The sequence below is a fragment of the Poromitra crassiceps genome, assembly GCF_964638095.1.
Source record: "Poromitra crassiceps genome assembly, chromosome: 3".
Classification (NCBI taxonomy): Eukaryota; Metazoa; Chordata; class Actinopteri; order Beryciformes; family Melamphaidae; genus Poromitra; species Poromitra crassiceps.
In genome coordinates, this window is record NC_139625.1 from 27,207,756 (window position 1) to 27,268,703 (window position 60,948).

At 46.0% G+C, this 60,948-nt stretch overlaps 1 protein-coding gene across 1 annotated transcript; it reads right to left on the reverse strand.

Annotated features, from left to right (window-relative positions):
- Positions 1-5,275: 5,275 nt before the first annotated feature.
- Positions 5,276-50,249, reverse strand: tmem260 (transmembrane protein 260; the record flags this gene model as incomplete). The annotated part of the gene is made up of 16 exons (XM_083634409.1): positions 5,276-5,536; positions 5,681-5,765; positions 6,039-6,092; positions 8,037-8,213; positions 11,091-11,230; positions 13,653-13,824; positions 16,201-16,373; positions 20,841-20,949; positions 22,673-22,759; positions 24,724-24,764; positions 24,999-25,178; positions 25,400-25,513; positions 25,660-25,837; positions 43,661-43,812; positions 46,513-46,544; positions 50,141-50,249. The coding sequence occupies 16 exons, from the start codon at positions 50,247-50,249 to the stop codon at positions 5,276-5,278; spliced, it is 2,064 nt and encodes a 687-aa protein (XP_083490535.1).
- Positions 50,250-60,948: the final 10,699 nt, after the last annotated feature.

Consider the following 60,948-nt stretch of genomic DNA (forward strand, 5'->3'; position numbering starts at 1 on the left):
AGTGCCTCTCCAGGTCAGTTCACCGGGTTTGCATGCATGCCACCATTTCTCTCAAGCAACCCTCATGAGGGTAATAGTGCATCTGTCTAGGACAGGGGTGGGCAACTGAGCGCCCCCTGTGTGGCCCGTGCTGGAATTGCAAAATAAAATAAAAAATAAATAAATACAGTGCACCTGAACGCAACATGCAAGATACCCGCTGAATAAGTGTCCAAATGTCATTCTGGCCAATACTATGGAATATCTTTCAATAATCTTTATGACTAAAAGGCTAAAAGTAATCTCATGTGTAAGAAATGACTGTTCTACATTGAAGTAAAATTTTTAATAATTAACTCGTTGGTTTTGGATTTAAGAGTGCATTTTTGTTAATGTGACCGTCAACACAGGCTTTGAGAATCCCGGGCCACTTACTGATACTTATGCTTAAATGAACCCACTCATATTCTGGTTTATTTCAAGAAAAACATTTTGGCTAGTGGAAATTCTAATTGGCTGGTAACTTTAAAATCTAGCAGCCATATTGGCAGGTGGTCAAAAAAAAGTTAATTTCAAGCCCTGCAGGGAGAACAGGTGGTGACATAGGAGTGAGTGAGAAAAGGATCAAATATTGGTGGTTAATGACATCATAACTGTTCATTTAAAATGAGTTATTCCTCTAAACTTGGCTTCAAATGCCCCAAATGTTTTGCGCCGGAGCCGTTCGCCCCTCAGCAAAATCTGGCCCTCTGGTAGCGAGGACATTTTTTTGTGGCCCTCTCTATCATCAAAGTTGCCCATCCCTGGTCTAGGAGCTGTGAGGCTGAGGGTTTCGCATGCCTGTGTGTCTCTGGGAGTTAGCGTGACTTTGTGCTTCTTTGAGGATTGACTATGGTTATGTGTGGCATACATGCACACACACACACACACACGCACGCACGCACGCACACACACACACACACACACACACACACACCTAAAAGGGTCCCTGGCATTGTGACATTGCTGGTGATGGAGAGAGAGGACTGTGTGGCGCACCACAAGTGTGTCCCAGATTAAACTTCCCTAATTTTTGCCGCCAAATTGGGTTCCCCTCAATCCCTGCCTTGCCATCGTGATGTGAGAAAGAGAGAACGAGAGCAGAGGCTGAGGCAAAATTATCATCATGATAAAGCAATCAAATGGGTGAGTTTAAGGGGAACACGCAGAACTTGATTGGGTTCAGTCAAGGCTTCCAAAAGTCAAGTCATGTCTATAGACTCTAGGGACATGAGGCGGGCAATTATCTTTCCTGGGGGGCCACATGAAAAACGTCAAAAAGGCCCAACAGCGACTACATGGACTCAGGCGCCTGAAGAAATTTGGGCTAAGGCCAGAAATCCTTAGGGACTTCTACAGAGGCACCATTGAAAGCCTGCTGACTGGCTGCTTCACCACCTGGTACGGGAAATGTACCACCATGGACCGCAGGGCGCTACGAAGAGTGAGACGCGTGGCCCAGCACGTAACAGGATGTGAGCTGCCAGAACTGCAGGAACTGTATAACCAGCGGTGCCTCAGGAGGTCCCTGAAGATCATCAAAGACACAAACCATCCCCAACAACAGCCTGTTCTCCCTGTTACCCTCAGGGAGGAGATACAGGGTCCCAAAAGCACGCACAAATCGCTTGAGGGACAATTTCTTCCCGCAGGCCACAAGACTCCTTAACATACACAAATAGTGTAGTAGCCGTACTGTACCGTACTGTAGCTGCCACCATTATGTATGGCCCAATCCCAAATCTTTTCTTAACCCTCAAGCTCAACCCTCAATCTTAGTAGCCCTCAAAACTAAGTGTTAAGGGCTATCTTGCGACTTTAGAATGGGACAGCCCTTAAAGGCAGATACGATAACCATTGTATTATCTTAGTAAATGTCATTTTATGGATTTCCGTTTTGGAGCCTAACACATTTGTTGTTGCTAACTATCGATAGTCAGTAGCCGTGCTGGTGCGGTCAAGCCATATTATTATTATTATATTATATTATAACATTGCTAACGTTGCAACGTAGCCGAGTTAACACGGTCACCAGTTAAACCGAAACATGTTATCGGCACTGCTGGATGTTGTAACTACTGACTACCGTGTTCATGTGATAATAGTTTGCAGTTATCTCCCATGCTTTTTATCTAACAATCTATCATTAGATAAACAGCCTGGGAGATAACACTAGCCCGGTCATCTTACGAAAATGTCCGTGCAAACATTACCCGTAGGCTGTATTTTGATAAAAACAACTCAACAATGACATTACCACCGAGAATTATGGCATTTCGTAACAACGTTAACAATGTTATAATTAAGCAATATATCACGAGAGCAAGTGTGTTGTGGTGAATATATCCCGCTGATAAGCTGTTATCCCACTCGGCCTGCGGCCTCGTGGGATAACAGCTTATCAGCGGGATATATTCCACAACACCACGCAGCTCGAGTGCTATATTGCTTTTATAAAACGGTTTCCAAGTATAATAATATAATAATAATAATACTATAAGTCCGACTGGCATTTTATTCTGATAGTCAGTTGAAACACTACTGTAAGGCGGGACCTCTAGCAAGAAGATAGACGTGCGGGTGATTTGATTGGATCGTTCTGGAGACTGAAGTCGACATTGGCCAATCCTGGCGCTTGCTGAGAGGTTTTGCATAGCCCGACACCAGAGCCGTATGCCGACACCAAGTAACGTTACGTCTTATTTAGAAATGCGGGGTTAAGAGTGAGGGCGCGCGAGAGACGGGTTAAGACATTAGCCCGCGTCTATTCTTGTACAAAACATCATTTTCTGCGAAGTATTAGTAAAGTTATAAGCGAAGATCGATTCACAAGGATCTGAAAGTTGTCTCCGCCATTTTGTTTTTGAGGTAACCAAAGCCTAAGAGAGTTGCGCCATCATGCGTCTGGCTGCAAGCGAGTAGCTTTTTGTTTTGACACTACTGTAAGGCGGGACCTCTAGCAAGAAGATAGACGTGCGGGTGATTTGATTGGATCGTTCTGGAGACTGAAGTTGACATTGGCCAATCCTGGCGCTTGCTGAGAAGCTGAGAGCTTTCTGGAAAGCCCAACACGGAGCTCGAGCCTTTTAGTAAGAGAGTTGCCATGGCAACCAATAACCCATGGCCATGGGTTATTGAACTCGGTTACTGGAATTATACAATGGCTGTGAACCAATCAGATTGCTTGATTTGAGAGAGCCGTTTTATAATATAATATAATAATAATAATAATATGGCTTGACCGCACCAGCACGGCTACTGACTATCGATAGTTAGCAACAACAATTGTTGTTAGGATTCCAAAATGGAAATCCATAAAATGACATTAAACTAAGCTAATACAATGGTTATCGTAATTTTTACATCTCTATTAACAAGGAAATACTTAACTTTGTAGGGCTGCTTTTTTCCTCCTTTCGCCGCCATCTTCCATCTGAATGGATCTAGCTGATGACACGCAACGGATTCTGGGATCGCACTCACTGCCAAGGGTGGTCCTGGAAAATCTCAAAAGTAAGGGACATACAGCCCTTAAACTCCACCCTTAACTCAACACACTGAGAATCGGGACAGCACTAGCACTTCGCGGGAGTGCGCATTTTTGAGATTGAGGGTTAAGATAGGAATTGGGATTGGGCCTATGTCTAATGTTTAATTGTATGTTTAATTAGGGATATGCTATTTGCACCTGTACGTCAAATACGTTGAATTTAAAATGTTTAAGCACGTCTAAAGTATGCACATGACATGTGCACCTATGTGCAGTGAATATGCCACTGTCTCTGACTTGTCTTATTGTCTTACTCTACTGCCTTATTGCTTGTTGTGTCTCTTGTTGTTTTTGCCCTGTTATATTGCCCTGTTATATTTGTACTATGTTGTAAACGGAGTCCACAGCACAAGAATTTCACACGTGATACTTGTACCACGGAGTGACAATAAAAATCTTGAATCTTGAATTGAATCTTGAATGAGAAACCCAGATTGTTGCCGGGGGCCAAAAAATATTGTCATGCCGTAACCTCTCATTTTATCCCTATTAAATTATAGAAAACATACTGGGCACTTATTCTTCAGCATTTATTATATTGAAAACCCCTCCAAACAGCCAATTTAGTTAATCTCAAAGGATTTTTCTAGCTTCATAAACAAAATTGTGTGGTTTATCTTAGACCTCCCGGGCCAGGCAGAACCGTCATGAGGGCCGCATCTGGCCCCCGGGCCACATAATGCCCAGGTCTGCTCTAGGGCCTAGAGGAGAGGGTCAACACAACAGGTCTGCTCTAGGGCCTAGAGGAGAGGGTCAACACAACAGGTCTGCTCTAGAGCCTAGAGGAGAGGGTCAACACAACAGGTCTGCTCTAGAGCCTAGAGGAGAGGGTCAACACAACAGGTCTGCTCTAGGGCCTAGAGGAGAGGGTCAACACAACAGGTCTGCTGTAGAGCCTAGAGGAGAGGGTCAACACAACAGGTCTGCTGTAGGGCCTAGAGGAGAGGGTCAACACAACAGGTCTGCTGTAGGGCCTAGAGGAGAGGGTCAACACAACAGTAAATCAATTCATCTGTAGCGGAAGATTTCATGCCTACCAACACGAGGGTCGCAGGTTTGCGCCCCCGTGTTACCTCCGGCTTGGAAGGGAACTGGTGGGAATAGCATGATCCTCCCACGTGCTACGTCCTGCCGGTGAATCTCCCCGCTGTCAGGTGAAAAGAAGCGGCTGGCCACTGCGCATGTGTCGGAGGGAGCATGGTGCTAGCCTACGGCTCTCCCCACATCGCCAGAGGGGGTGGAGCAGCGACCGGGGCAGCAGGGGGAAATTGGCCAAGTACAGGAGAAAATGGTGGGGAAACCAGAAAAAAATTAAATAAACAAACATTCATCCAATGAATGTGCTGTCTGTTTACATCTTTAACATGCATTGTGGCTCGAGTGCCTCTCTTCATACTTATCCTCAGGTAGATCCCTTTAAATTGTACCATGTCTTTGTCCAGTGAAATAGTCTGAGCAATTCTCCCATCGTCAATGTATGCAGAGCCCTCCATTTTCCAAAGGTCCAATCCCAACTCTTAGTCCATTCAGACAACATCTTAACTAAACACCACTGCACCATCATCTACCCCTCTGAAACACCAACACTTTAACCAAGAGAAGAGGCACATTGCCTCAGACTTTGCCCTTGGTTTGTCCCTGGTGCCTCACACTTGCGTGGGGCTGGGTGGCAGACTCTCAGCTCCATGGAGATCCCTCTGGACCTTGTCATGGGGCTTGCCTCTGGCCCTGGCGCAGCCTGTCTCTCTCCTGCAGCAACTGAGTGATTGCAGAGCGGATGGCAGGAGCCTGGGGGTCCGTGTGGTCCTTCTCCAGGTAGAGACTGAAGTGCCGGGCGCTGCAGGTCAGCAGGCTGTCTGGACTGTGGCCACGGTGCCCCGAACGGAGGAGCCTCTCACTGGCCAATGCCAAGTTCTTGTCCCAGTTGGGAGGGTAGTCCGATTGGGCTTCCACTATCTCCTTATACAGCTTCCCAACACACACAGACACACACATTATCCAAACTAATAAGGCAAAATATCACAGACTTTCATTATTTTTGTGTGGCATGTTAATCTGCCCTCATTATGGTAAATGACAGTAATGTTGGGTGTTCGTTGAGGTCAGACTCACAGTGTAAGACAGCTCAAAGAGGCGAGATTTCCCCGCTCCCTGCATCCTTTCTGCCAGGTCAAACAGAAAGAAAGCCGTCTTCATCCTGAAACAAAGCACGCAGGCTCAGGGCTAAGTGCTGGATGGATGGGCCATGCAGATCCACACTCTCAGACGCACCAGTCCAATGGAGTGATTTATGTAGATGCTGCCACCAAATAGAATGTACATGTAGATGCTCTACCACACAAGACTGGTTTATGGAGATGTTCTAGCAGGCTAGTGTGCATCGTGACACAGCTTCTATCTGCAAAAGATGACATACAACCTCTCCAAAGAGGGAAAGAAACCAGTATCTACTGGAAACATTTGAATGTACCTGGCTTGCCACATCTCCTCGTTAGCAACACGCTCCCAGGACCCGGGATGGAAACTGTCAGAGGCAAAGAACAAACTGGTCTTTATCTAAATAGCTTCAGGCTTTGGTTTGTGCACAGTTCCACTAGCTATAAATGATTATTTATGTGAATATATTATTCAACGCAAATGTGCAGGTTTTGACACACTAAACAGCAATGTTTGCTGCATACACATTAAATGACTCATGAAATGAGCAACAATAGCAGCTAGCTAGCACATTAGACATGGGGTAAAGCACATCATTTTGTTGACTATAAACACTTGACCTCTTCTTCAAAAGAAGATCTGAGCAGGCTTCCAGAGCTCACACTGGCTCGAGGGCATCGGCGGACACGCTTGTCGTGAGGGTGCGGGAAATAATGTCACAGTATTGAGCCGTGCATATGTGAGTGAATGAGGGGCTGCTGGCAACAGCAACAGAATATGGAGCTTTGACTAATTCCACTTTTGACACAGTTATTGACAAAACGCAATAAGAAACTCATTATTTTTCATCTTCAGTCTCATTTCAAATGGCTGAGGGCCTAATGTCTTGCTCTGGTTGAAATCACAAAGAGCTGGAACACAGCATGGAGAACATAGGACAACCTCACTGGAGGAAGCTCTGTGGAGTCTGTGCCAGAATGGCCACAGACCACAGAGAAGATAGGCCAAGCAGATATTTTCTGATGTTGGTAATGAGGTAGATGATGAGCTGGTTGGGGTTGATTATCTCTCTGAGCGAATGTTTCTAATGTCATGTAAAGATGAAGAGTTGATTTTAACACGTTGACTGCCACTGACGTATTAATACGTCAAAAAAAATCCAGTGGTTCACTGCCATTGACGTATTAATACGTCAAAAAAAATCATTTTTTTTTTTTTGACGGTGCTACGTGGATCAATGCCCCCCGCGTCTCCTATGGAGATATTGGAAGTATTGAATGTGTATAATCTATTTTACCGACCAGCTAGGTGGCGACGGTCCTCTCCCGACAGAGAGAAAGTCAACCAAAAGCAGCCGCCTCCCGCGGCTGCTTCCTCCATTCTCAAGGAAATGGCTTGGCGATTTTACAGTCAGAAACGAACGAGCCTCATTCTCATACTGTAGGCGGGGACGCTTTCGCGCTGCTGCGGTGGGGGGTTCCAGAAATGGACTGGGTGGGCAGCATAAAGCCTAGAGTCGCACGGGGCTTCATCGGGGCTCTCAAACCCAAGAGACGAGTGAGACCTATCCACACTCGCTGCCAGGGAGGGAGGCTGCTCAAACTCGCTGCCAGGGAGGGAGGCTGCTCAAACTCGCAGCAGCAGCAGCAGCAGCAGAGCACTCGCTTGTGACAAACGCAGGCTGAAAGCCACTAGACACGCCCACGGAGGGAGGAGTTGAAGGAGAGGGCGTTCGGAACTATATTGTTTGGATGTCTGATCTCTCACTGATGCCAAAAATAAATGGTTAAAGTGACTGTTCTGCCTGTTTGATTGAATTTCACAAAACTGCGATTATCTCAGCTTTCACTCTCAGACGCTAAAACCATGCTGTACTCAACGGCTAATATCTACATAACTACTAACTCTACAAACTAACTCTTTTAGACAGAGAAAGCACACATTCTATTAGTACTTTTGTGAACTTTGTGTTGACAAACTCCAAGCAGAAAATAATCCTCGGCTCTTGTAAAATGAGCCAGAATCCTCAAAAAAACGGCTTGGCAAAAGCTACCTACAGCAAAAAAAAAACGGCTGGCAGTCAATGTGTTAAACAGAGAGAAATTATGCGGTAAATGATTTGATTATGACCTTGTCCAATATTGGGTCCATACATTTACAGCCTGCTAAGTTAAAGAGCTACGTGTCCAGAGGTACCCTCTCTGTGTGTGTGTGTGTGTGTGTGTGTGTGTGTGTGTGTGTGTGTGTGTGTGTGTGTGTGTGTGTGTGTGTGTGCGTGTGCGTGTGTGTGCGTGTGCGTGTGCGTGTGTACCTGTTGTGTGGCTCACTCCAGTTATAGAGGTTGCGGGTGTGTTGGGCCCACTTTTCGGGGTGAAACTGCCTCTGGGCAGGCACCAGGTAGTCACACACACCCAAAGGCCAGCGAGTGAAGCTGCGCTCCCAACTTGGGTCCCCATCAGGCAGGCCAATGCAGGTAAATATAGCCCTCCTGCAGACAAACAAACAAACACAAACAAACACAATCAGACCTCACACTCAGGGAGCCAGGACCACAGGAGATAACACACACTCCTATCTCCCTTTAAAAAACACTCCCTCTCACCCCAGGTAACTGTGATGACTACACACACACGAACAGCAGGGAAGGCTAACTCAAATACATTTGCTCACATCTCAACACCTTCTAGTTTCCTTGCAGCCCCCTGCTCCTTACCAAAGGCTTGGGCCCTGAGGGTTAATCCCACAGGTCAGTGTTGCCCCTTGGAGAGACGGGCATGTTGGCCTGGCAAACACTGCCCCCTGGTGGGCTTGGTATTAACAGGTCTCCTCTGTTCCTCCCTGAGGAGAGGGTGGTGAGAGCAGGGAGCAGCAATCACTCTGCTGGAGACTGTTTAACCAAATCAAGTAGATTAGTCGACTTCTGTAGTTCATCAGACTCCTCTCATGTGGGCAACAGTTCTATGGGCTTATCTTCCCGCTGCACTCACCGCTGTGTCCACCATTCCACTGATCTCAGCTTCATTATATCACCCACTTGTTCAGTTGGCTCATTGTTGCCCTCCTCATTCACTCTCTCCATTTCATGCCCTTCTATTCATCAGACCAGGCCTTTATTGTCTCTCCTCCTCTCTGGCCTTGTGTCTCAGTGTGCCTTACTGTGTGTCTCAGTGTGCCTTACTGTGTGTGTCTCAGTGTGCCTTACTGTGTGTCTCAGTGTGCTTTACTGTGTGTCTCAGTGTGCCTTACTGTGTGTGTCTCAGTGTGCCTTACTGTGTGTCTCAGTGTGCCTTACTGTGTGTCTCAGTGTGCCTTACTGTGTGTCTCAGTGTGCCTTACTGTGTGTCTCAGTGTGCCTTACTGTGTGTCTCAGTGTGCCTTACTGTGTGTCTCAGTGTGCTTTACTGTGTGCCTCAGTGTGCCTTACTGTGTGTCTCAGTGTGCCTTACTGTGTGTGTCTCAGTGTGCCTTACTGTGTGTCTCAGTGTGCTTTACTGTGTGTCTCAGTGTGCCTTACTGTGTGTCTCAGTGTGCCTTACTGTGTGTCTCAGTGTGCCTTACTGTGTGTCTCAGTGTGCCTTACTGTGTGTCTCAGTGTGCTTTACTGTGTGCCTCAGTGTGCCTTACTGTGTGTCTCAGTGTGCCTTACTGTGTGTGTCTCAGTGTGCCTTACTGTGTGTCTCAGTGTGCTTTACTGTGTGTCTCAGTGTGCCTTACTGTGTGTCTCAGTGTGCCTTACTGTGTGTCTCAGTGTGCCTTACTGTGTGTCTCAGTGTGCCTTACTGTGTGTCTCAGTGTGCTTTACTGTGTGCCTCAGTGTGCCTTACTGTGTGTCTCAGTGTGCTTTACTGTGTGCCTCAGTGTGCCTTACTGTGTGTCTCAGTGTGCCTTACTGTGTGTCTCAGTGTGCCTTACTGTGTGTCTCAGTGTGCCTTACTGTGTGTCTCAGTGTGTGTGTCTCAGTGTGCCTTACTGTGTGTCTCAGTGTGCCTTACTGTGTGTCTCAGTGTGCCTTACTGTAGCCACTTCTTAACATGCAGTGGAATCCGTATTATAACCTGCACCTAGCCGGTTGGCCTGCATGTTAAACAACAATTAGCCGGCCTACGCGCACTCCCTAGACTCCGTATCTTATCTACCTCGACCACCGGTATAAGATCCGCTTCCACGCAAGCGCTGGTCTAAACAGTGGAATGATATGATCCGCATATGTCTGAGTGGGCGGGTGTGGCTCTTCGTGACTCACTTCACGTTCGCTAGTTTATTAATTAATGAATCGTTCGGGCAATCGCTTATATCAACGAGCAAACTCACGGTTTCCTCAAGTGCTGCAAAAACGGCTTGATTTGTTAAGTGGGCGCTAGAATGACCGTGCTTTCCGAGGTGAGGGCTGGCTTGACTGCAGAGAGGCAGCGGGGAAGGAAAGTGAAAAGTGGAGCAGAAACGCGCTCCTGAGAATACGAGGCAGCAGGATGACTGAAGCAAATGAAACAACTATCACAAAGAGCAGCCGACATTCTGACACTTTTTGCGCAATGCGTGCCGCTCTATCTGCCTGTTTGTCTCTCTGCCAGTGCCCGCATGTCTGTTTAGTGTGCGTGTGTGGCATGTCATTTTTAACGCTGTTCATAACGAGCAGAGCGTGTTTAGGCTATCGTATGGCTCCATCCCCAAATTAATTTTCATCGTCCCTGACGCTACTGTGCGCCCACACTGCGGAGTGGATAGGAGCTGACTGACTCTGACTGATAGGCTATCAAAGTTTTGTGGGGAGAAATACATTTCAAACTAGTCAGATATGACTTGAATGTCATAAAATAAATCACCCACAGTGATTGACGACAGTCCGACCACTATTTTGACTGCGCGGCTTTATGTAGCTTAACAAAGGCATTTTTGGCACATTGCCACCCCTCGTTGTCAATGGACTCCGTTAAAACATGTTTTTTGAAGTCTCCAGATTTGTCAGGCAGGCAGACTGTGCATCCACACTGTGGAGAGGATAGGAGCTGACTGACTGATAGGCTATCAAACTTTTGTGGGGAGAAATAAATTTAAAACAAGTCAGATATGACTTGATTTGTTTTTGTTTGGTTACAAATTCGCTAAAGCTGTTTCCTATCACATTTCTTGTTTTTGATAGATGCTACCGCGCCGCCCCCCCCCCGCCGCCCACTGGCAGAAAAAACGGCTCATATCCAGTTGTTTCTTAACAAAGACCCCTCATGTTTAGAAAGGCAAAACCTGAAAATATCCTGTTCTCTCTAGCAGGACATGATCCAGATAACATGTTTAAAAGGCACTTGTGTGTCTCAGTGTGCCTTACTGCGTGTGTCTCAGTGTGCCTTACTGCGTGTGCCTTACTTACTGCATGTTGTGGGAGAGGAACTGCTCCAGACTGAAGGTGTCCTTCTCCTCAGGGTGGACCGGGTCCCACCAACGGCCAGGAAAGTGGACCCCAGGGTGGTGCTGCTCCAGTTTGGCCACATACCATGAATATGTCATCATCTATAGAAAGAGTACCACCAACTCAGTTTAAGCCTAGAAATAACCAAAATATCTTCATAGGGGAATGGATTCAGAGTGATTAGCAATAAGAAAATTACAATGCTGTGAACTTTGACTATTTTAGTGTCATACATACATTTTTCTTCAAGGTTTGAGGTTTTCAGAGTTTTCCATCTCCTCAGTCGAGTGTCTAGGGTTAGGGGGTTGTTTTCATTTATTACGTTCATAATGTGCGTGTTGTGAAGCTCTTTGACTACGGGCTATACATACTTGACGTTGACATGACTTGACTAGGTGTCCAGTCCACACGCATCCGTTGTGATGTTTTGTTTTTGCTCAAACCAAATGTTTTATGGTCACTCATGATTCAGTAGGTCACAGGTTGGCTTGGTTCCAGCCTTAGAACTCATTATATAAGGATTTTTCTAAATGTCTATGGAGAAAATGAATGGGAATGTCACGAAAAGTCACGTGACAAAATAATTTGTAGCCACTTTGCCATGAAGCACATTCAGCTTATTGTATAAAAGACACAATCCTATAATTAAGCAATATATCACGAGAGCAAGTGTGTTGTGGTGAATATATCCCGCTGATAAGCTGTTATCCCACGAGGCTGCAGGCCGAGTGGGATAACAGCTTATCAGCGGGATATATTCCACAACACCACGCAGCTCGAGTGCTATATTGCTTTTATAAAACGGTTTCCAAGTATAATAATATAATAATAATAATAATACTATAAGTCCGACTGGCATTTTATTCTGATAGTCAGTTGAAACACTACTGTAAGGCGGGACCTCTAGCAAGAAGATAGACGTGCGGGTGATTTGATTGGATCGTTCTGGAGACTGAAGTCGACATTGGCCAATCCTGGCGCTTGCTGAGAGCTTTTGCAAAGCCCCACACCAGAGCCATATGCCGACACCAAGTAACGTTACGTCTTATTTAGAAATGCGGGGTTAAGAGTGAGGGTGCGCGAGAGAGGGGTTAAGACATTAGCCCGCGTCTATTCTTGTACAAAACATCATTTTCTGCGAAGTATTAGTAAAGTTATAAGCGAAGATCGATTCACAAGGATCTGAAAGCTGTCTCCGCCATTTTGTTTTTGAGGTACTTTTAGTAAGAGAGTTGCGCCATCATGCGTCCATAATGACTCATTGTAAGGACTAGTGACCCTCCATACAGCAGATCAGGAGAAAGCTGTTTGGCTCGAGCGCAGCGCTGCCTTTTAGTAAGAGAGTTGCCATGGCAACCAATAACCCATGGCCATGGGTTATTGAACTCGGTTACTGGAATTATACAATGGCTGTGAACCAATCAGATTGCTTGATTTGAGAGAGCCGTTTTATAATAAGAATTAGAAGTGTGCGTGCGTGCGTGCGTGTGTGTGTGTGTGTGTTTGAGCAGAATTGTGTTCAGCCACAGCTATGCCATTTTACATGCGATCGCGCTGAATCCAGCTAGTGTAAAGAACACCTAACGGAGCCGGATTTTTTAATTAGTAAATTACGGCCGATTAATTGCCGAATGTGCAGATTAATGGCCGAACTTGGCTAATCCTGCACAATGGCTTCGCAGCCTCCACCGTGCGAATCACGGGTGGAGAGTCTGCAATATGGCTGCAGTTGAGGCGAGTTGAGGAGCTGTCAGAGGAGCGACCCTACAGCTCCAGGTAGATTTTTAAATATGTGTTTCAGAAATATGATGGCGGCAGTTCTCTGTATGTAAATTTACATAAAACACTTTACTAATAATTTTTTTTTATCTGTTGGAGAGCTACATGTATTTTCGACAGATTTTATGACATTTGTGGGTCTCGGGAACAAACAAGACATGGAAATATCCGTCCCCGCTGGCCAGCCTGCCAGCACACTTGGCTGGCATAAGGCTTGGGCGTGCAGAGAACGCAACATGTACACTCGATACACTGCACGGGTATTCAGGTTAGTTCTATAATGTGAAGTGTCTGTCTGTCTTTGTGTGAGTGAGTAGAATTGTGTTCGGCCACAGCTATGAACAGTTTGAATGAGCCAGTGAACTCTGCAGCAGCACACAGTTGAGCTAAGTTGTAATCAGCCACTGAAGAGGACTATGAAGGAGAGGCTGCATGCCAACTCTGTGAGCGAGGCCTGACTAAATGGCCAGTCACATAGGCCAGGGACGGGTGTTCTGCTAGTAATATAAAATGACATTCAGTCACACAGCAGACACATTCTGTCTTCTTTTGGTGTGCCACTGAAGCTTGCCGTTTTGATACCTAAATGTACCGGAGAGATCTTTTGCTTCTGGATAGGTTTTGTGTGGCATACCGTTCTGAAATTAAGCTTTTCTTAATAAGACAAATGGTCTTAGTTCAGGGTTATATCAACAGTGTTGATCTGAACATGGACAAGACAGGGGAGGAATGAAAAGCCCTGACCTCCTGATCGACCAGGCGTACATCGGGCCGGACGCCCTGGCAGTAGTGTAGGTAGCGCAGGGAGTTTCCTGGCAGGTCTCCTCTGGTTAGGATGATGGAGTCTGCTGGGACCGAGGCCAGAACCTCCCTGCCGAACCTCTCCACCACCATGTTCCTGCTTTGATCACACTCCCTGTGAGCATCACCACACACAGTGCAATATTGTTTAATCACCAAAAACACCAGTTGTGTTTACTTGCATTTAAAACAGGGCTGAATGCATCCTTACTCCTTCTTAGAAGTGTTTGTTTGTGTATGTGTGTACATGTGAGTGTTTGTTTGTAGGGACGCTTTCAAGGTGCTCCGAGGGTAAGTTGTCATTGCCCCCGCACCATCCCCCGTGCTGCATGCTCTGGCTGCCTCTCTAATCGTGGGGAGACAGGTGTGATGGGTCTGACAGCACAGGCCATGCTCTCCGCTTGATCAAAGCCGCTCAGTGATGGCTGCCTGGCACTCCCCAGCACTACGCTGGTCTAATCTGCCTTCTCGGACGGCTAACATCAGACTGAGCTCTGCAAGCGGAATCTATGTGCTAACCGTGCCACTCTTTAGCCCCTCCCATGGGGCGAGCGAGAGAAACCTGACATATGGAGTTCAGACCTCCGGTTTGAAGCACAGAGGAGAAACAAATTGGGTTGACTCAGGGGAAACTAATGCATGGGGGTTTTAGAAGGGACTAGAATGAGGTCGTTTTTATTTCCCTTTAACTTAACTATAAAGAACTACTTAAAAGGAACTTGGGGCACATTATGAGTCCAGTGTTAATTACTGCGAGTGGAGTGCAGTAAAGTACAACTTTATCCAATTCAACCTGATGCTATTTTCATTGATTGCAGATACATGCACTGATGCACAACCATAAAAGCACATGCAGCTACTTCTACAGTGGCAGAACAAACGAAAGCTGTACACAAAAACACTATTTCACTCTTGTAATCCCCAATACCCTACGGGAAATCACTACAAAGAAGCTAATCATGGAATTAAAAATGCAGATATTGAATAATACCAATCTCTAATAGAGGGGGGGATATGTTCAAGAAACCGCTACTTAAAGCAGGATTAAACCCAAAACAATTTAACCAATATATATGGCTTTTGGGGTGGTGTGTGAAGAATTCTGGTTAAAATTTCCACATTTGAGACCAAATTTACAATATTCTACAACCTTTATCATTTTCAGCTGCATAAGTGCCCTCTATGGGTTCAAACCTGCAATTTTTTTGCCCTCCAAGCTGACGTCACGGCGTACTCCCCCTTCCCCAGTCCCCACTCATGTGAAAAATGTTTTTTTCATGTGATTATTACTGAAGTTCATGCCAGGAGAATTGCAACATCTCCATTCACTCCAATGGACCCGTTTTTAGCGCAAGCCCTTTAAGACCGCAATGCATCATGGGTAATCGCCTACTGTGGCTAATATTAGCGGCTAGTTAGTTATGTTACATGGCAGTAAAACGCCACTGAATGACCAAATTGATATAACTTTTAACCATTTCGGGCAAAACCGTTTCCATCAGCGTTGGTTAGTTGTTTATAACGTGGCTATATTTATAATATAGCCACGTTGATACACTGTCATGGGGAAAAAAAGAAAAGGAGATTGAGAGGCGGGTCATAGCGTCTCTGTCGATGATTTGATTTGACAGTTCTGGGCACTGGGCACTGGCCAATCCTGGCGCGTTCCACCCCCAAATCGATTGTGTTCTGGCGCAAAGCGAGTGGGTTCCAGGACGAACAGGCTCTCTGAGGCACGTGCCAGATACGTTATCTTTAGAGCGGCGCAGTAAATGCAATATTCCTGGAATGCGAGTTTAACGAAACAGTTACATGTCCTCTGCATTCTACATCAAATAAAGACATTACTGTTTGTTTTATTTTGTATGTTACATACTTATTGGCCAAGTTATGTTAGTTTATGGGCTAGGAATTCTGCCAGGGTACAAGGGAGTATAGGCGGCCATCTTGACTGCAGAGTTTTCAAATCAAGTAGAATATTGTTTTGCCAGAAATCTGGGGGGTTTAGTCCTGCTTTAAGGAGACCTTCTGGATTTACGTATATTCTCAAGGCGACGCAGCACCCAGGATTAGATGGAGACTCATGTATCACATTTTTTGTAATTATTTAATTATAAGGATATTTGTACCAGGTTCACTGCTGTACTGATTATAATCAGGTTAGTTGAGAGTGACTAGGCGTGATATCCTCAGGTAAACATCATAGCATAACAGCATAACATCCCTGGGATGAAGGAAATCCATTTGAGGACTTGAGGAATCATGTGCAGGATACATTTTCCCTTTTCTCCTCAAGTGGATTTCCTTCATACCAACACCAATGGAAAAGAGAGCAACACCCAGATAAAGACTTTGGCCGCTGCAACGAAGAGGTCACAGTAAGATGTCCAAGTCCTAATCAAATAAAGGCTTTTCAACTCTAGAATACCTTGGACTTGGAATTGTTTTTCCATCCCGTAGAAAGTTTCTGACAACAGAGTATGATGCTCACCTGCGATTGGAGTGTACCATATGTGCCAGCAGAGCCATGGTGAGCACCCAGCCTGTGGTCTTCCATAGCCCCCCGCGGCCCAGCCTCCTCTCCAGCCCTGTGTGTGTCCAGCTCAGGCCCAGGCCTGCCAGCACACACACTGCAGCATCACTCTGTAGCCAGAACCGCTCGACCTGCAGAGAGCGCATACGCCGCACACACACACACACACACACACACACACACACACACACACACACACACACACACACACACACACACACATGTTTCCTGTAGATTCTTTGGGGAGATGTACAGTAGGGGGTGAGAGTAATTTTGGTAATTTTGGAGTTTGTTCCTGGGGCATTTCCAGGATTAGCTTCAATAGGTGTTGCAGATGAACAGTTACTTCAGGATTTCTATCATGATAAAAGGACAATTGCATTTTAACTGCAGAAGTACTTGTTTTGTGGGGGAGTAGGACTGAGCAATAAAGCCCAATGATGCAAAAAAACACAAGTAAAGGAAACACTTGACACACACACACAAACTCAGAGAGTGGGTTGCAGAGTAAGTTCTTGTTAAGAGTGGGTTGCAGAGTAAGTTCTTGTTAATGCAGAGTGGGTTGCAGAGTAAGTTGTTGTTAATGCAGAGTGGGTTGCAGAGTAAGTTCTTGTTAATGCAGAGTGGGTTGCAGAGTAAGTTCTTGTTAAGAGTGGGTTGCAGAGTAAGTTCTTGTTAATGCAGAGTGGGTTGCAGAGTAAGTTCTTGTTAAGAGTGGGTTGCAGAGTAAGTTCTTGTTAATGCAGAGTGGGTTGCAGAGTAAGTTCTTGTTAATGCAGAGTGGGTTGCAGAGTAAGTTCTTGTTAATGCAGAGTGGGTTGCAGAGTAAGTTCTTGTTAAGAGTGGGTTGTAGAGTAAGTTCTTGTTAATGCAGAGTGGGTTGCAGAGTAAGTTCTTGTTAATGCAGAGTGGGTTGCAGAGTAAGTTCTTGCTAAGATTGGGTTGCAGAGTAAGTTCTTGTTAAGAGTGGATTACAGAGTAAGTTCTTGTTAATGCAGAGTAGGTTGCAGAGTAAGTTCTTGCTAAAAGTGGATTGCAGAGTAAGTTCTTGTTAAGAGTGGATTACAGAGTAAGTTCTTGTTAATGCAGAGTGGGTTGCAGAGTAAGTTCTTGCTAAGAGTGGAGTGCAGAGTAAGTTCTTGTTAAGAGTGGGTTGCAGAGTAAGTTCTTGTTAATGCAGAATGGGTTGCAGAGTAAGTTCTTGTTAATGCAGAGTGGGTTGCAGAGTAAGTTCTTGTTAATGCAGAGTGGGTTGCAGAGTAAGTTCTTGTTAATGCAGAGTGGGTTGCAGAGTAAGTTCTTGTTAATGCAGAGTGGGTTGCAGAGTAAGTTCTTGTTAATGCAGAGTGGGTTGCAGAGTAAGTTCTTGTTAATGCAGAGTGGGTTGCAGAGTAAGTTCTTGCTAAGAGTGGAGTGCAGAGTAAGTTCTTGTTAAGAGTGGGTTGCAGAGTAAGTTCTTGTTAATGCAGAATGGGTTGCAGAGTAAGTTCTTGTTAATGCAGAATGGGTTGCAGAGTAAGTTCTTGTTAATGCAGAGTGGGTTGCAGAGTAAGTTCTTGCTAAGATTGGGTTGCAGAGTAAGTTCTTGTTAATGCAGAGTGGGTTGCAGAGTAAGTTCTTGCTAAGAGTGGGTTGCAGAGTAAGTTCTTGTTAAGAGTGGGTTGCAGTCAGAGTAAGTTATTGTTAAGAGTGGGTTGCAGAGTAAGTTCTTGTTAATGCAGAGTGGGTTGCAGAGTAAGTTCTTGTTAATGCAGAGAGTGGGTTGCAGAGTAAGTTCTTGCTAAGAGTGGATTGCAGAGTAAGTTCTTGTTAAGAGTGGGTTGCAGAGTAAGTTATTGTTAATGCAGAATGGGTTGCAGAGTAAGTTCTTGTTAATGCAGAATGGGTTGCAGAGTAAGTTCTTGTTAATGCAGAGTGGGTTGCAGAGTAAGTTCTTGCTAAGAGTGGGTTGCAGAGTAAGTTCTTGTTAAGAGTGGGTTGCAGAGTAAGTTATTGTTAAGAGTGGGTTGCAGAGTAAGTTCTTGTTAATGCAGAGTGGGTTGCAGAGTAAGTTCTTGTTAATGCAGAGAGTGGGTTGCAGAGTAAGTTCTTGCTAAGAGTGGGTTGCAGAGTAAGTTCTTGTTAAGAGTGGGTTGCAGAGTAAGTTCTTGTTAATGCAGAGTGGGTTGCAGATTAAGTTCTTGTTAAGAGTGGGTTGCAGAGTAAGTTGTTGTTAATGCAGAGTGGGTTGCAGAGTAAGTTCTTGTTAAGAGTGGGTTGCAGAGTAAGTTCTTGTTAAGAGTGGGTTGCAGAGTAAGTTCTTGTTAAGAGTGGGTTGCAGAGTAAGCTGTTGTTAATGCAGAGTGGGTTGCAGAGTAAGTTGTTGTTAATGCAGAGAGTGGGTTGCAGAGTAAGTTCTTGTTAAGAGTGGGTTGCAGAGTAAGTTCTTGTTAAGAGTGGGTTGCAGAGTAAGTTCTTGTTAAGAGTGGGTTGCAGAGTAAGTTCTTGTTAATGCAGAATGGGTTGCAGAGTAAGTTCTTGTTAAGAGTGGGTTGCAGAGTAAGTTCTTGTTCATGCAGAGTGGGTTGCAGAGTAAGTTCTTGTTAAGAGTGGGTTGCAGAGTAAGTTCTTGTTAATGCAGAGTGGGTTGCAGAGTAAGTTCTTGTTAAGAGTGGGTTGCAGAGTAAGTTCTTGTTAATGCAGAGTGGGTTGCAGAGTAAGTTCTTGTTAATGCAGAGTGGGTTGCAGAGTAAGTTCTTGTTAAGAGTGGGTTGCAGAGTAAGTTCTTGTTAATGCAGAGTGGGTTGCAGAGTAAGTTCTTGTTAAGAGTGGGTTGCAGAGTAAGTTCTTGTTAATGCAGAGTGGGTTGCAGAGTAAGTTCTTGCTAAGAGTGGGTTGCAGAGTAAGTTCTTGTTAATGCAGAGTGGGTTGCAGAGTAAGTTCTTGTTAATGCAGAGTGGGTTGCAGAGTAAGTTCTTGTTAATGCAGAGTGGGTTGCAGAGTAAGTTCTTGTTAAGAGTGGGTTGCAGAGTAAGTTCTTGTTAATGCAGAGTGGGTTGCAGAGTAAGTTCTTGTTAATGCAGAGTGGGTTGCAGAGTAAGTTCTTGTTAATGCAGAGTGGGTTGCAGAGTAAGTTCTTGTTAATGCAGAGTGGGTTGCAGAGTAAGTTCTTGTTAATGCAGAGTGGGTTGCAGAGTAAGTTCTTGTTAATGCAGAGTGGGTTGCAGAGTAAGTTCTTGTTAATGCAGAGTAAGTTCTTGTTAAGAGTGGGTTGCAGAGTAAGTTCTTGTTAATGCAGAGTGGGTTGCAGAGTAAGTTATTGTTAAGAGTGGGTTGCAGAGTAAGTTCTTGTTAATGCAGAGTGGGTTGCAGAGTAAGTTCTTGTTAATGCAGAGTGGGTTGCAGAGTAAGTTCTTGTTAAGAGTGGGTTGCAGAGTAAGTTCTTGTTAAGAGTGGGTTGCAGAGTAAGTTCTTGTTAAGAGTGGGTTGCAGAGTAAGTTGTTGTTAATGCAGAGTGGGTTGCAGAGTAAGTTGTTGTTAATGCAGAGAGTGGGTTGCAGAGTAAGTTCTTGTTAAGAGTGGGTTGCAGAGTAAGTTCTTGTTAAGAGTGGGTTGCAGAGTAAGTTCTTGTTAAGAGTGGGTTGCAGAGTAAGTTCTTGTTAATGCAGAATGGGTTGCAGAGTAAGTTCTTGTTAAGAGTGGGTTGCAGAGTAAGTTCTTGTTCATGCAGAGTGGGTTGCAGAGTAAGTTCTTGTTAAGAGTGGGTTGCAGAGTAAGTTCTTGTTAATGCAGAGTGGGTTGCAGAGTAAGTTCTTGTTAAGAGTGGGTTGCAGAGTAAGTTCTTGTTAATGCAGAGTGGGTTGCAGAGTAAGTTCTTGTTAATGCAGAGTGGGTTGCAGAGTAAGTTCTTGTTAAGAGTGGGTTGCAGAGTAAGTTCTTGTTAATGCAGAGTGGGTTGCAGAGTAAGTTCTTGTTAAGAGTGGGTTGCAGAGTAAGTTCTTGTTAATGCAGAGTGGGTTGCAGAGTAAGTTCTTGCTAAGAGTGGGTTGCAGAGTAAGTTCTTGTTAATGCAGAGTGGGTTGCAGAGTAAGTTCTTGTTAATGCAGAGTGGGTTGCAGAGTAAGTTCTTGTTAATGCAGAGTGGGTTGCAGAGTAAGTTCTTGTTAAGAGTGGGTTGCAGAGTAAGTTCTTGTTAATGCAGAGTGGGTTGCAGAGTAAGTTCTTGTTAATGCAGAGTGGGTTGCAGAGTAAGTTCTTGTTAATGCAGAGTGGGTTGCAGAGTAAGTTCTTGTTAATGCAGAGTGGGTTGCAGAGTAAGTTCTTGTTAATGCAGAGTGGGTTGCAGAGTAAGTTCTTGTTAATGCAGAGTGGGTTGCAGAGTAAGTTCTTGTTAATGCAGAGTAAGTTCTTGTTAAGAGTGGGTTGCAGAGTAAGTTCTTGTTAATGCAGAGTGGGTTGCAGAGTAAGTTATTGTTAAGAGTGGGTTGCAGAGTAAGTTCTTGTTAATGCAGAGTGGGTTGCAGAGTAAGTTCTTGTTAATGCAGAGTGGATTGCAGAGTAAGTTCTCGTTAATGCAACGGCCTCCTGCAGCACAGTTCAGCCTAAGTCTGATAGCTCACCACTGCCAGCAGTAAGGGTCTGCTGATGTCCAGGTTGGCTCTCCAAGCAAAAAACAGCGAGTAGAACAGCAGCATGGCAGCCATCAGCCAGGACACACAACAACACGTCCTAGGACAGGAATTACCATGAGCAAGGTCATTGAGATACTACACTCAAATCTTTTTTCATTGTCAGTATATAAAGATATGAACATTTTCTAAATATGTAGTCTAATGTACTTTTTTTTAATAGCTCCATACAAATATGAATGCAAGGATGGAGATGGCGAGCCTAAGAGCAAATGTAGACCACAGCCAGCTTAGAGGTGCATGATTGATTTTCTAATGCAGAGTGAGTCATAATGAGCTGGTGCTGCCAACTACTGAATCACAAAGCCATTACAGTACAGCTGTAAAATGGACTTCTACACTAATGAGAAAACACTATAACCAACCTTATGCCAATAACCAATGCTGATCTGAACCTTAAGAAATACTTCCAAGCCACAGAAAATGACAATTTATTTTTTTCATTCTTCTGCTAACAGAGGGACCTGCTGATTTCCGCTGGCTAGCCACTAAGACACTGGCAAGCTTCCTCTATCTGTGTGAATTTACATCTCAATTCTTCTCATATTATGCAGAATGGTTAATAGTTACATTTTCATTTCTCAGTAATTAAATAAAATGCTCTGATGTGCTTTACATTGCATATATGAAGCATTTATATATTTTTAAGCAGTGCAGCCACTTCTATAAGTGACAATGTGTGTTTGTGGGGTAGATGTGTGTGGACGTGATGTGTGCACCGAGAGTTTGCGGATTTAGCCTATGCCCCGCCCCCCGCCCCCCGGTCTGACTGCACAGAGACACAGGCAGGCGTAGAGAGAGAGAGCGTCTCGCCACGGTCTCGCCTCGAGGACGATAGCGTTTCAAAGCCAGTAAGGGCACACACACACACACACACACACACACTCATGTGCGCACACACAGTTTGAGAAACGCCTGGAACGCTATGGAGAGAGCGGCCCGAACTCGGTTTGTATATAAGGAAGTCAGAGTGGAGACAGAAGACACCGCGCCTCCAAGCTGGTGTGAAACACGCAACACACACACAGACGCGCGTACGCACGGACGGACGGACGGACACAGGGCTCGGACATGCACAAAACTGCACCGCTTACTTTTATATGAAGTATGGGAAAGTACCATTTGCATGGTTTCCTTCTGATATACCATGAGATGACCTTTCTCCTCTTTGTATATGTGTGTGTGTGTGTGTGTGTGTGTGTGTGTGTGTGTGTGTGTGTGTGTGTGTGTGTGTGTGTGTGTGTGTGTGTGTGTGTGTGTGTGTGTGTGTGTGTGTGTGTGTGTGTGTGTGGTGCATCAAGTCAAATTGATCAAAGTGCACCCCAGGGGGGAGGGGCGAGCAGGGGGTGGCCAGTGCCCTGTGGAGAGCCCAGCTCCGAGGTTTTCTCGCCCCAGGGCTCCACTAGGCTTTATCAGCGCCACCCCACAGACCCCAGCAAAGGCACTACTGTAATGGATGAGTGGATCACACAGCCCTGCCACATACAGATACATAAAAGCAACCATTTACTTGCACACATGAACATGTTTTTGAAAATATACACCTACATCAACCCATCTTCATTTGAATGCGGAGCGCTTTGCGACAGCATGACAGTCAGGTGCCTCAGTGTGTTTTTGTATTCCCGTCTCTAAGATCAGCATTTTGTCACTGGTTTTGTTCCATGTCTTTTACTCCAGGGGATTAGATTTTTGGTTGAGGCAGCTGCTGAGGTGCGTGACAGAGCTTGGTGACTCGCACGGCAGCGTCAAGCTCGTCTTACCTATCGCACAAAGACAGGAGCAGGCCCATTCCAGCCAGGACCAGGACAGGGAGTGTAAGGTCTTCTAGGCAGTGGTCCAAGTGGGCCCTGATGAATATGCACGCACACGCACACGCACACACACACACACACACACACACACACACACATACACACACACACACACACACACACACACACACACACACACACACACACACACACACACAGAGTATATGAGATGGACACCAAAGACAAGCTCTGCACAACCCCATTACTCTCACTGTTACCAAACTCAAGGACACCAATTACTAAACGCCCTCCATCCCCTATCAAAACAACCCCCCCCTTCAATGGGATTGACAGACACCAATGACTGTGTCATCCCCCCCACACTGCCCCGTCCCTCTTCACAGCGCCTGTCAGTCACTGAGCACTTGCTCAGAGCAGAGAGATAGTTCCCTGCCTCTTCTTTAATACCCATCTCTATTTGACAGCTTATTGAGTCTCTACATCTCTCAATGTACACTGTGTATATACTCGCACGTGTGTGTGTGTGTGTGTGTGTGTGTGTGTGTGTGTGTGTGTGTGTGTGTGTGTGTGTGTGTGTGTGTGTGTGTGTGTGTGTGTGCGTGTGTGTGACTGTGTCAGCTTCTCGAGGGGGTTTACGTCTGCAGTGTGACATGCCTGTCATGTTCGCCTCTCTTCCCCATGTTGAAGGTGTGCTTGTCCGTCAAGCAGCAGGGGCGATGGGGAAGGGGTGTGTGCGCTTGGCAGAGACGGGGCTGGTAGTGGGGGGTCTTAAGACGCACATGCTCCCCCATCCCGTCAGTTGGAGAAAGATACCAGAAGTGGGATGAGTGCAGCGGTCGGGGGGGGGGGGAGGAGACGGAGTGGGAGGTGGGGGTGTTGGAGTGGAAAAATACAATTTCTCCAGCTCTATTTCAGTGTCTGTCATCACAGCTTGTCACGCTTAAACAGCAGAGCTGAGTGATCATCTCAAAGTGCTGGAGAAACACAACACAGAGATTTGGCCTCTAAGCAGGTTCAGTTCTGCTTTGATGGGAGAGAGTGGAAATGAGAAGAACAAAAGCTGCTGGGGAGAGGAGGAAGAGACGGGCGGCACAAATGACTCTGGGCTCTCAGAACAGATTGGTTTGTGTCTGTGCTTAAAGCAGTCTGTCTAAAACAGCAGAACCAGAAACCTGTCTGTCTAAAACAGCAGAACCAGAACCAAAGTGGCTCTGTCTAAAACAGCAGAACCAGAACCAGAGTGGCTCTGTCTAAAACAGCAGAACCAGTGCCCAGAGTGGCTCTGTCTAAAACAGCAGAACCAGTGCCCAGAGCCGCTCTGTCTAAAACAGCAGAACCAGTTCCCGGAGTGGCTGTGTCTAAAACAGCAGAACCAGAACCAAAGTGGCTCTGTCTAAAATAGCAGAACCAGAAACCTGTCTGTCTAAAACAGCAGAACCAGTTCCCGGAGTGGCTGTGTCTAAAACAGCAGAACCAGTTCCCGGAGTGGCTGTGTCTAAAACAGCAGAACCAGTGCCCAGAGTGGCTCTGTCTAAAACAGCAGAACCAGAACCAGAGTGTCTGAGTCTCCTGCATGTGAACCCCCACTGCGCCTTCCAATCCAATCCCATCACTTTTCTCTGTTGTGTCTGCCTTCCACTCTACGTTCCCACCGTCTACAAACACCAAGGAGCGCCGCGGACTGCCCACTGTCCCTCCACCAGAACCAAGAAGCCCACATTATCATTTGTTTCTGTATTTAGATCAAATGATCAAATCTGTGGCATGTACAACCTAACTATAGGATCCATCCAATGTTTAAAAAATTACATTATGGCATATGCAGACACGAAAGACTTCATGTAATTATAAAGAGCTGCCTTTCATCTATAAATAGCGCGCATGTGAATATGTCTGGTGAAGTCTGTACATAAACCAGTCTCCGGTCATGATTTGTGTTTCAAATATGTAAACAGCTGAGGTCAAGTCAAAAAGATACATGAAAGGCTGAAAGCAAGCAGCAGATGAAGACAGACATGGCTGCTGGTCAGAATACTCACTGCAGCATCGTGGTCACGTTCACAGAAGCATCAGTCTTCGCCTGCCAACACACAGAGAGGGAAACTAAAACACACGGCATGCAAGATGAAAAGCAGACAGAGCACATATATTGACTAATGACAGATCATAAAGTATTTCAAGAGTGTGTACTGTATGTTGTATGTTGGTGTGTGTGTGTGTGTGTGTGTGTGTGTGTGTGTGTGTGTGTGTGTGTGTGTGTGTGTGTGTGTGTGTGTGTGTGTTAATACATATTTTTTTTTTTATGTGTCAGTACCAGACTGAAGGTGCCATATTCAGCCCTGAGCAGGTGGGTGAGCAGGCCGGACAGGGAGGTCTGGTCCCCCCAGCTCCAGCGGGCTGTGTTGAGGTAGGAGGAGATGGGCAGGTAGATGTAGGGCAGAAATCCCCCCAGGAAACACACTCCCAGAGACACCAGGCCACACAAAGACAGCTCCTGTCAAAATCACAAAGAACAAGACAGGGGTTCCCCAACCTTTTCATATGAAGCACCCCCAACAAGATGGATACAAATGAGACAACTGAGCCCCATTAGACACCGCTGCCTCCCAACAAAGCCCATGCCACAAGATGTTTGCTGTTATGCAGCATTTTACATTCAAAGTCTTGCAGAATTTTTTTTAGTGGTAGATTAAAGTAGAAAGGACCAGAACTTACCCTGTGAGAGTAGAGTCGGTGCAGGACCCAGGGAATGATGACCAGTACATACAGCACCAGGGTGTGCTGGTTACAGAGCCCCAAGCCACAGCATAGCGCCCCCCAATGTGAAATCTGATAAAGGCAGATAATAGCAGTTCAGTACTGCACTGTGAGCTCAATCTGATTGAAATACACAACATTATACAACAGATCAGCGTAACAAATCATCTGAGAAAGCGCTGTCCTTAGTGGGGGCAAAGTGTGACGTGCTGGGTTACCTTCTTCCTCTGGAGGGCGTTTTGAGCACAGTGAAAGCTGGCTGTCAAGGAGAAGAGCAGACCCACAAAAAGGTTGTTGAGGGTGAAGACCTCAGCCACCATGGCCCACTGCCAGCTGAGCCTGGACACAGCAAACAGGCCTCCAGTCAGCACTGCTCCTGGGCCCGGCCCTGCCAACCTGACAGAGGACAGGAGGTTAGGTTAGGTTAGGTTAGGTTAGGTTAAGTTTATTTGATATGGACATCACAGAGAATTGGAGATGTAACATACATGTATGCACAACAACCAGATACACAATGTTAAGTGTTTATAGCGGAAGGCAAATTTTCAACACCTGTCCACAGTCGACTTTTACATTAAAATACAACCCAAAGGACATACCCAAAAAGAAACATAATCAAATATAAAACCACAAGAGTAAAGCTATATTAGGGATGTTCATCAGTTATCGAAAAACGATAATTGATCGTTAAGGAATGGAATCGATCATGTGGAATTTTTATCGATTATTGTTACTATTAACTTTTTTTTTTTCTTTTTCTTTTTTTTTGCGGACTAGGTTTGGGTGGAATTCGTTCCTCCTCGCCCCACTCCATTGCACAGCCGACTAACGTGAGGTGGAGCTTCATATAGTCTCTAGTTTTCTGGCTGGGCACGGGCCTTTGTGCCAACAAAACTGTTTTAAATATGGGGAATTCACACCGGCATGCGCCGGGGACAGCAGAGTGTTGGAGAGGAGACACATTGAAATAAAGAGTTCATTGAGGAGAACACATTGTCTTTCGTATTTTCTGCCATAGGCATTCATTTTGTAAAAAAATATATATATACCGGTATATATATATATATATTAATATGATCGATAATCAATAATTGATCGTTAATTTTCCCCGATTTTCGATTATGGAAATTTTTCAAAATGAACATCCCTACTATACATACAAATGTATTGACAAGGAGGTCACTAGATGCTGCAGACTTTTTAAGGGCAAAGTCACGCCTTTTCATTAATTGCCAGATATAATGGTAAATGGCCTGCATTTATATAGTGCTTTTATCCAAAGCGCTTTACAGTCAGTAGGTACATTCACCCATTCATACACCGGTGGCGGCAGGCTACCACACAGGGTGCTGGCACACCATTAGGAGCAATTTGGGGTTCAGTATCTTGCCCAAGGACACTTTGACACTTTGACTGGAGGAGGCGGGAATCGAACCACCGACCTCTTTTATCCAAAGCGATTAGTGGACGACCTGCTCTACCTCCTGAGCTACAGCCGCCCCCGAAGATATCTTGACAAGACATGGAAGAGAGCTTCTTTTAGGGCTGCTCCTCCATGTTTTAGTGTATCTGTCAATTAATGCATTAATAGTTGTCACTAAATTATCACAGCAGGTATTCAAGGATGTACACACAATACAGTACACATACAATGTACACACGATGTACACACAATACAGACATAATACACAGAGTACCACCAGAGGTCTACAAGGGTATTAAGCATGAGAACACAGTTGTTTCTCATTTAACCAGGACTTAATACCCCTGTTAAAAACATTAAAATCGTGTTGTGTTTTCAGCTCAGTAGGTAGACTGTTCCATAGTTTTGCTCCTTTAACAGAGAAAACTGATTGTCCAAATGAGGTTTTACACATCGGGACACGACAGTCTCCGTTTGTAGAAGCTTGTGTGTTAATTTTACTGGTCTGGTGGTGTCTTACAATGTAATCATTAAAAGAGGAAGGAGCGTGGCCATGCAGACATTTAAAAATAAGCTTTAGGTTTGAATAGCTGATTGTGGGAGTTAGGAAACAGTGAGACAGTAGACGTAGGTTGGTCGAGGTAGTTTACTTCTCTCCACATGAAGTATTTACATCTACTGCGGTTAGCAACCACACATAACAAACTTAACCCGGAACCGGAAAGAACGGTAACCTTAACCCCCGCTCTTAAAGGCACAAGCCTCCTTTGGTGAATGTCTCTCCTAGTGTCTCGATGTGGGTCACCACATGATGAAACTTTCAAAGCTGAGCATTTTGTTTCCCTAAGATGTGACAATGGTGCCACCTCATTGGTTTTTTTGTCCATGATTTTTATTGTCTGATCATATAGAGATACGATGGGTTTTATAGTTGTTTGTGAGGCTTGTGACCAGGTGGTGATACAGTATGATAAGTGTGAAAATACCATAGCAGGCATGTAAAGCTGGGCTGTATGGAGTGTCAGGCACTTTCTTTTTTTTTGTATCACATATTTGTATTGCATTTTAAATTGCAGAAGCAAACAATCCTTCCCTTCCCTTCCATCCCACCCTCCCCTGAGCCATCATTACATACAGAAACAATAGTGACAAATCCCAAACTGAAATCATAAACACAGAACACAAACCATTTGGATATATATCCACACAGACCATTTGAGTGTACAAAGAAAGAAACAAAGAAAGAAAACGCATACACACACACACACACACACACACACACACACACACACACACACACACACACACACACACACACACACACACACGTGTCAGGCACTTTCTAATTAGTTTAAAGCAGTTGATGTTTGATTTTACTTTTTTCTAATATTGTTATTTGTTTGTCAAACCTTAGGTGGGAGTCTAAAATTCCCAGGTATTTGACATTATCAACCTCATGGATATCTTAATTTTTTATTTTAACCAGAAAGCTTTCATTTTGGTTTTGTTTATGTTTTGAAAAGCAGATTGAAACAGTTTTTTTACATTCAATGTTAAGTGAGATGTTTCAAGCCATTGTGATACAGAGTTTAAGGATTCAGTGAGCTGGACAGCGGCCTTGCAAGATGTTCTAGCAGATATATATGTATATATGACCGTATCATCGGCATACATTTGACAGCCAACACCTGGACAACTCTCAGGTAGGTCGTTGATATATATGCTGAAGAGCAAAGGTCCTAGCACTGACCCCTGGGGTATCCCCATGCTATTGGCCCGGAGGGTGGACTTTTCCCCATTGACTCATACACATTGGACTCTTCCCCTGAGGTATGAGTCAAAGCATTGTGAGGCATGATCAGAGAATTGGAAGTTGGAGAGTTTGGCTAGGAGCACACTGTGGTTAACAGTATCAAAGGCCTTTTTAAAGTCCAGGAAGACCGCTCCCATAGCATGGCCTCTATCCAAGAGACTTTTTATCTTTTCAATTAGATGACAATTTGCAGTCTCGGTAGAATACTTTGGTCTCAATCCAAATTGCTGTTGATGCAGCAGCTGATTTGTCTCTACATGTATTAAGAGTTGTTCTGCTACCATTTTTTCCAGTATCTTGGATACAACTGGGAGGATGGCAATGGGGTCTGTAATTACATGTCAAGCCTTGCTCACCAGATTTAAAAATTGGGCTGATAACAGCTGTTTTCCAGATCCTAGGGAAAGTTCTAGTTTTGATTGACAGGTTCACAAGGTGTGTTATTGGCTGCAGTAGTTGAGTTCTATATTTCTTTATCAAAGTAGTGTCGAGATTATGGGTGTGTTTGGCCTTTGAGTTGCTCAAATGACTCATAATCTTGCTAAGTTTTTCATAGTCAACCTCTTGGATGTGAAATAGATGTTGACTGTTCTGGTTCACCGTTTTGCCTGTCAGCCCTACTGGTTTAAAATTCTGTACCAGTTCCTGGACTGACTCTACAAAAAAATCATTGAATTAATTTGCCATTGTAGCACTGTCAGATACAAGTTCATTATTTATTCTCAGCTCCTTTATTCTCTGATGCTTAAGGGTGTTGGAGTTGGTTAGACAATTGATGTGCTTCCACAGTTTGGAATCTACCCGAAACAGATCTCTGATGAACCAAAAATTCAATTCAATAACACAAATTATTCAATAATTGCAACATACTGTAGTTGATTGCAACCTTTACACTATTTGAAGGAATATAGCTCAAACGATTTGAATCCCCTAGATTTGTTTTAGTTAGTTTTTAGCCATAGTTTAAAAATGTTTTAAAAGCTTTTCTGTCCTTACCCACATTTTCATACCTATTTCTCTGACAAACAAAACTTACCTTGTGGACTGTGACTGAAAGTTAATTAACATGTTCTTTTTCTCCAGCAAACCTACTGGTATTTTACTAATACAGTGTTTCATTGAGCCGACCTTATGCTGTAGTGACATGAAAAGGCCACACAGCCGACAGCTTCACACCAAATTGAAATTAATCTGGTCAAAAAAAGCCACCATTGCGTCCAGACTAATTTGGGAACCCTTTATAACCCTTTATAATCTTGCCGCGACCCAAGTTTGATTCTCGGACAAGACCTTAAAACACTCTCCCTGAATTGGTCCATTCACATTATATGATGAGAATTCCCTCCCTAGCAGCAGCCGCTTGCTCTCAAGCAGACTGGCACAGGAAGCACCGTGGTCGAGAGATAGCACTTTATCCTCCGCTTCTTAAATATAACGTGTGCACAAAAGTTCTCCCCTTCCTCCTCTCCTGTACTGTCTCCATCTCTTTAGCGGGTAATTGAAGCAAACTTGGGATAATCTGTCATACGCTAAGACCCTCCACTTACTCAAATGAGAGACAGAGGGGGAGAGAGGCGACAAACGATGGGGAGGAGAAGGGAGTGGAAAAGAAGAAACAGTGCAGAGGAGTGTGCGTTGAGGGCTGAGAGAGTGTGTGCAGAGGAGTGTGCGTTGAGGGCTGAGAGAGAGTGTGTGCAGAGGAGTGTGCGTTGAGGGCTGAGAGAGAGTGTGTGCAGAGGAGTGTGCGTTGAGGGCTGAGAGAGAGTGTGTGCAGAGGAGTGTGCGTTGAGGGCTGAGAGAGAGTGTGTGCAGAGGAGTGTGCGTTGAGGGCTGAGAGAGAGTGTGCAGAGGAGTGTGCGTTGAGGGCTGAGAGAGAGTGTGTGCAGAGGAGTGTGCGTTGAGGGCTGAGAGAGAGTGTGTGCAGAGGAGTGTGCGTTGAGGGCTGAGAGAGAGTGTGTGCAGAGGAGTGTGCGTTGAGGGCTGAGAGAGAGTGTGTGCAGAGGAGTGTGCGTTGAGGGCTGAGAGAGAGTGTGTGCAGAGGAGTGTGCGTTGAGGGCTGAGAGAGAGTGTGTGCAGAGGAGTGTGCGTTGAGGGCTGAGAGAGAGTGTGTGCAGAGGAGTGTGCGTTGAGGGCTGAGAGAGAGTGTGTGCAGAGGAGTGTGCGTTGAGGGCTGAGAGAGAGTGTGTGCAGAGGAGTGTGCGTTGAGGGCTGAGAGAGAGTGTGTGCAGAGGAGTGTGCGTTGAGGGCTGAGAGAGAGTGTGTGCAGAGGAGTGTGCGTTGAGGGCTGAGAGAGAGTGTGTGCAGAGGAGTGTGCGTTGAGGGCTGAGAGAGAGTGTGTGCAGAGGAGTGTGCGTTGAGGGCTGAGAGAGAGTGTGTGCAGAGGAGTGTGCGTTGAGGGCTGAGAGAGTGTGCCGGATGAAGGATGAAATATGAAATATAGAAAAAGGAAGAAAAAAGTTCAAGAAGAGAGAGAGAGGGGAAAAAAAGGAGAAGAGGGGGAAAAAAGGCAGCGCAGTCCCCGCCATGCTGGCTCTGAAATATGAGCAGGCTCCACAATTAGGGAAGTCAGGCGGTATGGCCCTTTCCGCCATTGTGCGGAGTGGCTTAGAGTCCTCATCAGCCTATCAGCTCACTGACAGGCAGAGAGCTGCTCTATTCAGCAGCGCAGATACAAGCTGCAGGGCAAACGGCTGCCAGCTCCCTTATGACCTCACAATCCCTCGCCGGTGACAGCTTCAAGCTCCATAGCAAATTAGGCGCTCTCACATTACAATCGCAGAAGACAGATTCCATTAACGCTATCTGAAATTGAGTAGAGAGCAGGCCCGTTATCAGACCTGACTCATAAGCACCGCCATTAAGCACAAGGCATGATAGCATTTATACATTTGCAGCTCTCTGCCTGCCGCTGTGATAGTCGGCCACAAAAGGCCTGATGAGACTTAGGCGAGGGGAACAATGGAGCTTTCTGAGGAAAGCGCGGTAAATCAGTAAAAAAAAAGGGAGAGAGCGAGAGGAGGGGAGGGGAAAAAACTCTTGCATGCTGACTACTTGCCCTTTTTTTCTTGGGTTTTCTCTCTCCTTCGCTCCACTCTTTGCCTCTGTGTTCACTGTAAGGCAAGCTTGGTGTATGTACGTGTGTGTGTGTGTGTGTGTGGGGGGGGGGGGGGTCCTGTGTTGATGGCTGGGGTGTCTAGGAGTGGGTCTTAAGAAGAGATAGCGACGTCTTTCTCGCTGCACCGCTCCAGGAATTAGTTGTAACTTGCAAGGAAGGATGAAGAAGGGTGGTAGTGGTGGGAAAGGGGGGGGGGGGGGGGGCAGATGGGGACTTTTGTTGAGGTGCAGAGACCCCCCGCACCCTCACTTCTACCCCCCTGCATGACAATTAACCCCTGGCTCATACGCTTAGCAGGGGGGGGCTGGTTTTGGGGTAGTGCAGGCAGGGTGCAGAGCAGTAGTAGGGGTCCAGGGACGAGCTTATTACAGCAACTCTGCTCTGGCTTCTGAAGACCTGTCTAATAGCCAGGCAACACTCGTCACACACACACACACACACACACACTCTCTCTCTCTCTCTCACACACAAACACACACACACACACACACACACACACACACACACACACACACACACACACACACTCCTGTTCTTTGACTTCTTTCTTCTCCCTGAGTGGCTGACAAATCTCTCTGTTAGAGCCCGTCAGTGTGTAAGGGCCCAGTGATGTGCGTAGAGCGCTGTGCTGTAAATTACCTGTCTGTCTGCGCCGGACCACCTGACCTGTCTGTCTGCGCCGGACCACCTGACCTGTGTGTCTGCACCGGACCACCTGGGTCCCAGTGAGCCTAGTCTCCACCTCTCCATGGCTCATTCTGCAGGCTGGCTGCTCCCACGACACTCAGATAAAGCAGGAGACACTCTTGACACCAGCGTGTTCTCCGTGATCACGACTCAAAGCAGTGCAGGATGTTGCTGTGCTGTAATGTGGTGGCTGGTTGAGACATGGCAGCAGAATAACACGGTTGACAACACCGTCCAACATGGAGGACGACGGGACGACTCCATCATGAACTGATCCGCCCTGCCAAAATGTCTCTGTGTCATCTCCTGGGTAATTAACTGAATGAAAAATAATTTGCATAAAGCCTGAAGTAAAGCACAGTTCATTTCCTATACTTGGAGATCATGGAAATGGGTTAAGAAATTAAATTAACAATGATTTAATTGGTTAAAAATGATGTCAGTCAGAGTGTGACATCATCCACTCCATTGTGAAACCCCCCCCTGTGACCATTGTTGGTCACAGCTAAAAAGTAAAACAGGCAAAATCAAAATATGACAACAAATTTCTACCGTTCAAAGGGAAAGCCAACCAAGCTCAAGGGTAAATAATAAAAGATAACAGTAGGCTCTGGAAAGCAGTGTCCCATTCAAGGACACAGCAATAGCTCAGCAGAACCACTTTGAAGTGTCAAAACGGGGACCTGCCTCATTCGCCCCCTCAGTTCTACAGTACGGGCCAGAGCCTTGCCAGCACCAGTAGTCTGTGCTGAATAACGGCACACAGAGAGCCTATACCAGCACTCTGCAGTGAATGAGGCTTCACAATGGAGCTGGCCAGGGGAGCCAGTGTCACACAGCACCCCAGGGAGCAGACAATAGCACAGCTGTGCCACGGCAGATCAGAGCTGCACGCTCGTCTCGCTGACGGCTGGTTTGGGGAAGCAGGGCTGGAAAACAATCCCACATTCCTGAAGAGGTTAGGAAGCCCATGGAGGAGGTGGCCTTCCAGCTGGCCCTCACTGACACCCCCAGGGCTTTCCTCTGGCCAGGACAGGCCGGCTAGTGGCCATTATATGACACTGCTGCTAAGTGTCTGAGGCACTGCATTGATATTTCAGTGCCAAATGGGGGGGGGGGGGGGGGATAGCACTTCAATTCAAATGTAGGCTATGAAATGATATCTATGGATAAACACCGGTCATGAAAATGAATAGCCTAGGTCAGTGGTTCTCAACGTGGGGTCCGGGGACCACCATGCATCCTTGAAGGGGCTCCAAACAAATTGCTGAATTGAATTTCACCATTATTTAATTTAAAAGAAGTTAACGCAATTATATTTTGATCATGGTTTCTCTGTTACCTCTCTCGCCTAGAATACAGAGTCATGGGATTCCAATGTTTCTGAATGTTTTTTTTTAGAGGTATGTATTTTATAGCAGAGATTGTGAGGTATAACAATGCAACTTTTATTAAAGTCAGTATTTGAGATACAATATCACTATTGTAGCATCGATTAGCTTGAAATGCCAAAGTGCTGAGGGGTTATGCTGTACACTTACAGCGCTGACAGGGTTCTGCGCACCCTCGACTTGGAGTCTTGCCGCCGACTAGCGGCGACAGCGAGACTGTGCATACTGGAACGTTAACTCGACGCGTTGACTGCGGTACACGTCCAAAACGTTATCGTGTCGTTTACCAAGAACTTGCAATCATGTCGGTGGGGGGACATTTTATTGTCCCTCCATTTCAAAACTCATTCCGGTGAGCCTGCAGAAGGCTTTGCTAGATGAGGGACAAGCACTGTTAAATGAGGAAATGGCATTTCCTCATTCCTCTCAACAAAGGGGTTGACGCCGCGGAGTCACATTTTCGAGGAGCCGCACGCCTCCTCCGCCGAGCTGCGCCGATCGGACGCCCAGCTGCGGCGACCCCCTCGGCACAGTCAGCGCCGGCAATTTCGCTCGAGCATAATTTGCGCTTTAGCCTACTTGTACTGTAAACTGCTATCCATGTTTGTCGCTTTTTTTATGTTTTTATATGTGATACTATGTGGTTTTATGCTTGCTGCAACACAAATCGCACTTTTGGGACAATTAATAAACTTGAACATGAACTTCTGGAAAACAATACAAATATTGTCGGATGCGGGTCCGAGAGACAAAATCTCATCAGATGAGGGGGTCTGTGGCCTCAATGTGGACCAAATTAGAGGTCCTTGATAAGAAGCGGGTTGAGAATCACTGCTCTAGGTGTGTTCTTTTTCAGCTAGTAAATGTTTGCCACAACAAGCACTTCCCTGTCTTCCCGGGAAGCCATCTGCTCTAACAGAGAGGAGGGTAAATAAGGGCCCTGGCTCTGCTGCTCACACACCCCTCCTCCAGGAGGTGATTTTTTCCCCCCATGATGGCGGAGGCATGACCCGCCCATCTCTGCCTCTGATTGGCTGACTGCATTCTGACTGCACTTGGCTGCTCTGGCCTGGTTTCCAGCATATGCTCAAATGAGCATACACACTACTTGCAAGTAGTGGTGTGTTTGCTGGACAATAATACCTTTTCTATTAATGACTATGCAGTTAGTTGTTGCTGAGGCTATAATGTTACTCTGGGTCATCTAAGAATGTGTTCATAACCCTGATGTCAGCAAATGCAAAACAACCATTAAATCAACAAGTATGAGATGGCAGATGCCAGCATATATAATCAAAGGTTATGAGATCATACTTCATAACCTATAGTTGAACTTGCAATTGCAAACCGTATACTGTGTGAGTTATTTACTTATTGCACAGATATGAATGTGTATTTTTCTTGTCACTCTAAAATTTCCTCACTTTGTTTCCTCCAAATGTCAGTCTTGGTGTTACAATAAGGTGAATTAAAGTTCACTGTAAATGCATATTGACACTACTTTTTTACCACTATATGACCCTATGCCCGATTCTCATGAATCTTTTATCATTCTTTGAAAATATTTGTCTAGGCTATAGGCTACATAAGTGTCCTGTCAGAGTAGCTGCAGCATTATAAACCATGATAGACCAGACTATAAAAACATAAACACAGTGCTGTCTTTCATGCACGCTAACAAGCAAAACTACTGTCTGTCTCTCTGACCATGATGGCACTAGAGCCTGGTGAGGGGACGCGAGGTTACTGATGACAGACATGACTGTAGAAAGAGATGCAGCATAGCCAAGCTAATGAGATTGGATGAACAATGTTTGGCTAGGCCAATCAGAGGCATAGAAGGGCGGGTCATGCCTTCACCATCATGAGAAAAATATATCGCCTCCAGGAGAGCGCTCAGGGCCCAGGCTCTGCTGCTCACACACCCGCCCAGGCTCTGCTGCTCTCACACCCCTCCTCCAGGAGAGCACTCAGGGCCCAGGCTCTGCTGCTCACACACCCCTCCTCCAGGAGAGCACTCAGGGCCCAGGCTCTGCTGCTCTCACACCCCTCCTCCAGGAGAGCGCTCAGGGCCCAGGCTCTGCTGCTCTCACATCCCTCCTCCAGGAGAGCACTCAGGGCCCAGGCTCTGCTGCTCTCACACCCCTCCTCCAGGAGAGCGCTCAGGGCCCAGGCTCTGCTGCTCACACACCCCTCCTCCAGGAGAGCACTCAGGGCCCAGGCTCTGCTGCTCTCACACCCCTCCTCCAGGAGAGCGCTCAGGGCCCAGGCTCTGCTGCTCTCACATCCCTCCTCCAGGAGAGCACTCAGGGCCCAGGCTCTGCTGCTCTCACACCCCTCCTCCAGGAGAGCGCTCAGGGCCCAGGCTCTGCTGCTCACACACCCCTCCTCCAGGAGAACGCTCAGGGCCCAGGCTCTGCTGCTCTCACACCCCTCCTCCAGGAGAGCACTCAGGGCCCAGGCTCTGCTGCTCACACACCCCTCCTCCAGGAGAGTGCTCAGGGCCCAGGCTCTGCTGCTCTCACACCCCTCCTCCAGGAGAGCACTCAGGGCCCAGGCTCTGCTGCTCACACACCCCTCCTCCAGGAGAGTGCTCAGGGCCCAGGCTCTGCTGCTCTCACACACCCCTCCTCCAGGAGAGCGCTCAGGGCCCAGGCTCTGCTGCTCTCACACCCCTCCTCCAGGAGAGCGCTCCACTGCTGCAAGTGCGTCAAATTAATCACCACAATTCTGCTCAAACAATGCAGCCACTGACATGACAATTTCTCCCAGAATGCCATCTTAATCTCCACCCAACACACAGAAATGACATGAAGAAAGAAAAAGGAAAAACAATTTACAAAAAAATCCTGTGTTTATGCAATTCACAGAATGCCATTTTTTATTGCTGCTTTTTCAACAAAGTCATTAGGCGCACACCAGTGATACATAAATGTCGCTGTATAGATTCCATTAACTAATTCTGGGTGAATTGTAATTGCCGAGTCTGATGCGCGTCTCCGTGCTGGCTGCCTTATTAAGACTGCCTGTGGTGGGTGAGGAATGGAATATTGACGTCCGAGGCAGACACAATCTCAGGCCCACGGGCAAAAGGAATATTAAACTGCTACTGTATTCTGTCTATCTAGCCTCCCTCCTCCCCCGCTCTATCCCCATCCCGTAGCCAGTAATGAGGAAATAACATCTTCATTAGACATCTGTTTAAATGTATTAGAGGATGAGTCCTGGGGGGGGCATTGGTCATGCTGAGGATGGGGGGGGGAGTGAAGAAGGCCTGTTGGACTACAATATGACAGGAAGATACTGTGCAAATGCAACAAAAGGTCCAGAGATTGAGGGCTTTCAAACAGACAAACCTAAAGATTGAGTCCTGCATATTCAGAAGAATACACCAACGGTCATATTCCGAAGGAAACGGTTAACGGGCGCATTCTCTATCACCTCTTGGGATGAAGATTTTATCCGGCCACAGCAGATGTGAGAGGGAGGGGCAGTCTTGCCACCTGCAGGGAGAGGTGAGAATGTCTTCCAAAAAAAACTCTATTCAGCTGTTTCCAAGATATGAAGACAAACGCTCAGAGGTCTGCAAGAACAAAACTACACACGAAAACAACCCACCCCCCGCCGACGCACTGCTCCAGGGATGACCCCGACAAGATACACGCAACCTTCCAGCAACCCCTCCCCTGTGGAAAAACCACCCACCTGAGCGGGTGGAGGGGAGCAGGGAGGGGGAGCGCCATCAGGACCATATGGTGGAGGGCCTTATAAGGAGCTAGGGACACAGCACTAGGCAGGGGATGGCACCACGCCCGCCCTCCAGTCCACTGAGGTATCAGCTGATATCAGCTGTGCCACATGGGCCAGCTCTTGGCAGGTGAGCTTCTCGCAGGTGTGCGCTTTGGTCTTGGAGGGGAGAGGGGGGGTGCGTGAAGCAGTCGAGGGAGGGAGAGGGCAGACACATAGAGGGGGGGGGGGGGGGGGTGCGTGAAGCAGTCGAGGGAGGGAGAGGGCAGACACATAGAGTGGGGGGGGGGGGGGGGTGCGTGAAGCAGTCGAGGGAGGGAGAGGGCAGACACATAGAGGGGGGGGGGGTGCGTGAAGCAGTCGAGGGAGGGAGAGGGCAGACACATTTTGGTGTGCCTCGACCCGTTATGTAATCATGTGACCGAACAAAAGTGCGAAAAGTGCTGACGGCTGAGTGTTGTTTGTGTTGTGTTTCCACTCTGATGGCTGTCAGCGCACTAGTGTATCCGTTTCCTGGTTTCTCGGGATAAGCTCAGGAACGGAGAGAGATTCCTCTCAGGTAGCACAGATTCAGAGCAGCTTTAGCAGATAAACTGCGAAACGAGAGAGCACAGAATACCCAGCTGTCTGGATGATCCCTCTATGAAGGGTAAACGCATTCCTATTCCTCTAGAGACTCATGGTGCAGGAGGGATTCCACGGGCCAAACGTTCTTTGATTAGAACCTTCAAGCGCAATCGATAGTAATTACGGCCACCATCCTCAAAGGCTTGTCAGGCCACGGTGTGAAAACATAACAAGACGTGCAATTTGTCCATCAAACCGTGATCAAGCCAAGAGGACTGTAATTGACAAATCAAAGGGAGGCTAAGTGCTACATTTAAACTTATGCAAGAGAAAAGTGGCTTCCAAGCCTATCAACATTCCCCCACATTAAACACGGCAATCTGGCCGACTAATTTAAATTGATACATCAAAGGCTTGCCATGTTGGGTATATTCCAGATGAATTTCAAGGTCTTACAATTGACTATTTGAGAGACACTGCCTTCAAGTACCCGTATTAACTTCAATGTATTTCACCATCCGGAGATGAGGGGGTGGGGGAAGGGGGGGGGGGGGGGATCATACAAAGTGATGATTTGTTTGGGCGGAAAGAGTCTATTTCTCAGCTGATGCAAACCAAACAAGAAGTAGTGAAAACGTTTATGTGGGCCTCAAAGAAACAAAAGTAAGGGAAGACATTAGGAAAGTTGAGTATGTTGGAAAAAACAACCGGGCAATTGCGGTCATTCCAAGGACAGGGCAGGTATGAACGGGTGTCAACTGGTCAGTCTTGGCATTTCATGTGAGGGACAGGCCTGGCCGGAGGATCCCTGCAGTGCTGTGGCATGCCATCTATGCCAATGCACTGGGTATGGTCGAAGCACCCAACGCCCTCCATGCCAGAACCAAGGAGGAGGGCTTGACCATCCGGAAACCGTCTTCTTCCCTCCCCTCCTGTGCCCTCTCCACTAACCCCTCCACCCCTCCACCCCTCAAGCCTTACCAGGCCAAGTCTGCTAACTGATCCCCAGCCACAAACTCAGCCCAAACCAGGCCATGCACAGATAATGACTAAAACCTTTTATGCTTATTTTTCTTTTCTGTTTTTCTTTTTTTTCTTTCTGATTTTACCCCCATTTTCTCCCCAATTGTATTTGGCCAATTCCCCCTGCTGCCCCGGTCGCTGCCCCACCCCCTCTGCCGATCTGGAGAGAGCCGTAGACACACACATACTTCCTCTGATACATGTGCAGTTGCCAGCCGCTTCTTAGCACCTGACAGCGGGGAGCTTCACCGGCAGGACGCAGCATGTGGCAGGACCATGCTATTCCCACCAGTTCCATTCCACCCTGAACAGGTGCCCCAACCGACCAGAGGAGGCGCCAATGCAGCGACTAGGACACAAACCCTCATTCCCACCCACAGACACAGACGATCGTGCCTGTATGGACGCCCGACCAAGCCGGAGGTAACACGGGGGTGCGAACCTGCAACCCTCGTGTTGGTAGGCAGGGAATCTACTGCTAAACTACCCGGACGCCCTTTTATGCTTATTTTCCAAATTGAAATCTTTTCACTTGTCCAGAATCCAAAAATTGGATCTAAATCCCAAGGGATTCTAAACAGGGCTCCAGGTATCATGCACTGTGATCCAAATATCACACAGACGACATGGATATTTTTTGGCCTTAAACCGTCTGTAAATGTCTGGCCAAGTGCTGAGTCCAATGCTCCAATTGACTGGTAATTCATCAAATGCATCGAGACCGGCAGGGTCAGTAGAGAGATACAGCCAAACAGACTGTAATTCCTTCCCTGTCTCTCTCTCTCCTCTTTCTTTTGTCCTCTCTCCTGTCTAGTCCTCTCTCCTGTCTAGTCCTCTCTCCTGTCTTGACCTCTCTCCTGTCTACTCCTCTCTCCTGTCTACTCCTCTCTCCTGTCTAGTCCTCTCTCCTGTCTTGACCTCTCTCCTGTCTAGTCCTCTCTCCTGTCTTGTCCTCTCTCCTGTCTTGTCCTCTCTCCTGTCTAGTACTTTCCTCCTGTCTAGTCCTCTCTCCTGTCTAGTCCTCTCTCCTGTCTTGTCCTCTCTCCTGTCTAGTCCTCTCTTCTGTCTAGTCCTTTCCTCCTGTCTAGTCCTCTCTCCTGTCTAGTCCTCTCTCCTGTCTTGTCCTCTGTCGTGTCTTGTCCTCTCTCCTCCTGTCTTGTCCTCTCTCCTGTCTTGTCCTCTCTCCTCCTGTCTAGTCCTCTCTCCTCCTGTCTTGTCCTCTCTCCTGTCTAGTCCTCTCTCCTGTCTTGTCCTCTCTCCTGTCTAGTCCTATCTCCTGTCTTGTCCTCTCTCCTCCTGTCTAGTCCTCTCTCCTGTCTAGTCCTCTCTCCTGTCTTGTCCTCTCTCCTGTCTAGTCCTCTCTCCTGTCTTGTCCTCTCTCCTCCTGTCTTGTCCTCTCTCCTGTCTAGTCCTCTCTCCTCTTGTCTTGTCCTCTCTCCTGTCTTGTCCTCTCTCCTCCTGTCTTGTCCTCTCTCCTGTCTTGTCCTCTGTCCTGTCTTGTCCTCTCTCCTCCTGTCTTGTCCTCTGTCCTGTCTAGTCCTCTCTCCTGTCTAGTCCTCTGTCCTGTCTGTGTCTAGTCCTCTCTCCTGTCTTGTCCTCTCTCCTGTCTAGTCCTCTCTCCTGTCTTGTCCTCTGTCCTGTCTAGTCCTCTCTCCTGTCTAGTCCTCTGTCCTGTCTGTGTCTAGTCCTCCCTCCTGTCTTGTCCTCTCTCCTGTCTAGTCCTCTCTCCTGTCTAGTCCTCTCTCCTGTCTTGTCCTCTCTCCTCCTGTCTAGTCCTCTGTCCTGTCTAGTCCGCTCTCCTGTCTAGTCCTCTCTCCTGTCCAGTCATCTCTCCTGTCTTGTCCTCTCTCCGGTCTAGTCCTCTCTCCTGTCCAGTCCTCTCTCCTGTCTTGTCCTCTCTCCGGTCTAGTCCTCTCTCCTGTCTAGTGCTCTCTCCTGTCTTGTCCTCTCTCCGGTCTAGTCCTCTCTCCTGTCTAGTCCTCTCTCCTGTCTAGTCCTCTCTCCTGTCCAGTCCTCTCTCCTGTCTTGTCCTCTCTCCGGTCTAGTCCTTTCTCCTGTCTTGTCCTCTCTCCGGTCTAGTCCTCTCTCCTGTCTAGTCCTCTCTCCTGTCTTGTCCTCTCTCCTGTCTAGTCCTCTCTCCTGTCTAGTCCTCTGTCCTGTCTAGTCCTCTGTCCTGTCTAGTCCTCTCTCCTGTCTTGTCCTCTCTCCTGTCTTGTCCTCTCTCCTGTCTAGTCCTCTCTCCTGTCTAGTCCTCTGTCCTGTCTAGTCCTCTCTCCTGTCTAGTCCTCTCTCCTGTCTAGTCTTCTCTCCTGTCCAGTCCTCTCTCCGGTCTAGTCCTCTGTCCTGTCTAGTCCTCTCTCCTGTCCAGTCCTCTCTCCTGTCTTGTCCTCTGTCCTGTCTAGTCCTCTCTCCTGTCCAGTCCTCTCTCCTGTCTTGTCCTCTCTCCGGTCTAGTCCTCTCTCCTGTCCAGTCCTCTCTCCTGTCTTGTCCTCTCTCCGGTCTAGTCCTCTCTCCTGTCCTGTCCTCTCTCCTGTCCTGTCCTCTCTCCTGTCTAGTCCTCTCTCCTGTCTTGTCCTCTCTCCGGTCTAGTCCTCTCTCCTGTCTTGTCCTCTCTCCGGTCTAGTCCTCTCTCCTGTCCAGTCCTCTGTCCTGTCTAGTCCTCTCTCCTGTGTCCTGTCTTGTCCTCTCTCCGGTCTAGTCCTGGGCAGAGCGGCCAAAGCTGGCAGGCCTTGATTCACCTCTGAGGAGCCGTGAGGCTGGGCAGGGTCTGAGGCTGCTGCAGTCCGGGCCTAGGGCCAGTCCCCTGGGCAGCACTTCCTCTCCAGCCCCTGTCCCACTCCAGCAGGGCTGACTGACCCTGTACCCTGACCTCCACTGGACCACCTGCCACCTAGCACCAACCGGCCAAGCACACAGGAAATAACACCTAGCCCAGTGCGGCCCACCTGGGAACACAAACTAGCCCGGCAACCCTGTCGTCACCTGCGTTCCTCTGCTACTATTGGGCCCAAAGAGCTTGCCAAGATTTGCAGGTATACAGCAGGACCAAATTACATCATATTCCACAACTCCTATGCTATGCTGGAAGAGAAAATTAAAGGTATATTACATCCTTGGAAATGCCACAGTGTGCATAAACAGGTTCAGTAATGACAAAAAGGGAAAAAAAATCTTCTTGACACTAAGCTGCCACCAACAATGCAATGTGGAAAATGACTAAAGATCAGCAAAAGGGTGATGTAAGGTAGTCCAGCTGACCTTGTGAGATAAAAACACACAAAGAGGGAAAGGGGGGAAATACTCCGTACATGATGGGGTCAGCAGCAGGGTGGTAGATGGCAATGCAGAGACACAGTAAAGCACTGGGTGGTCCTGAGCGAGTGAGGGGAGACGGGTGGGTGAAGAGAGGGCAGAGGGAGGAGCAGAGTTAGTGATCCTGTTCCTCTCAGAGCCAGGAGGGAAGAAGCCGGGGGAGATGAGAAACCCTGCTGTGGAAGGATTGGGAGCGTGCTGGGCAGTGGGGGGCTAAGGAGAACGGGGAGTTTGTGGTGGGGGTGGGGTGGACGATAATTGTGACATACATACACACACACGCACACTCGCAATGGGTGGCTGATGGGTAAACAGGCCGGGCATGCTGGTGGGAGGGGGGAGGGTGACCAGGCTCTGCTGCTGAATACTGAACAGAGGATCACTGCCGTCAGCCAGGACCCAAAAATACCACTCTCCGTTTCAGACAGCGTGAAGATGCAAAGAAAAGTCAGGAGGGGAATATTTAGCAGGACAGTTCACCCCAAAATCAAAAATACATATTTTCCTCTCTTACCTATAGTTATTTATCCATCTAGATTGTTTTGGTGTGAGTTGCCGGGTTTTGGACATCTTGGCTGTAAAGATGTCTGCCTTCTCTTGAATACAATGGAACTGGATGGCACTCAAAGCGCCCGGAACAAATACATTTGAAAAACTCAACAGCAATGTCTCTTTCCAGAAATCATGACCCAGTTACTGGAGATAATCCACAGACTTTGTTGTGAGCACATCAGTTTGATGTACATCCAGTTCCATTGTATTCCAGAGAAAGCAGATATCTCTATGGTAGATATCTCCAAAACAAAAACGATGGATAATCGCACTACAGCTAAGAGAGAAAATATGTATTTTTGATTTTAGGGTGAACTGTCCCTTTAAGGATCAGAGAGCTAGACCACAAAGATTCAGATTCCGGCTTTCTTGGTCACTGTTGCTTTAACAACGTGGTGATTTTAGTGAACTATAAATACAGTATAATTATTGAAGCACCTTACCTAAAAATTACATGAAAAGCATCAGTACACTAAAATCAGTACTACAAATGACATCACTGCGTGGCAGAACAGTAAAATGACAGAAATACATCCACAAATGATGGAAGATGACTGATGTATAAGGAGGCTAACTTCACTGTACCTACCTACAGACAGTGAAGCAGAGGGCCCCGCTGGCTGCGGCCCCCAGCAGGCTGCTCATCAGGTTGACACTGTGGGCCGGAGAGAGGGAAGGCAGAAGAGACATGGCCAGGCGAGCCAGCAGGGTGAACAGAGGGTAGCCTGGAGGATGGGCCACCTAAAACACACAGACAGACAAAGGAATGGATGCAAACCCAGAGATGCAATGACAATGTGATCAACTCACAGCACTAAGAAAACAGTACAACACTCAGGCACTGCGTCACCACAAGAGTGCTTCAGTGAGCAGCAGTTTAATATGAGATTGCAAAGTGCAGATGTTGCACTTTGTTTTCAAAAGAAGGGGGGAGGATGTGGGAAGAGCTAGAGATTGAAGCAAGAATAGAAAAGCTAGAAGGACAATATGGAAGGAAAGGGCTGAGCAGGAGTGAAGCAGATAGTGTGAAGGAGCAGTAGAGATGTGTCAGTTCCATTACCCCCTCTTGATTGAGTGTCACGGCCGAGCTGGCCTTGTGCCCTGAGTGGATGCCAGCAGAGGTGGGCCGCTGTAGAGACGGAGAAGAGTCAGACAGAGCCAGCCTGACCGCTAACTGACTCTGCTCTGATATGAGGGTGCTCATCTCACTTCCTCTGCCTCCTTCTTCTCCTCCCTCTATCCACTCCTTTTCCTCCAGCCTCTTCCCAAGGACAGCGCCCCTCCCTAGAGCCCGTGGTACAGCATGTGGCGCTTGCCAGCTCCAGCCCCCACACCACCTCCAAGCGCCAGTCATTCTCGCCTGGGGGATGTCGGCAATCACAGCAATTAGCCGCTAAGTCGTCTCCACCCTGATAAGGGCTCAGTCATTAAACGCAGACTCATTCCCTGGCACTGATAGCATGAGCCAGCCAGCTCTTCAAATGAAGACAGAGCTGAAAGGTGAGAGCGCAACTAACTCAGTCACCGGGTCATCTCAGACACTAACTCAGTCACCGGGTCATCTCGGACACTAACTCAGTCACCGGGTCATCTCAGACACTAACTCAGTCACCGGGTCACCTCAGACACTAACTCAGTCACCGGGTCATCTCAGACACTAACTCAGTCACCGGGTCATCTCAGACACTAACTCAGTCACCGGGTCATCTCAGACACTAACTCAGTCACTGGGTCATCTCAGACACTAACTCAGTCACCGGGTCATCTCAGACACTAACTCAGTCACCGGGTCATCTCAGACACTAACTCAGTCACTGGGTCATCTCAGACACTAACTCAGTCACCGGGTCATCTCGGACACTAACTCAGTGACCGGGTCATCTCAGACACTAACTCAGTCACCGGGTCATCTCAGACACTAACTCAGTCACTGGGTCATCTCAGACACTAACTCAGTCACCGGGTCATCTCGGACACTCCAAACGCTCCCTGGCTGCGTCCGTCCAAACACACCAACAACTACAACTTCATCCGAAATTAACTTTTTGATTCAGGGGCCAAATAGCCAGTAGACAAAAAAATCCACCGGCCAGGCGGCCAAGCACATTTTTTACCAGCCAAAATAATACATGGCCTTTTTGGGTCACGTATACGTAAATATACTATCACTAACAGTAACATTAATACGAATACGGTACTTAATTGTTGTGAACACAAACACTAATTCTAATAATACTAACAGCATAAATACTAACAGTAACACTGACACTAAGAGACCATTCATTGTAATACATTTACAGTAATAGCCTAAAACCAATGGTAATACTGTCTAACACTAATGTCAACTACAAAACTACAGCTAACACAGAGAGAGAGAGAGAGAGAGAGAGAGAGAGAAAGAAAGAAAGAGAGAGAGAGAGAGAGAGAGAGAGAGAGAGAGAGAGAGAGAGAGAGAGAGTTTTTAATTAGATGACTAGTTTGGTACAAACATTTAGGCTACATGTGCCCGTTAGCCTTCTGGGATTTACTAGCCTAATGCAAAATCTACTCGCCATTGGTGGTTGTCTACTGTTAATTTCGGACCCTGTAGGCGAGGATAAGTCGGGGAGCGAAAGAGAGGCAGAGAAGCAGAGGGAAGTACTGAGAGGAGAAAGCAATTGAGTGAGAGAGAGAGAGAGAGAGACAGAAAGAGGAGAGAGAAGGAGCGAGGGAGCAAGAAAGGATAACAACCAAATTGGGTAAGCTAAATGTTTGGGTAGGACAGACAGGTAGCTCCGGCATAATGAACATGTGTGGCGGACAGGAATGGACAGACAAGCAGCTAAAGGACAGCTGGGGGACATGGGCCACAGGGAGCACGGGGAGACAGAACTGTGGAGCTGTGGGGATGAGAGGGGAGGGCCAGCAGCCTGGGGCACAGGCAGGGCCGGCCCTGGGGAGGCCTGACAGGCAGACAGGCAGGCCACACGGACTGCAGCACTAACGGCAGGATTACTGGCATAGTGACACCGACACAGCCTCCCTAAAAGGATCACAGCGGCGTAATAAACTTTATTAAATAATAAAACTTATTATAACAGTTAACCCGATTTAGTTCATTCTTCGCGGCTTACACACACACACGCACACACAAAAAAAGAGGGGTGGATATAATAAGCCTTATACCGTACATAAGGCAAAGCCTACAAAAGCCATCGCCTTACCATTGACTTTAATTGGATTTGAAAAACGGGTTGCAAATTATAGCATTCTATTATTATTCTATTATTATTATAGCATTCTCTACTTGTAACTTAGTCAAATAAGTGTATAGAAAAGAGGGGGGGGGGACCTGTGGACTGAAAGTAAATTAATCTGCTTTCTGCCCATGCTTAATTAAACTTCCTTAATGCTTATAAGAGTTAATGAGTGAATTGATTAAACAATACAGCTAATACTTACCCCCAGCTCACAAGCAGTGGTGATCAGCTCTCCTGTGGAAGAGAATAGGGGAGGAAATTAATGTAAACCCAATAATGATTATTAAGAGACAAGTCTGCTCCCAAAGTTTTCCCAAATCAAATACTTGCACTGGGGTTTTGCATTAATTTGCCAGGATCAAAACCTGCAAATCTGCCCAGTGTGACATCTCCTAAGCGGCACGCTCATTCGCTTCATCTCTCACTTCTCCCCTGATGCCTCCCTCCCCTTCTCCTGCACACACACACACACACACACACACACACACACACACACACACACACAAACACCATTAGTCTCTGTCTCTCCAATGCTCTGTCACAAAGACACTCGTATACTGATGTGAGAATAATGCTTGCAGTCCCATCCTCCCCATGCATCAAGGTCCCTTCCCTTCGGTGTCTCTCTCCTGCTTCCACACTCCCAGTGTCTCAATGTCTCGCCTAGTCCAGTGGGCACATACAAAAACAAGGCAGTGTTGGTGACAGTCACAGAATGAGATAGGCTGCAAAAAGCTGCTTGCACTTTTATATTTATATATATACACAAGCACTGTGTGGGGCGCGGCACAAACTGAAAAAGAAAACCCCTAAAAGCTATTTGAGGCAGCCTAAATGTATCTGGGCACAAACCCATTTGTGCCAGAATACACCCAGAGCGTTTCAAATTATGCTGATTTCTCACCCAATGTTTGCATCTCCCACTCATGAAAATTGAAATTCGGTTCAGATTAAATTACATTGATAAATGTTTGGATTCAAGACAGCACCCTCTACTGGTCCCAGATAGGTAGGCCGGCATCTCTGCTCTCCAAGCCTACAGCCAATGAAACAGTGGCCTCTTTTCCAGCATCAAAACTGACAGGATAATCATCCTTTACTTATTAACATATTGGCTATGCAAGATGCCGTCCGACTAAATAAATAACAACATATAATGGAAAAAATGCTTTGCAAGGGTAGGTGGTTAAAAAAAGAACTGACTTGCCGTCCAGTTTTACAATCACATACATGTCAAACCATGTAAAGAAAACAAGAACACGTACAAATATAGCTGCTATTTTACATGTAGTGATGTTTATTTAAAATAAACAAATCAAAAACTTACATTTGAACAGACTCAACTTTGGCCCTGATGCAATACCAACATTATAGGACACAGCAGTTTCAAAACTGCTGCCTTTTGGGTTTTTTTTACCTTACCGATACAGTGAATTACGATGCCTACATTTCTGCCACATGAGGAGCCCTAACTCTTATCAGTCTAATGGACCATGAAGCCAGAAGTCCTCCACCGCTCAGCTTAAATGTTTTCACAGCTCCAGTTCACCTGGCTGAGCCACCACCAGCTACCTGCCATCATTTTACATCACACTTTCTCATCGGCTTCTCAATTTCCCTCATTCCCCCTCAGTCGTGGTGGCAAACTTTTGCTCCATTCAACACGGAAACTCAAACTAATACATCTGTCCCAGTGCCACAGAGATGCAGCTCCGCGGCCGCAGTACTAAAAAGGGAAAACATTGACTCGGCGGGATAGAAGGACGGGCGCCAACAGTCTTTGTGATAGTGGAGCGTGGGCACCCACAACCAGTCTCCCTATAATCCCCATCATTGCCACACTCCACATTCCTAGACAACAGCGTGCCCACGGCCCACGGGGCTGCGCTCAAGCCTCTCCAGGGCACATCACACCTAAAGAGATTAGGACACAGAGACGCAGACCTGGAGAATTGGGAAGGGTGTTCAGCTGGCACTATCAGAGTGGGCATCCTGCACCGTCTCTAAACACTGTGGCGAAGGGGCTGGCCATTTTTTCAAAGGCCCCGCTCGCTAAGGCAGCAGCACAACTCAGCCATCCATTTCGCCCGCTCTCTCCCCGTCTCCTCCGCTCTCTCTCCTATCGGGCCGAGCTTTTCACATGCTTTCATTCTGCAAACGTGCATTCCAGGCCAGTACTTCATGCCCTCGAGTCCACATTTAGCAGTCTGTAACATAGCTATCTTCTCTAAACACTGTTTGTAATTGTACAAGGCATTGCTTCATAAACTACATTAAATGAATGTTGTGAAACACAATGGACTACAACATACAAAGGTACTGAGCTAAGTACATTTAAGCCCAATGTTATTCATTTCAACTAGTCCTACAGTATATGAGTATAGTTTAGCCTTGTTAGGACAGTGCTAATTAAACTTACCTAAGCATAAACAGACAACACTGAATTAAAATGAACCAGCCTATATAATGAGGATTTTATATACATTATACTTGGTGTTTTTTGTAGCCAGGATTGATACAAATTCAAGGCAAGCACACCATTCTTAAGCGGTGCAGAGCTCTGCTTCCATAAGTGACTATATGTGTGTTTAAGCATGGGGTGTTTGAGCACGAGGTGTGCGTGGACCAGATTTAGCCTACCCCCCCCCCCCCCCCCCCCTTGTTTTCTCGGTGGACTGCGCTGTCTAAGAATCAGTGGAGGGATGCACAATGCATTACAAGGGGTGCAATACCGAGGGCCAGCTTAAGAGTGTTGACATACCAGGTAAACCCCCCCCCCCCACACACACACACACACACAAGGGAGAACAGTGGAGACTGAAAGTGCGCAGCTCGGTGCGCATGCATGCACGCACACACACATGCACAAGCATGCACGCACGCATATACACACAGTGCCAGAGAGAGGGGAGAGGGGGAGAAGTATTGGGTTTGACCTGCACAAAACTGCACCACTTACTTCAACACTTGGGTGTGATTTTTTACAGCCCATCTTGAGTTTTGAGAGAGATATACAGCAGGGTTTTTCCTAGCTCAGAATGGGTCTTTGGGGGGTGACTACACATGACAGTATGCATGATTGGACCCTGTACAGTTGCTGACACATCATCTCCCAAAACAAATTATAATAATACAACTCCAACTCTGGGCAGCTGGTCATATACAACTAAATGATGACAAACATATCTGATCATAAACGTATGCATGAGTATAGTTATCCCACTACCAATGACTGAAAGCTCAGCATCTGAAGTTGCTTGTAAACTGTGTGATGATGCTTCACTCCCAGAGTGATTCATGAATTGCAAAAGTCAGTTGTCTGGATGACATGCCATTTAAGTGGAGACACAGAAACCACGACTTTCACTTTACTAAAGATTGGTGCCTCAGTGTGCTTTCATCACCACATAAATTGTTTTACTAAAATGTATAACTCTAACATGGATGAGCAATGTCAAATTAATAACCTCTACATTACAACAGGCTACATGGGCTGTTGATGTCAAGTTTCCAAAATCCTATTAGTAAATATTTATATTTCAAAAGAAACCCTGATTACATTATAAATGAATTACACTGAACATTGAAGTCCATCGTAACAAATGTACATAGGAATCAACAGTCAAGCTTCATTGTTGTACTCTTGCAAATGCCATCTTGCTTGGACTCATTCCTAGTTGATCTCCTGACTGTGCCAGCAGCAGCACCACGGACAGCAGCAGCTGAGCTGGGCGCTAGATCAACACAGCGCAACATGATTGGCTGCCCGGCTACACAACAAAGCCACATGGTCTAGGAAGGTAAAGTTAGCTAGCTAGCACCAAACCAACCTGAGTCGCCACCGGGCACGGCTCTCTGCACACACGGCACATACAGCGCGGCGACACAAGCGACAGTGGCGCCTGTCAGTATCCAGCTTCTCCTCTGCTCCGTAGACATTGCTCTGCTGTCTGGAGAAATACAGATAGATTTATACAATAGCTAATTGATTAGCAGCTAGCTAACGTTAGCATCATGCGCAGGGCAGGGACCCAGTGGCAGGGACGCGATAACTGGCACGCTAATGTAATTAACGTGAATTGCTTTGAGTTCTGACTATGTCAGCTGACGTTAAATCAATGAAAAATATTTATGTAAGGTTAGTGACTGAACTGTTAGCGTTATCTATCATAATTTATTCTGGTTGAACAGAAATGAAACGTCTCGGATCCAGGAAATAGTCTTACCCCAAAAGTCATTCAGTCCCATTCCCATTCAGCCGAAGTGCTAACGCTAAACTCGCGATATCATGGGCGCGCCATTCCTAGATAAGTAAACAAGTCGTCATAATTCAGATTGTAACTAATACAACAAAAGTGGGCAGCGGCAAACAGCAGGTTTTTCCTCGAATGCCTTCCCTTTGAAAACTAGCTAGCTGAAGATTTCACTTCCTGGTTCAGAATGAATGCTCTGTGATTTCTCAGAGGAGTCGAACAAGGCAGATGCAGTCCTCTCCCACCCCAATCTTCCGCTCTAATAAATAGTATTAGTGAACGGATTAAAGCATTGGTTGTTGATAGATTATATTCCTTGTCTAAAAATGTCTCTATCTTTCTGTCTCACATACAACAAATTACCACTCTCTGTTCCAAATTGCCTACAATTGTTTTATATTTCACATGTTTTTTTTTTGTTTTTTTTAGCCTATAGTATTTATTTCTGAGCAGGGAGCATTGCAGTTACAATACATTAACAAATGTAATTTATATATATATATATTTACATTGGAACATCCCAACCAGCACATCTAACCCCACCCGCCTCCCCACTACCCAGTCCTACTCCCAATAGAATAAAAGTACATAAAATAAAACAAGACATCAACAATAACAAAAAATAAATAAGAGCAAAGGAAAAGGAGAAAGAGAGAAAAAATATGGTGGTGGAAAGTAGTATAGCAGTGAAAACAGTAATAACTCAAGTTATCAGGGTTTATACTTAAAAGCATCTGGGTCATACTGGCCTATTTAGGCCTCATGAGGTTAGGTGGATACCGCTCGGCTGTGAGTGGTGGGCAGTGTGGTTCACATTTGTTTTTAAAGCATAATTTGGATTTATTGTTAAGAGTTTAAAATTTAGACAGACTCTAACACCAAATGGATTATGGGATAGGGCCTATTTGTGTAGGACTACCTAGATGCATCTGTGAATGGAAGTATTCAGTTCTTTCAACCATCACCCAATAGATCTCATCTCACTCACTATTACTAAAGTTTACAAACTTGACTCTCAAAAAAGGCGACCTTGCTTTATACATTTGGTCTAAGGGTTGGGCCTGTATGTGTTACCCAGGCTACTGTATGTGCGCTTCATTCCATTCACAGCCAAACAAGAAAAGGGGCCTGTTGTGGATGCAGCCGAAACCTGTTTTCTCAGTGGACTGCGCTGTCTAAGAATCAGTGGAGGGATGCACAATGCATTACAAGGGGTGCAATACCGAGGGCCAGCTTAAGAGTGTTGACATACCAGGTAAACCCAAACTCAAACATACAGTAGCTGCCTGCCTTATCGGATTGACAGCCTTTTGGAAAAGCTCCACGCCACAGTCAGCGTAGCTCTCTTTAGACTCCGGAAGTCAAAGTATGTGCGATGGATTTGTCTGACATTCCTAATAGACGTTTAAAACTCAAACACACTAGTGTGTTCAGTCCATTCAGGAAATAAAGAAAACACATTTTTTGTGATGGAATGAAGGGTATGGAAAACTGCATGAAACAGTCACTCAAATTTCCCATTAATATATTTGGTGATTTCAGATTTAATATCAAGATTAGTGGTTCTTCATTTTCACAGTTGTATTTCCCTGCCATTTGTACATAATCATGGTAGAATTGTTACCTTCTGCTAAAATGCAATCAACTGTAGTGGGACGGCACTGGATGTAACTGAAACAAGATACATGCACCCTTAAATGTCTCACAAGTGTCCATATTCACAGGTTGAAGGGTTACTGTAATAAAGAAATTGCCCTATTGAACTGATAATAATCCCAGCCCACCATAAATGAGTCTGATCCCTCAGTAAATTGAGCCCTTGGTGAGGTGGAGTGGTGTCAGCACCTAGCCAACTCTCAGATGGCTCTATAATCCTCGCTCCCCTCTCACCACCACCCTCGCCGTCTAATCAGTCTCGAACACACACATACGCTCACACCCATCCGACACACACACATACGCTCACACCCATCCGACACACACACACACACACACACCCGGGTACTCACCCTTCCTCACTCTCGCGCTCAGCCATCTATTCGGTGTGATGTCACTGTTAATCCATGCTTGGTTATCCGCTGGGCTGCAGTGCTGGCAGAGGGAGATGGGAGGAGATGTGGAAAGTTGGGGGGGGGGGGGGGGGGGGGGGGGGCGTACATCTCATCCCAGCACATAGAAAAGGGAAGTCGTTTGCCCGGCCGAACTGTACAGCACACGCACAGATGCTCATTGGAATATTAATGTGGACACACATTTCTATTCTGATAGGGAAAATAAAGCATGCAAGTAGTGTATTCATAGAAGCCTGTGTATGTGGTGGCTGCTATTAGAGGCGTAGGGAAATCATTAGAGTCTGGTGGATTAAGCACATCCTCCAAGCCCCCCCCGCCACCCCATGCATCCAGAAAATGCTGCTTTTTATTGACAGCTTGTCCAAAGAGAGGAATTACCCACATGGGTGATGATGCCCCAGTTCCATATGGCACCAAGCTATTAACAAACATTAGTGGACTGTAATAGCAGTGGTATTAAACTCATTATCTTTGCAGATTGTGTGTGTGTGTGTGTGTGTGTGTGTGTGTGTGTGTGTGTGTGTGTGTGTGTGTGTGTGTGTGTGTGTGTGTGTGTGTGTGTGTGTGTGTGTGTGTGTGAGAGTGTGTGTGTGTGTGTGTGTGTGTGTGAGTGTGTGTGTGTGTGTGTGTGTGTGTGTGTGTGTGTGTGTGTGTTGTGTTCACATGGGTGTGCTGCTGATGTGCATATGTGCCAGTGTGTGTGATTAGAGACTTCATATGTTCCAGCTCTGGGGATTTGCAGTGTGAGATAAGAAAGGGCATTAACAGTGAATAGTGACGGTCCAACAGAGCACAACTCTGTGATGCTGGGCTGTATGTAATGTGTGCATGTTTGTTTAGCTGCATCCTTCAGATGAAGAATCTCTTCCAGGAACAAACTAAATATTGTCTCACTATGTAGCCCATCTACATGTCCTTGGTATTTCACCCCAGTGTCTTGCAGATACACACAGAACAGCCATGCATGAACAAGTGGCTTACAAGGCCACTCAGTGAAATTCGATCTATTTGATTTTGTATTTTCCTCACTTACCACATAAAGTATCTGCTTTAATCTTACCTTAAGCATCCTTGAAATGATGTGTAATCCAGTTAAGCCCTTTTGAATCTGCTTCACATGATTACACCCATTCATCCTCCCTAAACATTCTCCCTACTAAACAGTTGCTCACTTACTGACAATGTCCACAAGTCGAGATTCACACACTTTAGACCCAGGAGGATCAAACGTAAACGTCTGTGTGAGTGTGAAGCAGAAGCAGGACGTCCCTGGATGAATAAAGGTTAAAAGAAATAAACCACAACACTAGGGAGGTATTGTAGGCACAGCATGATATAGCAGACGCACTGCAAATGAACATTTGCAGTGTCTTCTATTTTCTTCTATTGACGCTGATTATAAATGCATGATAGTGAGTAAAGTTAGCAGCATTTAGAGTACAGCTGTGAGAAAGCTGCAGTGTCAACGCTGTGTCATCACTCACCTCATTCCTGCTTGGTTCTTGCTTAACATGCAAATTGGAGAACGTTCTCAGGAGTGTGGCGACGAGCCACTATTCTGTTGTAGGCCAACATTTCCATACAGCATATCAGGCAAAATGTTCACCCATACCTTCTACACAGGAAACCAGAGTACCATAGGCAAAAACTGGCAAGAGAAAGCTGACCACCAGAATACACCACTTGTCTTAGCATTACTATGAGATCTTGTTCACTGGCTACAATGTTAGCCCTATAGAAATCAAGGAAACGACAGAATTCTCTGGCATATTACCATAAGTCAAATGTAGTGAGGCCTTAAAACAGTAAAGAAACCTTTTGAGATTATTCTCCTATGATCCTGTTCTCATTACAAGAAGCAAGGGACTTGAATCCACACTGCTCCCATGTCCCACATAGTGTAATAATAACAGGACTGACTGCTGTTCCTTTGTAGCATGTGGCTAACTAAATGATCCTAAAGAAGATAGATGGCAAAAGGATAAAGCAAATCATATCTGCATTTTGCACAATGGAGCCTAATGGGCTGAAGCGAACAAGGGACAGCACACCGAGCCCCGTTTCCATCGCCGAGAGCAGCACACCTAGTTGAGAGCAATTAAAATGAGACGATTCAATTTGGTCAAACACCAGGAACCTGAAGATAAATCTTGTATCTTATTCTCCAGTGGAGGACACTGCCTCATGTTGGTGCTATCATGTTTGTTATGGTGTTTTGAAGAAACAGCTGGTGACTGACAGAGTTGGTAAAAACACCCCCACCCCCTCCTGCACTATGACACTAATCCCAATCATTTGAGTGAGACGCAGGGGTGAGACCGAGGCAGAGACGGGTGAGACTGTGAATAAAAGATGGCCTCAGACTGTGGCATGGGGGAAATTTAGACGGATCAGGAGGGGGGAGAGCGAGACAGCACGTCACCACATGGTTTCCATGTGGGAGCAATCCACTTACTTGAACTGATAAAGATTTAATTAACACAAGACTCTGCAATTACTCCATAATTAAAGTCATTTGTCCCCTTGTTTGGATGAGTAGGCAATACACCACATCTGCCTCTGTAGGAGGATGAGAGGAGGAGGCGGGGCGGAGGGGATGGTGTGTAAAGAGGTATGTGTCACTTTAATGTTTGAAATCAATGGTTGATTTTTCAAACCTATTTTCCCTCATAAAATATTTGTATCGGCTTCACTTTAGGCTGTGTTCATTTGCATTTTATTTGACAACTCATTTGTTATTCATTGAGAAACTAATAAGCTGAGTAGGCTAAGTAAAAAGTATCATCAAGAGCCACATGAAATAGTAAATAGACCTGATATCATCATAATCCTTTTCAAACTGCACTGCATACAGCTTGAATTGTGTAATTTTACTGCTACAAAAGCTTGCAGACAGCTAATGCAGAAAAATAAGTGTTTTTTATGACAAGATCAATTTGCATGAATTCAGATGTTTTTACACCATCTGTCTCCCCTTGCCGTATCCCCAGATGTGTTTGACCTTGGGGCCGGACGAAGCACGGTGGATGCCCCTCACAGCCAAATGAGTGGTGCCATGTGGGTAATTGACAGGACATTTTCCTCAGTAAATAGTGACTAATTGCACGCGATGGAAATGGGAATTAACAGCATCATCCAACATGTGCCACAGCAGTGCCATACCGGTCCAATTTGCCGTTAGATCAAAATGCCAAGTGTAATATATTAAAAAGCAGGGAGACTGTCCTGTGTCTTGTTGTGTTGGCTTCTGAGGTTGCATGTGCTGTTACTTCATTTATGCGGGGGGAGGGGGGGGGGGGGGGGGGCACTATCTCTTATTTACAGATGATGATCTGCATATAATTCGCTTCAGTTGCATGCTGGGTAATCAAGGTAAATATCACAGCCTTAAACTTGCCAACTAAGGTGTCCTACTGATAGCTTGGCACACAGCCCCGCAGCCACCTGTGGCATTCACATGTTAGGCCTCGGGGCAGACAGGAGATAGAGATACACACAAAATGAAAGTGGTGTCTCTCGTCTCCTGCTGCAATCATTTCTCGTGAAAACAACTGGGATAGACAGCAGTTTCTCATCATATTAAAATCTTTGATATTTTGAAGCCCCGCCCCCTACCTTGCTTCTGGGGTAATAATTCTTATACCATATATGCCATTATCACTAATAATTGGTTTCCACAATGCCCAGTTATCAGATCTTCATTCCATACTGTTGATCTTGTGAAAGACAGAAAGAGATGGAGACTACCTCATAAATTAACCACCACAAAACAATATTATGTTGAGTTAATATATTAAGTGCATGGGCTGACGATATATTATCGCAACGTTTTGTGCCTTCACAGTTGGCCTCATTATCCTGTATGCCTTATCATCTAGCCTTGATGGACATCAGAGAGGGAAGTGTGGCACCAAACCTCACACAGACAAGCCAAAGTGGCAGTATTCAACCTGACAGGAACCTTTTAGTACGACTATAATTCAGCTGCAGCTGAGAAATAAGAATTGTGAAATTAAGTTGTGTGTTGCTGAAAAGTATAGTTTATTAGAAGTTCATTAGAATCAAGAGAGGTGATGATGCTATGATGGTTTGGGTCAATTCTATTACCAAAACCAGCATCACCATGGGAAGCATACTTTCTCATCCAGAAAGCTGGTGAAAAAAGTCATTGTATCGTTCCAATTTATTTGCATAACCCTGCTCTGCTCAGGCAACGAGTGATCTGAGCATTAGCATGCTGTCACCTTCAGTGTCTCTTCTGTCATTCAGAAAAACAGGCGAGTGTGCCGACACCTGAACCCACCTCACATCTACTGCACAAATGTTAATTAGGAAGCATGGCATCCCACTGCTCCATTCCTCTCCAAATGCCTAACTGACATGTTATGTATTTAAATCCCTTTCATATGCCCTTATTATAGAGATGAAGTCACACACAAATGATGGAAAATGTCACCATGATGACTGTACAATATTTTTGCATGTACCTATAAAGAGTAACGTTAGATGTGCTCAGTCCTCTCAATGTACCACGGTGACTGCTGTTGGGTGGAAGCTGTTCTGCTGGCAAGTGTTTTTTGTTTATACCCTGATACATTGCAGTCTTTAGACAGACATCTGAGTTGATCTGTTCAGGCGCCAAGGTGAGGGTGACCACTGGCCACCACTGGTGAAGCCGCTGCCTTTGCATGTCCCTCCGTCCTTCCACTCGATGATTGTGGGGTTATGAGTCATCATCAGTCCGGGGTGTTTGCATGCACAGTTGATGGATTGTGTTTGATTACTAATATGATGGGTGGAAGGATGGACACATGCAGATAGTCACTTTTTTTTGCATGTTTTTTTTTCTTTTAGTGGAGTTCATATCTGGAGGAAACCCCAGGGGAGCACGGGGAGAACATGCAAACTCCAGACAGAAAGGCCGATGAGATAGCCCACCTGGGCAGTAGGCACTGAGGACATGGGAAGGGGGACACACCTTCAGCGCCCACAGATTAGTGCCATAATGGACATCCCGTGGCATAACAGACACACAGTCAGTTATAGAAGCAGCGGCACTGTTTAAAAAACATTAAATAGACACCAAGTTTGCATTTCTAGCCCATCTGGTTGAAAAGTTATAGCAGAAACCAGGATCTGGCTGCCATGGTGACCCCAGGGGTCGCCGGCTTGGGCGCTCTCGCTAAATCATGCTCTGGGCTACATCTGGGCCAAATTTGGTGCTTTTAGACCTGATTTACACAACCTTAGCCTCATATATCCCTAAGTCCCTCGACTAAAAGGTTTGAAAAGTGTGTTTTGCATTAGGTTATAAATCGAGTGATAACATATTTAGAGGCCAGTGCCAATGATATCACATTATTTTCCAACTCTAGGGGTGTGTCCTTGTCTAAAATCACTATGAAAATGAATCCCCCGAGATGGTGCCGACCAACCCTACTGGCTCAGGGAGTAGGCCTATGTCTAACTTCCAACATATACAGTAGCCTACATGCATCTCCTCGAGTAAGTGCACATATGGAGGGTTTTGAAGCATCTATTGGTGTTAATTTAGTTAAATAAATAAAAATCTTGTTTGAAATGTACTGAATTAATTAATTTACTCTGAGTCTTTTTAGAATAGACATCACACTTGCATTTCTTTGCTGTGGCTGCCGCTACTAGATGCCATAGGCTCAGTGGGTCTGTGGGCACCATGCCAGTATCTCCATTGTTGAGGAAGTAGTGCCCTCCTGTGGCTAAAGAAGGAAACTTCACAAAGCCTTGACTACAGGGGAATGCTGTTCCTGCTGTATGTAATTTTGTATGGTGAATATTAAGATCCAGGTTGATAAGATAACATGTAATCTGAATAACATAGACTTCAAGAAAAACAGTGCCTTATCTCAAACAAATAGTGTGTTCAATAGAGCTATCAATATTCAGCCCCAACAAGATAGGAGGGAAACACTCATACTGAGGAATGATGAAACATGTATGTAACTGGGTGATTACACATTACTGCTGTGTTGTGCTACACAGCTCAGACATCCGAGTTCAAACTGAGTTGTCGCACAAAAAGAACTTCCCTATTCACACAAAAACACATAGGCACTGCCACTGCATATACCAAGTTAGATATATCAGGTGCCATTTTCAAATAGCCTCAGGGCGCCAGCCTTGCCTTTGGCAGCAACACTCTCGGATAACATAGCCAGGCAACTGAATAACAAACATGTTCATAATGTTGTCATTAACACTAGAACAGCCATGGCGGTCATTTTGACCTTTTTGAAATTTGTATGTGCAATAACTTTGTTGAATAAAAAAAAATACAAGGCTGCTAGTACCTGACTTTTCCGAAGTGTTCATAGTTTTTATATGAATTACACAAAAGGCAAATAAATTTGATCATTTTGACCTAGAACAGCCATAGGCGATCAGGGTTCTAGGCCTTTTTCTTATTTTTTGCCCATCTTTTCACATTTTGTTGTCGGTCTTTAAAAAAAAAATCTCAACACAATAAATGCATTCATCTCTCAATTGCGTATTTATCACGAGATAGTTTTGACTGCTAGTTTGTAATCTAGCAGTCAAAATGACCGCTTACGGCTGTTCTAGTAGTGATGGAATTCTGTCTCTCTCTAGTGTTAATCACAATACCATAATGTTGAACCTTGACATTGCAACTTCAGCAGGCCAAGCAGAAAGACCACCCACTGACAAATCTCTGCTTTTAAAAAGAGTTTATTCTTTGCAAAGTAGGCATGAGGAGCATCAGTGCGTTCTATGACCTGTGTACAGAGTTCCTGTAGGAGACAAATTCATAGAACAAGCCCTTGGGTGAACCGAGGGCCCCACCCATGTTTACCAAGGAGGAATGTTTGTGGCAGCTACTTTGCAGCTGTTACAGAACACGGTCTCTAGCAAGGGGCACAGTGTTGTTGAGCTGAAAGTGTTAGAAGGAATGCTACTGTATGTGGCTTAGTCCTCGACTCTGCACGGCAGTTATAGAAAACCTTTAAATCGAGCCAATGGAGAATCCTCTCTGTGAGCGTAGCGTAATGCTGCTGCTGGTTTCATCCTGCCAAGTATGTTTTCTCTTGGGGATACACCAGGAAAGAAAGCATATCAGCAGTCCACCACTGATGAGATGGCATTTTTTCATCTGGGTTTATGAGCCCTTAAAACAATAATGCATTTTGACACTCACAAGTCAGAAAGCCCTCCAGGTTCAACCTTAATTCAGGATCATGTAAATTGGAAGACACATTTTTTAATGCTATATAATACGAACGTGGCTCTCAACATCCCAGAATTGTAATGCTCGCCATGCTATTCGATCAACTAGTGGTCGATTTGATGCCTTTAACTACACTCTACATTATGGGCACAGTCCAGTAAGCCAGCATCACAATAGAGTGCACAGTTTCGTCACACAGATTGTTACGTTTCAATATATTTGCAATTTAAAACTCCAGGTTTTGGCCAACTTCATTCATCTACACACAATAGAACTGACCAAATGTGGCATTGTGTGTGCTAATATCATTATGCCCACGGCGCTAGTGAGTGCAACTGTATAGCCTTGACTGTAATCCAGAGCTGTCAACATTCCACTATAGCAGCAGTTTGAGTTTGGGTTTAGGATTGTTTACAGGAACACTTTGGATCGGAGAGAGTGGCTGTCACATCTTGCATGTGGAGAGAAAACACCTCTTCCTTATTATTTGGTATCATCTCGTGATGCTGCTGAGACTGTGCCCAGGTTTGACAGCGTACAAATCATTGGATCAGACCCAGCATGGGATAAAGCTAACAACAGTGCAGATTGCATACAGTACATGCGAGTGTGGGCAGGACCACAGCTAGCTAGCTAGCTAGGCTAGTAGCAGGTGTTGATGATGGCTGCGTATGGGAGTGTTTCTCTCTTTCACTGCAAATGAAGGCCATACCTATAACAAGAGAGACCCACTTGTGATACAGCACATTTAAGAAGAAAGTTTCTTAGCCATTTGGTAAGGCATCATTTTGGGCTAAAGCACCTACGGTGAGGAGAGTCAATGTATTTGAATACATTCATTGTCAAACCCTGAAAGGTTGATGTAGTTTCTGTGTTCTGGCGTAGCCTTTTGGGTGGTGGGCGAGATCATAGAGAGGGGAGTGAAATGATGCAGGGCAAATCGAACAAAGCCCACACACCCACACGATCCAACCCACACACACACACACACACACACACACACACACACACACACACGCACGCACGCACGCACGCACGTGCACACACACGCAAACACGCACACACACACTACTTATGCAGGAGAAAAATAT